Below are 71,919 nucleotides of genomic sequence, written 5' to 3'. Positions count from 1 at the left end.
GTACACCCTATGTAAATGAAGAGGATGAAGTAAAGTTACAGTCATTTACTTGGTGTATGCACTATGGAGAGAATATTTCCTCTCATAGCTGAAGTGGGAATCGGCCTTATGTTCCCTGCCTCCAGACCATATTTTTCTTCCTCACTATGAAGGAAAGATTTCTCCTCCTTTCTCTCTCTGTCTCCTATAAGCATAAGCTCTCTTTGTCGTCCTCAAGGTAGGTGTTCTTTAAATGTGAGACTGACTGGCTCTCTCTAGCTCCAATGCCTGTGGTAGACTGAGATTCTAAAACATATAACTAGGCTCTTATTTCTTGTGGCTCTTTAGCACTCTCTGTTGTTGCCTATGAATAATTCTTGCCTCTGAATTAGATGACGAATTCTCTGAGGGAAGAGGCCTTGATTTCTCCTTCTGATTCTTCCATGAGCCCTGCCATAGTGCTGGGACCCCAGTAGGTGACTGAACTGGATGATGTTTCACCTCCACAAGTCTGTGCCCCCTGAGCAGTATTCTATTGGGATTTAGAACTTATTTGCAACTTGTTGGCTCTTGGAAATAAAAAAGAATAATGTGTGAAAATTCTAGAGCCTTACAGAGTATGGGGCAGGAAGATGGTGTTGGTAGATGAACCAGTGGTGGGCTGTGATAATTTCAGGAGGTTTGGGAGATGGCTGCTGGTATCTTAAAGAGTTTACATGCAGAAATAATAGAGGAACTGCTTTAGTTTCTCCAGAAATATCTGGATGCTAAAGTTTCCAGGCCAAACTGAGAGGTGGGACCTGAGGCACAGCCTAAGAGCCCCAGCTCTCACCAGCAGGGAAGCTGAATGTGGTCATGTGTACCGGGAGCAGCAGGCAAGTTGAAAGCAGTGATTGGTCAGAAGCAGATTCATCAGGGATTCTAAAAGTCATCTTGCCCTGCTTCTGACCCAGGTAGGTCAGTGCCCAGTCCATTCTTTGTAGGTGTCAATTCAAAAGCTCCCCAGGGGAGCAGATGGCCCACTGTCTCCAAGAAGCTCATGCCTGTGTCTTATTCCCTTAGCTGTCAGGCATAGTAGGATGCCAGATCCAGGGTCCTGAGAGAGCAGGGAGAGAAAATCAGGTAATGCCAGGGAGCTTTCATGAGGGATTGAGTAAGGAAAGTAATCCTTCTGAGGTCTTTGCCAGTAAAGCACAGCAAGAGTATTAGAGGCTACTAGGGGATGGTGTAAGGGCTTTGGTGGAGATTATCTGGGACTGGGGAGGGGTGCTGTCCCCAGTCCTCTGTGGTTTATTGCCTGGTCCCATAAGTGGGGGCAGTTGATGCTTGCATAATACACCTACTTGTCATGTCCACCTAGCAAAATCTTGGCGTAGTCAAGAAACAAGAAGATATGATCGAGGGGTTGGAAATCGAGTAGGAGTTTTCTCCACTGGTTGCCTAGTTCATTCATTCACTTATTCATTTATCTTCTTGATGAATGCTTAGTGAGGAATATAGAACTGTTAACAGTCAAAAGGATTCTGGGAAGAGATTATGGCAGAGCTGTGGCCATGTTGGAGTAAAAACAAAAAATTTCATCATCATCAATGCTTCTCACACAGTGGGACTAGCCCAGACAAGTGCTCTCTCTTCTGCTGCTCTTGCCCCTGATGCTTACACCACAGTGACTTCACACCCTTCTGCATGCCTGAGCCATGACTTGGCTAAATTACCACACCACTTTGCCATGGGAATTCTGCCTAATCATCCTCCTTTAATCTTCAATCTCTTTATTGTGGTCACAAATGCTCCACATGGCTCCAGTTACCCTGCAGAAAAGAAATCATCAGCTTTCTGCAGCATCAGAATTAGCAGCATCTTCCTGTCCCAAGAGAAGAGGGTATGGGAGGATGGCACGGTTCAGGGCTTAGGGGAGGATAGGGGAGAAAAAGTGGAAGCAAAGGGAGAGGCCCAGGAAGGATTTTGTTGCGACATGTTACCTGGGCTGCACCTGCTGTATGCAAGAGAAGAGGCTGGGAGTCCCCTCTGCAGGGTGTTCATGCCCCATCTCTGTGCCACGAGGAGATGGGCTGCTGAAGGTGAGTGCAGGGAGGTTCCCTGTCACCTCAAACCTCTCAGGCTCCATAGTACTGTTTCAAGTATCCAGAGCTTTCCTGCCTTTGAAAAGCAAAAAATTGTCTCAGGAGAGACAGTGTGATTTTTCCAAGGTCATGCAGGGTCACACAAGTTAATAGGAAAACTATAGTCAGAATTCAAACTTTCTAACACAAGCATATGACATGTATACTTGTCCCAGGACTCTATGTTCTATGTTTTCCTCTTGTCACATTTATGGATCCAGCCCAAGGCAGAGAGAACATGACTCTGAGGTCAGGCAGATCTACATTGGAATAGCAGTTCTGCTCAGGATTGTTGAAGAAATTAAATGAGCTCGAGTATGTGAGTGCCTAGCCTAGTACCTGGCATGGGGGGTTATGCATTCAGTGTGTTGCTCTCCTTCCCTTCCAAGGTGGCCTGGCTGTTATCTCCTTTCTGGAAACTCACTGAGCATCAGAGATCTTGACCTCCTTGGGCACACTCCTGAGTTTATTTAGGCCTACATTTATAGGATGTGTCAGGAGCTCAAGTACTTTATGAACAGAGATTAATTTCTCTTATGATTTAATACATTGGCCACCAACAGTGGTGAGATGCTCCCTGAACTATGCTATTTGAGAAACAATGAAGGAACTTTGTGAGGCTAATAAGATTTGTGCTGTTAATTTAAGTCTTGAGGATGTGGACTACAGAGAGTATAACATTTTATAGAATTTGTTTAAAGCTACACTCTCATCTTTGCCATAACCTGGCCTTTCATAATACATTCCCGTGGCCACCTAGTATCATGGGTAAGGCTCTCATCAAATGCTTCTTGGAGAGCAATGCATCTTGCAGAAGAGGAGGTGGGAAATTTCCACAAGGGAATGACTATGAATGGGATGGGAGAAAGATGGAAGCAGGGGAAGATCATTTCCATTATTTGTTCAGTGGTGATTTTGGGTGAACATCTCTCTTTAGTCCAGAATGGGCAGGAAAATGATATGAATTTTAATTGTTGGCAAATGCAAAATAATATATTTAGTGAGAAATGTAGTGTGAAGCACATGAAACTGCACTGTCAGGAAGAGAAGTTGAATCTGGGGTCAGAAGAACTGGTTTCCATTCCTGGTTCTGCAAACTGCCATCAAACTTGAAGGACTCATTCTGAGGCAGAGAATGAATAAGTCATTACCTTTGTGAAGCATCAGAATCAGCAGCATCTTCCTGTCCCAGGAGAAGAGGGAAGGGGAGGATGGCACATTTCAGGGCTTAGGGGAGGCTAGGGGAGAAAAAGTGAGAAGGGAGGCTGAGAGAAGTGTTGCAGACACTGCAACACTTGTATACTTAACACTGTATACTAAAGTAGATGTTAACCTGCGCTGCAATCTGTATATGCTGATTCAGCTGTAATCCAGTCACTCACTTGTTACACTTACATTTTCACCAGTAAGTAGTCCTTGTGCCTCCTTGTATGGGTGGCCCTGTCTCTGATACTAGATCAGCAGCTTCAGCTGCATGCAGAGTCCTTCTTTTGAAAAACCAGCTTTTGCTTGATTTTATTATAGGATCTTGGTCTCATGTTAGTGTCTCTCTACCTCAGTCTTCCCAGAATGCAGGAATTCTTGCCCATAATATCAGGCCAGTACTTTTGTTCTAGGCTTATCTCAATAGACCTCATATCCACTTTTTCTCTTCCTATTACTCAGTAAGCGTCCATCTTTAGATTGTGAACATACAAGACGCTGGCCTTTATAGGGCCTCTTATCTCTGTCACAGCATGGAATTTTCATGACAACAAAGGGCTGAGAACTCTGCTGGCACATAGTAGGCACTCAGGACAGGTTAGCTGCTTTCAATATTATTTTTCTGTTCGTAGATGTCTTAGCATGATTATTATTTTTACTGAAACGCACCCAAATTATCCATATGGAACAGTGGGTTCTGACCCAGGAAAGGGGGGCCCAGGAATTGCTGTACTGCCTGTTGAGCACATACCTTAGTGTGTCCATCTGCCTGCTAACCTCTTGGCTGTGTCTGCCTGCACTGTGTTGCCACCTCCTGTGCAGCACTAATCCTCTGTGCTGCTCTCCTGGCTTGCCTGTCCTCCACGCAGAGCTGTGGCCTTCCTAAGGGCTCCATTGGTGGTTTATTCATCTTTGTTTTCCCAGCTTACAGCTCAGCTCCAAACGTACAGCATGCTCTGGGAAATGCCTTAGGGTGAATAGCTTAAAAAGGAGAACCAAATGATGGATGCCACTGAAATGTGTACGGAAAATGAAACAAAAATACTCTTAGCTACCCTGGCTCTAGAGCCAGACTGCCTGGGTTTGAATGCTGGCTCTGGTGCTTATGAGCTGGATGAGCCTATACAGTGACTGGCACATAGTAAGCCCTCAGTGAATGTAAACTATGATTATTTTTTATCATCATCATTATAAAAAGTCTTTAGTGGACTGGCTTCTAAAATACTGAGTGCAGTTTTGGCCTCCAAAACCTTTAAGTAATAAGTAATTTTGAAATGTTAGAAAAAGCTAACTAGCAGGTGATAACAAAGAATCTCCTACTTCAAGGCCGCTGTAGTTGCTGTTTCCACCATTAGAAATACTATTCCCTCAGTCACATGATTTAATTCCTCATTTAATTCAAGTATTTACTCAAGTGTCACCTTATCAGAAAAATTTCTGGCCATCCTGTAAATAGCAAACTTTTCCCACCAGTCATCATTTTCTAATTCTCCATTCTACTACTGTGCTTTATTTTTCTTCTTGGTACTTATCACTGTCACTTGAATTAGTACATATTTGTTCATTTATTATCTCTCTCCCCCACTAGAAAGTAAGCACCTTGTAGCCCCAGTGCCTAGGACAGTGCCTGGCATGGTGGGTAAATGTTCGTTGATAGGATTGAGTGGTAAAAGTAAGTCTCTTCATTTAGAGAGGATGACAGCAGAGAAGGGGTTAAGTGGAAGACTATAAGATCAAGGCCTGTATTATATGAATATAGTTATAATCACAGTTACCTAAAATACTAGAATAAGGAAGTCCCATCTTTTTAAGGCTTGAGAAAGGTAAGATTAAGACAAAGGGAAGGAAGTTTTATTTTACACAACAGGGCATAGTTTAGGGGAATTCCTCAATCCAAGAAGTGGTGCCTTGTGGAAAATAAGAATGTGTTCATAGATTTCTGGAACATCTGGGTATCTTTCTAGCCATTTAGCCCTGGGGGTTTCCTTAGCTTTCTTGCATTCTGCTCCTGGGGCCTCAGTTACAGGCAGGCTCTTGTCTGAAGACACATGGGGCTGGTATCAAATTGGCCATTTTGGATGTTTCTATGAACCAACATAATGAGAGAGAGAAGTGAGAGGGCAAAGAATAGAGGTTGTTAAGAGCAAAGAGGAGGGATGGAGGGTTGGAAAGAGACCGAGTGGAGAATAAGGGATTGGTATTTCCCCTGGGTCTTCACAAGTGGGAGACACAGGGAAGAAACCCTGGAGGAAGTGTTTACATTTGAAAAGTTTAGAGGACTACCATAGACCTTGGGTTAGAAAGGGTCATTCATTCTATGGTTTCTTCATTTAACAAATGTTTATTGATAACCGACTATGTATCAGACACTCTTCTAGAGATGGAGGTTGCAGCAGTGAAATCCTGCCCTCATACAGCTTTTACATTCTAGGCTGGGGATACATACAATAAACAAAGAAGTAACGTGTGTATGTCAGTGCCAAGTGCTATGGTGAGAAAGAAACAGGGGAGGGGACAGGAAGTGCTGGATGGTGGGTGGAATGGGGGGCAGGGACAGGTTGTGATTTGTAACTGGGCAGGTGACCAGCGAAGGCCCCTCTGAGAAGGTGACATTTGATAATGGCCTGAAGGAGGTGAAGTTTTCTCTCTGGCTTCAACCAGAGGCCTCCTTGGTCCTGGGCAGCCAGCTTATTTATGTTTAACTGTGTGCTCCTGAGTCTCATTTCCTTCCGTGGCCCAGGCTCTCTAGTTTCCTTTACCCAGTAAACATTAGGTGCTGGGGACACACCATGAACAAGACAGACAGGCTCCATGACTTTGTGGACCTTTCAGTCCAAAAACAGGAAATAGGTAAATGTTTATTACCCAACAGTGTGAGGGATGCTGCATTAGGACATTTCCAGCTCAGAGCAGGGCATTGTTCTCACTAGAGGGGGATTAGGGAAGGCTTCCCAGCTGAGATGGAATCTTCAGTTGGAGTTTGTCTTTTCTTCATTTCCAGTCCTTTGTCCTTGTCTTCTGTCCACTCCTTTCTTTGCTGAATGTTTCCTCAGATTTCAAGTCCCCATCTCACATTTCTTGTTGTATTAGACATCACGACTGATTCTTCCTTGGCCTCTACTTCCCAGTTTAATGAAGATAATAGCTATTGCCACCCATATACTCATAAGAATGCAGAAGTGTTACAGGAGATTAATGGCATTTTAGGATTAAGGACACGATGGTAGTTTAAAAGCTTTTAGCGCCTCCTAAATTAGGAGATCTACCTGACATTGCTAAGCCTCTCAGATTTCACTGTGGCAATAGTTCTGTTTCTCCTTAGGCTCACACTAGCTACTGTTTGGAAAATTTGGGCACAATTGTCTTGAGTGTTAAGTCCTTGTCCTTTGGACCTCATCTCTTTCCCTTATAGGACTTTGTGATAACAGAGCTTAGTAATGTGGCACTTGATGAACTTACAAGGGATGTGACAGGTGTCAGGGAAGCTTGATGATTGTCAGCCACAGCCACGGTGGGAACTGATGCAGACTCCTCAATAGTTCTCTTGTTCTTGTGTCACAGACCCCACTGATCTGGGGGGCACCAGAGGCCTTGGGAGCGGGACACCTTTCTCTATCTGGGTCTTCATAATCTGTCCTGTCTCCTATTTCTGACTCCATCTCCCCTTCAAAACTCTCTTGCTCTACTTAAAATGATCTCTTTGCCTAGCCTTGGGTGCATTTCCACATCTCCAGTTAGGTGGTAAGTCCTCTGAAGTAGGTTTCATTCTCCCCTCAATCTCTTTAAATCTACCCATCCTTCAATGTCCACTCCCAACAAAACCACTCCTTGAGTTCTTTAATCTCTCTCCAACCTGCACTTGGGGATCATATCTTATCTTTCATAGAGCTTCTTTGGTTCAGATCAACATCTACCTCCATAGAGTCCTCAAGCTGGAACAGACAAGCACCGCTTAGCTCTAATCCAGTATTTTTCAAACTGTGTTCCTTGGCACCTGTCAGGGGCTGAGCTGAGCGGACAGGATTCTGCTGTTTATCCCCATTGAACTCACTGCTTTTATCTTTAAAACATCTGAAGCTTTTCCCTGAGGAAAGGATTCTGCAGTCAAAGAGTTTGAAAACTATAATATCAAATTTGATTTGTTTGTAACATGGAAATAGAGGCCCATGTACACAATGGCATACTGCTAGGCAGTGCTGGGATCAGCACCCCAGGATCCCAAGACCTATGCTTCCTGTTAACAGAAAGTATCAGTGGCGTTGTGACGTGCTCTGTTGTACTATCTAGAGTGAATTATAATCTCTTTGAAATCATAAAATGTCTTATATATCCTCGTTCCTTGGCACAATGCCTTGCTCATAGATGCTTAACAAATATCAGCTGCCACTGCTGATGGTGATGACAAGGGTGACACACATCTAGCAAGCCCCCTGAGAGTACCCTGGGTGGCTTTCTTGGCTTTGGCCCCTCCCCTGATGTGCTTATGGCAGTGGCTGGCCCTCAGTTCAGGCAAGGCACCTCACGGGGATCCTAACTGTGCTTTTAGTTATCTGCAAGGTCAACATGAACCAACTCTGCCTTTATTCCTCATCCTTTCACCACTGGCCTTAAAGCTACTTCACCAGGAAACTGGAATACTTCCTAACAAACAAAGTGTCCAAGCTTGTGTCTGGCTCCCTTGCCTGAACTCCTCTTTTTACTCTCTCTACACATGTTTTTAGTTTAGTTTAGTTTAGTTTAGTTTTTTGAGACAGGGTTTGCTCTCTCCTCCAGGCTGGAGTGCAGTGGTGCTATCACGGCTCACTGAAGCCTCAACCTTCCAAGCTCAGGTGATCCTCCCACTTCAGCCTCCCATGAGTAGCTGGAACTACAGGCATGTTCCACCACACCCAATTAATTTTTGTATTTTTTGTAGACATGGGATTTTGCCATGTTGCTCAGGCTGGTCTTGAACTCCTGGGCGCAGGTGACTGTCCCACCTTGGCCTCCCAAAGTAGTGGGATTATAGGCATGTGCTACAATGCCTGGCCTATGCATGTTCTTTTATGATCCACCTCCTTCATGAAACCTTCTCTAATTCCTCAGGCTCCCATTTATCTTCCTGTCTCTATTAATCACACTTTTACCAAATATTTATTGAGCTCTTTAAACTATGCTATGTACTTTACATCCATCATCTCATTTGATGCTTACAACAAGCTTATGAGATAGATAATATTATCACTCTCATTTTATACATGAGGAAATTAAGGCTAAAAGAGATTAAATTATTTGTCCAAGGTCATAGAGGTAGAAAATAGTGGTGGTGAGGTTTATATCCAGGAAGTTAGATCCCAGAACTTATGGGCCTAACAGTTGCAACCATACAGAGCTCCTATTTGGTATAGAGACAGCCACACTTTGTATCATTTACCCACAGATTCCTTCACCCAATATTTCCTGGATACTGACTATATTCAAGAGACCTTAAACAGTGTTAAAAGTGTATGTTAAAATTGCCCCATCTTCCTAGTGTCCCTGTGTGGAAATCTAATCTTCTCAACTTGACTGCAAGCTCCTTGAGGGTAGATTCTTTATTCCTATCTCTCTTTTACCCTCTGCCCTTTTATCCTGTCCCAGTATGCTGGATGTAGATGCTCACCCAACTGATGGTCTTGATTGGATTACAGCACCTATAGTCTGTGACATGTACAACAGATTCTCAAATTGGGGGAGAAGTTAGAAGTCTTCTGGTGCCCATACTGATTCCAAGTAGCCCCAACTACAACTACAACTAAACCATTTAAGGCAACACAATAATTTAATTCAGGGGTTGGCAAATGATGGCCCATGGGACCAATCAAGCCTGCTGTTTTTGTAAGGCCCACGAGCTAAGAATGGTTTTACATTTTTCACTGATTGAAAAAATCAAACGAAGAATACTATTTTGTGACACTAAAAATTATATGAAGTTCAAATCTTAGGGTCTATAAATAAAGTTGTATTGGAACACAGCTTTGCTTATTCATCACATAATATTGTATACGGCTGCTTTCATGGGACAACACCTGCTCAATGCTTCTGGGTGGGCTGAAAATTGCAGTAGTGCTATTGTAATTTGACACTGTTGGGAGTGCCACTTTATAGTTGTACCATAATGTTTTATTTTACTTTTTAATTACTGGTGCATGCCCATCATGTCAAAACAAAAAAAGAAGACAGAAATGGACTTCAAATGTCACACTTTTAAGGCAAGATTCTTTTGTTTGTTATGAATTAGATGGCAAAGCATTATGTTTATCATGCAATGACACTATAGCTGTGTTAATAGACTGTATGTTGAAATGATCAGACTAAGCACTAATCACAATATTTCCAACTCACAGGAAGCAACAGTTAGAAAAATTAGGAAATTTAAAATAAAATATGTCATCATAGCAGAATTTCTTTATTAAAAAATGAAAATGAGACTGCAACTAAAGTAAGTTTCTGAGTGGCTCATTTGTTAGCCAAACAAGTTAATCAATGGTGCGTTAATTAAATCACGTTCAATTGCAGCAGCTGAAGAAATGTGTCTAGAGAAAATAAACTTGCTTAAGACTACCAGCTTTTGGGTGAAGAGTGAGGGAGGACATTGGGCACAACATCAGTAGTCAATTAAAAAATAAGGCACATGATTTTGAGTGATTTTCCTTGGTTCTTGATGAATTTACAGGATGTTTTTGATGCTGTTTAGTTGTTTTTTTGAGGAATTAATGCTGAGTTTGAGATGACTAAATAATTAGCTTCCATAAAACGTTCATGTGGAACAACTACGTGCAGAGATGTACAGAAAATACTAATTTCCTGAAGTGAAATCTGCTAAGAAATGTTACAACTGATGCTAAAATACATGTGGAGAAGAAAAAGCCTTTTGGAAAATGTTCAAAGCTTGTAAACATGCAGTGTTTAAAGCCTGTGATTGTTCATTGTACTATCCTTCAGCAGATACTTTGCAGAAAATAGTTGAATCTTTCATATGCCATTGAACCAGTGGTGTCAATGGAGAACTTCATTCACTCCTGTGAGTTAACTATGGCCAGTTTTGTGATTTTCTTAATCAGATCTAGAAGCTGAATATCCTTACTTGTTGTACAGTGCAGCAGTTTGATAGCTTAGCAGTTGTAAAGTTTTACTGTGATGTTTTGAGCTCAAGGCTAAGATTAGATTTGTTTTTTGTTTTGAATGAGAAGAATCACCCTCATTCACTATTTTTTTTTTTCTTAAACTTTCATTTTAAGTTCTGGGGTACATGTGTAGGATGTGCAGGTTTGTGACACAGGTAAACCTGTGCCATGGTGGTTTGCTGCACAGATCAACCCATCACCTAGCCCAGCATCCATTAGCTATTCTTTATGCTCTCCCTTCCCCCACCCACAAGGCGCCAGTGTGTGTGGTGCTCCCTGCCATGTGTCCATGTGTTCTCATTGTTCAGCTCCCACTTATAAGTAAGAACATGTGATGTTTGGTTGTCTGTTCCTGCATTAGTTTGCTAAGGATAACAGCTTCCAGCCCCATCTATGTCCCTGCAAAGGACATGATGTCATTCCTTTTTCTGGCTGCATAGTATTCCATGGTATATATGCACCACATTTTCTTTTTTTTTTTTTTCTTTTTCTTTTATTATTATTATTATTATTATCATTATTATACTTTAGGTTTTATGGTACATGTGCGCAATGTGCAGGTAAGTTACATATGTATACATGTGCCATGCTGGTGCGCTGCACCCACCAACTTGTCATCTAGCATTAGGTATATCTCCCAATGCTATCCCTCCCCCCTCCCCCCACCCCACAACAGTCCCCGAAGTGTGATGTTCCCCTTCCTGTGTCCATGTGTTCTCATTGTTCAATTCCCACCTATGAGTGAGAATATGCGGTGTTTGGTTTTTTGTTCTTGTGATAGTTTACTAAGAATGATGATTTCCAGTTTCATCCATGTCCCTACAAAGGACGTGAACTCATCATTTTTTATGGCTGCATAGTATTCCATGGTGTATATGTGCCACATTTTCTTAATCCAGTCTATCATTGTTGGACATTTGGGTTGGTTCCAAGTCTTTGCTATTGTGAATAATGCCGCAATAAACATACGTGTGCATGTGTCTTTATAGCAGCATGATTTATAGTCCTTTGGGTATATACCCAGTTATGGGATGGCTGGGTCGAATGGAATTTCTAGTTCTAGATCCCTGAGGAATCGCCACACTGACTTCCACAAGGGTTGAACTAGTTTACAGTCCCACCAACAGTGTAAAAGTGTTCCTATTTCTCCACATCCTCTCCAGCACCTGTTGTTTCCTGACTTTTTAATGATTGCCATTCTAACTGGTGTGAGATGGTATCTCATTGTGGTTTTGATTTGCATTTCTCTGATGGCCAGTGATGGTGAGCATTTTTTCATGTGTTTTTTGGCTGCATAAATGTCTTCTTTTGAGAAGTGTCTGTTCATGTCCTTCGCCCACTTTTTGATGGGGTTGTTTGTTTTTTTCTTGTAAATTTGTTTGAGTTCATTGTAGATTCTGGATATTAGCCCTTTGTCAGATGAGTAGGTTGCGAAAATGTTCTCCCATTTTGTAGGTTGCCTGTTCACTCTGATGGTAGTTTCCTTTGCTGTGCAGAAGCTCTTGAGTTTAATTAGATCCCATTTGTCAATTTTGGCTTTTGTTGCCATTGCTTTTGGTGTTTTAGACATGAAGTCCTTGCCCATGCCTATGTCCTGAATGGTAATGCCTAGGTTTTCTTCTAGGGTTTTTATGGTTTTAGGTCTAACATTTAAGTCTTTAATCCATCTTGAATTGATTTTTGTATAAGGTGTAAGGAAGGGATCCAGTTTCAGCTTTCTACATATGGCTAGCCAGTTTTCCCAGCACCATTTATTAAATAGGGAATCCTTTCCCCATTTCTTGTTTTTGTCAGGTTTGTCAAAGATCAGATACTTGTAGATATGTGGCATTATTTCTGACGGCTCTGTTCTGTTCCATTGATCTATATCTCTGTTTTGGTACCCGTACCATGCTGTTTTGGTTACTGTAGCCTTGTAGTATAGTTTGAAGTCAGGTAGTGTGATGCCTCCAGCTTTGTTCTTTTGGCTTAGGATTGACTTGGCGATGCGGGCTCTTTTTTGGTTCCATATGAACTTTAAAGTAGTTTTTTCCAATTCTGTGAAGAAAGTCATTGGTAGCTTGATGGGGATGGCATTGAATCTGTAAATTACCTTGGGAAGGATGGCCATTTTCATGATATTGATTCTTCCTACCCATGAGCATGGAGTGTTCTTCCATTTGTTTGTATCCTCTTTTATTTCCTTGAGCAGTGGTTTGTAGTTCTCCTTGAAGAGGTCTTTCACATCCCTTGTAAGTTGGATTCCTAGGTATTTTATTCTCTTTGAAGCAATTGTGAATGGGAGTTCACTCATGATTTGGCTCTCTGTCTGTTATTGATGTATAAGAATGCTTGTGATTTTTGCACATTGATTTTGTATCCTGAGACTTTGCTGAAGTTGCTTATCAGCTTAAGGAGATTTTGGGCTGAGACAATGGGGTTTTCTAGATATACTATCATGTCATCTGCAAACAAGGACAATTTGACTTCCTCTTTTCCTAATTGAATACCCTTGATTTCCTTCTCCTGCCTAATTGCCCTGGCCAGAACTTCCAACACTATGTTGAATAGAAGTGGCGAGAGAGGGCATCCCTGTCTTGTGCCAGTTTTCAAAGGGAATGCTTCCAGTTTTTGCCCATTCAGTACGATATTGGCTGTGGGTTTGTCATAAATAGCTCTTATTATTTTGAGATACGTCCCATCAATTCCTAATTTATTGAGAGTTTTTAGCATGAAGGGTTGTTGAATTTTGTCAAAGGCCTTTTCTGCATCTATTGAGATAATCATGTGGTTTTTGTCTTTGGTTCTGTTTATATGCTGGATTACATTTATTGATTTGCGTATATTGAACCAGCCTTGCATCCCAGGGATGAAGCCCACTTGATCATGGTGGATAAGCTTTTTGATGTGCTGCTGGATTCTGTTTGCCAGTATCTTATTGAGGATTTTTGCATCAATGTTCATCAAGGATATTGGTCTAAAATTCTCTTTTTTTGTTGTGTCTCTGCCAGGCTTTGGTATCAGGATGATGCTGGCCTCATAAAATGAGTTAGGGAGGATTCCATCTTTTTCTATTGATTGGAATAGTTTCAGAAGGAATGGTACCAGCTCCTCCTTGTACCTCTGGTAGAATTCGGCTGTGAACCCATCTGGTCCTGGACTTTTTTTGGTTGGTAGGCTATTGATTATTGCCACAATTTCAGCTCCTGTTATTGGTCTATTCAGAGATTCAACTTCTTCCTGGTTTAGTCTTGGGAGGGTGTATGTGTTGAGGAATTTATCCATTTCTTCTAGATTTTCTAGTTTATTTGCATAGAGGTGTTTGTAATATTCTCTGATGGCAGTTTGTATTTCCGTGGGATCGGTGGTGATATCCCCTTTATCATTTTTTATTGCATCTATTTGATTCTTCTCTCTTTTTTTCTTTATTAATCTTGCTAGCGGTCTATCAATTTTGTTGATCCTTTCAAAAAACCAGCTCCTGGATTCATTTATTTTTTGAAGGGTTTTTTGTGTCTCTATTTCCTTCAGTTCTGCTCTGATTTTAGTTACTTCTTGCCTTCTGCTAGCTTTTGAATGTGTTTGCTCTTGCTTTTCTAGTTCTTTTAATTGTGATGTTAGGGTGTCAATTTTGGATCTTTCCTGCTTTCTCTTGTGGGCATTTAGTGCTATAAATTTCCCTCTACACACTGCTTTGAATGCATCCCAGAGATTCTGGTATGTTGTGTCTTGGTTCTCGTTGGTTTCAAAGAACATCTTTATTTCTGCCTTCATTTCGTTATGTACCCAGTAGTCATTCAGGAGCAGGTTGTTCAGTTTCCATGTAGTTGAGCGGTTTTGAGTGAGATTCTTAATCCTGAGTTCTAGCTTGATTGCACTGTGATCTTAGAGACAGTTTGTTACAATTTCTGTTCTTTTACATTTATTGAGGAGAGCTTTACTTCCAAGTATATGGTCAATTTTGGAATAGGTGTGGTGTGGTGCTGAAAAAAATGTATATTCTGTTGATTTGGGGTGGAGAGTTCTGTAGATGTCTATTAGGTCTGCTTGGTGCAGAGCTGAGTTCAATTCCTGGGTATCCTTGTTGACTTTCTGTCTCGTTGATCTGTCTAATGTTGACAGTGGGGTGTTAAAGTCTCCCATTATTAATGTGTGGGAGTCTAAGTCTCTTTGTAGGTCACTCAGGACTTGCTTTATGAATCTGGGTGCTCCTGTATTGGGTGCATATATATTTAGGATAGTTAGCTCTTCTTGTTGAATTAATCCCTTTACCAATATGTAATGGCCTTCTTTGTCTCTTTTGATCTTTGTTGGTTTAAAGTCTGTTTTATCAGAGCCTAGGATTGCAACCCCTGCCTTTTTTTGTTTTCCATTTGCTTGGTAGATCTTCCTCCATCCTTTTATTTTGAGCCTATGTATGTCTGTGCACGTGAGATGGGTTTCCTGAATACAGCACACTGATGGGTCTTGAGTCTTTATCCAATTTGCCAGTCTGTGTCTTTTAATTGGAGCATTTAGTCCATTTACATTTAAAGTTAATATTGTTATGTGTGAATCTGATCCTGTCATTATGATGTTAGCTGGATATTTTTCTCATTAGTTGATGCAGTCTCTTCCTAGTCTTGATGTTCTTTACATTTCGGTATGATTTTGCAGTGGCTGGTACCGGTTGTGCCTTTCCATGTTTAGCGCTTCCTTCAGGAGCTCTTTTAGGGCAGGCCTGGTGGTGACAAAATCTCTCAGCATTTGCTTGTCTGTAAAGTATTTTATTTCTCCTTCACTTATGAAGCTTAGTTTGGCAGGATATGAAATTCTGGGTTGAAAATTCTTTTCTTTAAGAATGTTGAATATTGGCCCCCACTCTCTTCTGGCTTGTAGGGTTTCTGCCGAGAGATCCGCTGTTAGTCTGATGGGCTTCCCTTTGATGGTAACCCGACCTTTCTCTCTGGCTGCCCTTAACATTTTTTCCTTCATTTCAACTTTGGTGAATCTGACAATTATGTGTCTTGGAGTTGCTCTTCTCGAGGAGTATCTTTGTGGCGTTCTCTGTATTTCCTGAATCTGAATGTTGGCCTGCCTTGCTAGATTGGGGAAGTTCTCCTGGATAATATCCTGCAGAGTGTTTTGCAACTTGTTTCCATTCTCCCCGTCACTTTCAGGTACACCAATCAGACGTAGATTTGTTCTTTTCACATAGTCCCACATTTCTTGGAGGCTTTGCTCGTTTCTTTTTATTCTTTTTTCTCTAAACTTCCCTTCTCGCTTCATTTCATTCATTTCATCTTCCAGGGCTGATACCCTTTCTTCCATTTGATCGCATCGGCTCCTGAGGCTTCTGCATTCTTCACGTAGTTCTCGAGCCTTGGTTTTCAGCTCCATCAGCTCCTTTAAGCACTTCTCTGTATTGGTTATTCTAGTTATACATTCTTCTAAATTTTTTTCAAAGTTTTCAACTTCTTTGCCTTTGGTTTGAATATCCTCCCGTAGCTCGGAGTAATTTGATCGTCTGAAGCCTTCTTCTCTCAGCTCGTCAAAGTCATTCTCCGTCCAGCTTTGTTCCGTTGCTGGTGAGGAACTGCGTTCCTTTGGAGGAGGAGAGGTACTCTGGTTTTTAGAGTTTCCAGTTTTTCTGCTCTGTTTTTTCCCCATCTTTGTGGTTTTATCTACTTTTGGTCTTTGATGATGGTGATGTACAGATGGGTTTTTGGTGTGGATGTCCTTTCTGTTAATTTTCCTTCTAACAGACAGAACCCTCAGCTGCAGGTCTGTTGGAGTACCTGGCCGGCCGTGTGAGGTGTCAGTCTGCCCCTGCTGGGGGGTGCCTCCCAGTTAGGCTGCTCGGGGGTCAGGGGTCAGGAACCCACTTGAGGAGGCAGTCAGCCGGTTCTCAGATCTCCAGCTGCGTGCTGGGAGAACCACTGCTCTCCTCACAGCTGTCAGACAGGGACATTTAAGTCTGCAGAGGTTACTGCTGTCTTTTTGTTTGTCTGTGCCCTGCCCCCAGAGGTGGAGCCTACAGAGGCAGGCAGGCCTCCTTGAGCTGTGGTGGGCTCCACCCAGTTCAAGCTTCCAGGCTGCTTTGTTTACCTAAGCGAGCCTGGGCAATGGCGGGCGCCCCTCCCCCAGCCTCGCTGCCGACTTGCTGTTTGATCTCAGACTGCTGTGCTAGCAATCAGCGAGACTCCGTGGGCGTAGGACCCTCTGAGCCAGGTGCGGGCTATACTCTCCTGGAGCACCGGTTCCTAAGCCCGTCGGAAAAGCACAGTATTCGGGTGGGAGTGGCCCGATTTTCCAGGTGCCTTCTGTCACCCCTGGAAGGGGAACTCCCTGACCTCTTGCGCTTCCCGAGTGAGGCAATGCCTCGCCCCTGCTTCGGCTGGCGCACAGTGCGCTCACCCACTGACCTGCACCCACTGTCTGGCACTCCCTAGTGAGATGAACACGGTACCTCAGATGGAAATGCAGAAATCACCCGTCTTCTGCGTGGCTCGCGCTGGGAGCTGTAGACCGGAGCTGTTCCTATTAGGCCATCTTGGCTCCTCCCCCCCACATTTTCTTTATCCAATCTATCATTGATGGGCATTTGGGTTGATTACATGTCTTTGCTATTGTGAGTAGTGTCTGATGAACATATGTGTGCAAGTATCTTTATAATAGAATGATTATATTCCTTTGGGTATATACCTAATAATGAGATTGCTGGGTCAAATGGTATTCCTGCCTCTAGATCTTTGAGGAATTGCCACACTGTCTTCCACAATGCTTGAACTAATTTACACTCCCACAAACAGTGTAAAAGTGTTCCTTTTTTTCTGCAACTTCACCAGCATCTGTTGTTTCTGGAATTTTTAATAATCACCATTCTGACTGGCATGAGATGGTATCTCATTGTGGTTCTGACTTACATTTCTCTAATGATAGTGATGTTGAGTTTTTTTTTCATATGTTTCTTGGCTACATTCATTCACTATTTTTGAACACTAAGTCGCTTTGGAAGTTAGCTTATGTGGCAGACTTAATAGTATTTCTTAATAAATTCAATCTAAAATTGCAAGGCAAAACAGGGCTTAAAAGTGAAACTTATACAGTGGCAAAGTTATTTCAAAGACAACTGACATTGGTTGAGTAACAGGCAATGTTAGAGTGTTTTATACATTTCTTGTGCTGTCAAAAGTTAAAATAAAAAGTGGGGCCGGGAACGGTGGCTCATGCCTGTAATCCCAGCACTTTGGGAGGCTGAGGCGGGTGGATCTTGAAGTCAAGAGATCAAGACCATCCTGGCCAACATGGTGAAACCCCATCTCTACTAAAAATACAAAAATTAGCTGAGTGTGATAGTGCGTGCCTGTAGTCTCAGCTACTTGGGAGGCTGAGGCAGGAGAGTCACTTGAACCTGGGAGGTGGAGGTTGCAGTGAGCCAAGATTGTGCCACTGCACTCCAGCCTGGTGATAGAGTGAGACTCCATCTCAAAAAAAAAAAATTAAATTAAATTAAAAAACAATAAAAAAATTAACAATAAAAAGTAGAATTTTTAAGGCCAGGTGCTGTGGCTCACACCTGTAATCCCAGCACTTTGGGAGGCCAAGGTGGGTGGATCACAAGGTCAGGAGATCGAGACCATCCTGGCTAACATGGTGAAACCCCATCTCTACTAAAAAAAAAAAAAAAAGAAATACAAAAAAAAAAGTGAAATTTTTATTCCACAGAAATTTCAGCTAATATATTTTTTGAGTTCAAATTATAGTTCCAGCAGTGTTTCTTGGACATCAATGCAAATGCAAAGCAAATTTCCATATTTCAAAATCCATTGCATTGTAATTAAAGAGCTTTCCCCCAACCTTCAATTGGAAGTGATTTGTCTTTAGTGTAATGACATGTTGTAAGGCAAATATCAAGTGATGAATCTCGTAGAGTTCTAGAAAGACCTTCCAAGTGATAAATATGCTCAACTAAAATCAAATGTTTGTGGATATCAGTATTTGGCAGTATCTATCTGTGTGAAAAGACATTTAAAAAATGGACTATGCATTACATATCAACATTAGCAGATGAACATTTGCAATAGATTTTGATAATAGGAGTTCGAGACCAGCCTGGACAACATAGTGAAACCCTGTCTCTATTAAAAATACAAAAAATTAGCTGGGCATTGTGGGGGGTGCCTGTAATCCCAGCTACTCAGGAGGCTGAGTCAGGAGAATCGCTTGAACCAGGGAGACGGAGGTTGCAGTGAGCCGAGATGGTGCCACTGCACTCCAGCCTGGGCAACAAGAGCAAAACTCTCTCAAAAAAAAAAAAAAAAAAGATAATAGGGAACAATGGCTTTGAACCCCAATTAGATGATATGTTACCCTCCCACCCCCCAAAAAACAGAATTCAATTTTTCTCATTGGTAGCCCTGTATTACAAAAACATTGTATTCAATTATTATTATATTTTGGATTTTGCCAATAAAAGTTGTGGAAATTTGTTTTCTCTCATCATATATAAGTACTTTTGTAATATCTTTGGTTCACAAATACTTAAAATCTTTACTATCTGGCTCTTTACAGAAAAAGTTTGCCTGCTCTGATATAATCTACCAGAACAACAAACAAGCAGACAGACAATAACTCAAAGATTCCATTTTCTTTATAGTTCACTTCTTGTCAGGAAATATATCCTCGAATCTCAGTTAAATCCTTAGTCTTGTGGTTTTAGTGATTTCTTTTTGTACTGCCATGCCATCCGTGAAAAGCAAGGTCATCATGCCATTGTGGAAATCAGTTTTAATTTGCTCTGAGTCAGTTCTATGTAACGTAATAATGAAATAATGAAACCCTTTATTTGCAATAAAGAGTTAGTTTCCTGAATGGGTCAAGCTGGTTCTTGATTTATGGGAACCGTCTCCTCTAAAGTAGGGATGGGAAGGGTGGAGGTTGAGGATATCCGTTGTGCTTGAAGTGGTTGTGGATGGTAGTGAGTTCAGAGTCCCTTGAGCTACTGGGAGCAATGGAGTCCAGAGAACAAGAGGGAAGCCTCCCAGTGCCAGGAAGGAAGACAGGGCTCTGTGCAGGGATCAGGCATGGCCAGGGCTTGGCTCAGTCCTCTTCCTGGGCCAGAGGTGCCAGTCTCTCTCTCTCTCTCTCTGCATTCCACTCCCTCCTCTTCCTATGTTCTTTTGCATGTTTGTGTTCAAGAAGGGGAGAATAAAGAAGAGTAGCTCAGTTTAGGCCTGCCATGTGGTGTGACTAAACGGTGAGCTATCTGAAGACAGAGACTTGACCTTACATTGCTTTGCATTCCCACTTATGTCTAAAAATAATAATCACAATAATGCTACATCCATAGTACTTTACATTTTACAAAACACTCTCATATTTAGTATTTCATTTGACCCTGTGAGGTACATGTGAGTTTTATAGATGAAGTTCAGAGAGGCTAAGTAATTAATCAAGATCGCATAGTCAGTATAATGCAGAGCTAGGACTTGAATCCAAAACTTCTACCTCCCAATCTGGTGCCCATTCCCCCTGCCTAGCACTATGCTGGACATAGATAGCTTCTGAGCCCTTGTTGGTTGATTGATTGGAGGACATCTAAGACTTTACTGCTCAAATGCTATTGTGCCAAAAGCCCTACCGTTATATCTGCACATTGCTTTGTTGAGGCACCCTCTTTCAAAATATGGATTGACATATTAAGGCATTAACACTTTTAAAGTGAGTTCTTTTCTTCGCTTGCTTGCACCCAGAACAAGAATGTGAATGTTAGGAGTTTTGCTAGTAGAGAGAATAAGGCTTCTGAAAAGGTAAACAAGGGAGCCTGTCAGATTTTTCCTCTTTCAGAGTTTTTCCTGTGGTCTTGCAAGACTTATATCACATGAAAACTTGTCCTTTTGTTCTCCTGGAGCATGGAAGAAACGAACTTGGAATCTTCCAGGTCATCTCAGTAACCGGTCTGCTGGCTGAACCTCTTGCAAGATGCAGGCTCACCTTGTCCTGCTCCTGTAGGGTGGCATCCGGCCTCTGCATGACCATTCAGTCTGATGGGAGACTGAATAAACTGTCCCACCCTGGGACAATTCTAGCCGTGGGGTATATTCATCTGCTTGGAGCTACAATCTGCCTGGGACTTTTGCTTCTTGGTTCCCATTCTGCCTTCTAGAACAATGTAAATCAAGTCTCATGAATGCTTCCTCCATGTGACATCAGGAAACAACAGGCCAGTCTCTTTCTTACATATCCTCATCTCAGTCTTTATAGCCTCTGTCATTTCAATCCTTTCTCACATAATAAGATCTCAAGAACATTCCCAATCCTGGCTGCCATCTCTGTATATGCTATAGTTTCTCAACTCATCTCATAAAACATGGTACTCAGAACTGACTGGTACTCATTTGTTCATATGTTCATTTATTCAACATATATTTATGGAGCTTACTGTATCCCAAACCCTGGGCCAATTTCTATACAAGATCAGATTCAATTCCTGACTGTGGTGCTTAATTTAAGAATCAAATCATCACATGCAAAAATAATTACAAACTGTGATACATCCTGTGAAGAAGAAATGCAGCACATTTTTTGGGGGAGCTTCTTAACATTAGAAGTCAGCATTAAGGGAGAGCTTAGTGCTTCTGGCCTATGCAGAAGCCCTAGAGGAGATTTAGGATGGCAAGTCCTGGGCTTTCAAGAGGGACCTAAGCACACTTTTTGACAACTCACTTCCAGAAAGTGAGAAGTTCCAGGTATTTTCAGATCTGGTGGATTATACCAGAGTCATTCTCTCACCTGTGGTCTCTCTGTCTCACCTCCTTTTCTTCTTATCTGTTGGGAAAGACACAGGGAGAGACAGGCCAAAGTTGCACAAGAAGTCTTGGGAAAGGTTTTGGAAGAGTTTTGAGCCATGGCTCCCTAGGTTCAGCCAGTTCTGGGGAATGCTATGTTTCGGAAAGCCTTTGTTTTTGTAGACATCAAGTGCTGATTCTCAGCAGAGGCAGGGCTACATCCCCTCTAATGTCTTTCCTTGGCCAGGATGGGCAAAGGCTGGCTCAGTCATCCCAGACTGGCCTTCTGGCTATGCCTCCAAGCTCTGGATGTCCCCTCTGGCTGGGTGAATGGCAAAGGTCAGTGTGGCTCTTCCTGCTGGCCCTGGTGCAGCAAATGTCCTGGGTACAGGCTGGATGGCACATACCACAGTGAAGTGAGGCCCTGCTCTGTAGAAACCTAGCCTCCTTCCCTTGTCTCATAAATGACAAGAGACCATTCAATAGCTGCTATTGTTGCTACTCTTGTTTCTCTATTAACATCATTGCTGTCATTACTGCACACTGACTATTCTAATCACTAATAAGAGGAGTTTTATTTTACCCAGAAGCCTGATATCTTACCCAGGTCAGAAACAGTCAGAGGCATTATAAAAGGGCTTGTCCTGATTGCTCTGCCTGTGGAGTAGTCATCCTTTTATTCCTTTACTTTCCTAAAGAACTTGCGTTCACTTTAAAAAAACAAAAAACAAACAAGGGCTTGTCCTGAAGATTAAGGACCCCTCGAGTGACACAGCCAGAGCCAGTGACAGGGTTCTGACCTTCCAGAAAATGAGGCACATTGGGATGATAAGGCTGAATGGTCTCCATCATAGACTTAAATGGAGTTTAATCCCCATCCATGTGGTGGACCAGGGAGGAAGGGGCCCACTCCCAATATTCTCTTTCGCTCTAGGCACTAAAGACCAGGATTTGGAGTGTGACCTCATTATTAAAAGGCAAGGAGTATATAAGGCCCAAAGAACTTGAGATCTGGGCCAACAAAAAAAGAGGCAAAAAGTCTGGAAGAGAACACAAGAACAGGAGTCCTCTTTGAGGCTAATCTGAAGTCACACATTATGACGGTGACTTGTTTTCCCAGCTTGCTTTACCGAAAAACTTCCAAGAAGTAATTTCTCCAGCTATGCTTTGGGGACAGTTGAATGAATCTATAGTGCCTCCTTGAGGAAGCACCTGGAAACAACCATCCTGAAGTGAAATCAGTGTAGATTCATCTGTAGGCTTGGAAATTATAGTATGTGATAAGCACTTGTTAACATGTTGTTGGGGGATGTTGGGGTAACAAGGACTAACAAAAAAGTCACCATGCTGTTTTTCAAAAAGGAGAGTGAAACATGTTTATTTCCCTTAGCAGTATTCAGGGAAAGGACATTCTGGTTCTTTAATTTAAAATATCTCTCAAAGTGAAAAAATCTCTGTCCTGACCCTCTGTTCCCCTGTAAACTTCTGATACATGGTGTAGACATCTGCGTGATCTTGTGCACTATGACAGGCACATCCCAGTGCCCTAGACGGATGATGAGGCCAGTGTCTATTACATGTGAATATTGGTGTCTGGCTTGCCAGGGGATGCTGAGTGTGGCTAGTGTGAGTCAGCATCCTGGAGCCCTGAGACCCCTCGGTGAACCCATGGGCTGGCTCCTCAGCAATGAGCTTACCAGTGGAATAAACTCAGGTCAGATTATTCCACTGAAACGGCAGCTAGTTTGTATGCTAGCTTTGCAGCTTTCTGGATGAATCAACTCTAGCTTCAAGTTGCTACAAGTTCACTGTTACATTTGGCATTGTGTTAAGGAATCAGGCACCACTGAGTACTTGTAAGATGAATGTTGTAATAAGCGTCAGAAAAACTGGGCTCACATCCCAGTCCTTTCACTGATCAGCCATATGTTGTTGGGCAGATCACTTTACCTCTATATTTTCTAGTTTTCTCAAGTACAAAATGGCTAGGGGTGGGAAGAGAAAAAGAGGACATCGTTCCCTTTCAAGTCTAACAATCCTGGCACTAAGATGCCTTGGGCATGGTCTTGGCAGTGCCTTGGGAGTCAAAGGAGATTACCCATTTCTCCATACTAATCACAGGCTTATGGAGTTCCTCTGGAGTTTGGCATTTCCAGTGTGTTTTGCTCTAGGCCCTTCCCCCGTGGTCTTCATTTTATGCCAAGTTTCATCTCCTACCATTATGACCAAAAGTGTAAATAAAAATGTATAGTTGCTCACCAGTTCCTAAAGAGACCCCTTTGCAGAGGTGTCTGAGATTTTTATTTCTCAGATCAGGGCCTGAGCTATGAAGGAAGTGAGTGGGAAGAGCCCCTATGTTAGAGGCAAGGTGACAAAACAGCTGGCGAAGCTATTACCAGACTAATTGGACCCCCAGACTGGGTGGATTTGTGTTTGGTTGCTTTTTAGTTGTGACCTGGCATAGAATGCAGTTCAGCACCTTGCTCAGAGCTGATACTCCGTGAAGATGTGTTGAACTGAGACCAGGGCAGCAGAATTGGCAAGATCATGTGCTCCCAGGGCATAAACGTACTTCAGGGTTGTACGTTTGTGTCTCCCCCTGTGGTGGTGAAGCTGCTGTACTGTCATTGAACTGTGTATGGAGTAGGCACTTAATGGCTTCTAAAGTGGGCCTGGGGCCTGATGGTATTCTGACTGCCTTCTATAGGAAGTGTAGGCTCCTAGGCTTTTTGACTCGACTGGCCTGAAAGTGACAAGGTGGGAGGCAGGCTCCTATGGAACAAGATGGGATTGGTCCTGTCCTGGGAGGCTTGGTGCAAAGGACAATGGAAGCCAGCGTCTGGGAGGCCAGTGACTTATTGAATGATGTACACCAATAAGACCAGACAGAGGTACAGGAAGAATCTTCTCCAAGAGTCCTCACTGGTGCAGAGTCCTTTAGCACAGATGACTCCAGATGCCATTGCCTTTGAGCTGTCCTTGAGCTCATCTCGGGAACTCCTTTAGGAGGACTCTGAGTCTTAGGTATGAAGCTCTGTTTTTGTTCATTCAATGCAGGGAGATGGAAAAAAAGAGGAAACATGGGAAGGATGGAGATGGGAGGGAAAGGGGAAGTAAGAGGAGAGAGCAAAAGGGGCAAAGACGGGAGCAGAGAGATGAGGAGAGAGAGAGAAATGTGGAGGGAAAGCAAGGGGAAGAGAAGAGATGAGAAGGGGATCTGATGACTCCCTAGGGCAGCTGTAGAGTCAGGGGAAGTCCAGGCTATGGAGGTTTCTGTACCCATGTCTCCCTTTGCTTTCTTAGTTTTGTTCAGCCTGAGCCTCATCCCAAGATCCAGGGTCCTGTGCCATGGATTATATCACCCATGTGTGTCTACACCCAGAGCCAATATTGCCACTAAGGAGACGTATGCCATTTTTCAAAGTAGGAGCTCCTTAGGGTAGGGGGCAGTGATCAAATATGAAGATAAAATCCCACATCCAGAATCCACACAAGCCTCTCAAGTTTGTCACCACTGGGGCAAATTCAACAAGCATTCACTGTGTAAGCCACCATGTGTAGTGCTGGGAGGAAAGCCAGAGTTCCTGCCTCAAGGAACTTATGATTTAGTAGTGGTGGTGGTGTGCCCTTGTGTAAGCAAGAGAAATACATAGGTGTAGTGCAAGTGTGAACATTATTTGTGGCTAATGATGGACTCCATGCTATAAGTACTCAGTGTTTACCAAGAAGAAAGATGCATATAGTTACCTCTAGGTTTGTTAACAGCTAGATCTAAGACAGGGAAGAGAGGATGTTTGCATTTGGGATCCCTGCTCTGCACTGAATGCTGCCCAAACTACTTCTGTGCTCACCAGGAGAGGACCATTAAAGGCAAAAGGAGGAAATACATCTGGGCTTGCTGGTCTAAGCTGAGAATTTCAGGGCTGACATCTGAAGGCAGAGCCAAGAATAACTTCTAAGCAGTGAAAAACGTCAGACCCTGGGCTTGAGCCTCAGGAGACTGAGGGGCAATTTAAATCTCTTTTCTGGTGGAGTAGAGGATCCCTTTATGGTTGGGATGGCTCGTGTTATCCTTCAAGGAGGCAGAGGTATGATGGTATGTCAGGTTCCTCCTGGGCCTGATTCTTTCTTTGAAATTTGCTTCTTCTATCCCTGAAGCACTTTGGAGTTGAGACTGAATAATAACCAGCCACACAAACCTGGGTTCTACCACAGAGTTCATCGTTAACAAACCGTGTGCCCTTGGGCTGGTAACTTCTTTCTCAGTTAAAGTACCCATGTGTTGACTTAGGAGCCAGAGGGTGTGTGAGTGTCTGTAGACACCTGGTGGCAGTTTGGAGGAATTACGTTCAGTATCATTAGGGAGCAAATCCCTGTGCATGCTGTTCAGGTGTGTCCCAAGTGCCCAAAAGAGCTTCCTGGGTTTGGAAGCTGAATTAGTCAATCTGATATCAGTTTGCGGAGCTCATCCTGAGAAAAGAGTCCTGTTTTTAAAGTCATGTTTGTCCAGAAATTCGTCCTTGTTACTGGCCCAAATGTTTACATTTGATTTAGTTTTACCATTCCCACAGCCTCTGCAATCAATTCCCTTTCCTGGTTCTATAGATTTTATTCTAGAGGCAAAGTCCTGGGGGATTTAGGAGTTACACAGTGTCTTACACACAATAGAAGTTTTATGGTGCTTACCAAGTGTCTTTCAAGTTCTTACTATTTTCCCCATATTGTAGATGGAAAAATTAGGGCACAGAGAGGTTAAACAATCTACCCAAGGCCACACAGCTAGTCAGGGACATAAGCAGGATTTGCACTCAGACAGTTTAACTCCATAGTCTCTACTTTTAACTTTCTTAACAACTGTTGACGGATGAACAGACGGGTGTAATTTGAGGGGCCCTGAAAAAGGTCTTACTCCAAAATATACTTTCCACTGAGGGAGTATAGTTGTATAATGTTTACCATAAAGCACTGCCCTTTTTCTGTTTCTTATAGTGCTTTTTAAAGTATAAATAGCCTATGAAGGGTTATATTAGCCCTTTAGTGTGAATTTATGCATTAGATGTTTTTTATTGTCTTGTTTAATAAGTGCTAGAAGGGGCTAGAAGGAATTAGTGTGTTCTGCAAAGGGATCTCAATAAATGGAACTGTTTTATTTCTTTGCCCTTGTTCTGAACTGTACTGAAAAATAGAAAGAAAATGTGGTGCTCAAAATGTCATTTTTTTTATTGATAGTGGTTAAGTAAGACATAGTAGCGCTAGGTCTGCTAGCTGGGGCTTGCTCATACTAGACCTGAGAATTAGGCTAACTTACCCACTTAATCATGACAGGCCTGGGCATCCTTGCCTAAGAATAAGTCCCTATTATGTCATAGGGATCTCTGCAGTTCTCAAGTAGAAGCAGAGCAGAGCTAAGCCAATTATTCTTACAAAATTTACCAACCAGTTAAGTCCTTCTACCATCTCAGGGGCAAGGAGAAGAAAGGAGTGAAAAGAGGCCAGGAGTGGGGAAAAGGCACTTACCTCTAGTAAAGACCTTAGACATCACCTAATCAAGCCTTCTCATCATACAGATACAATGGAATTCCAGAGAAGGGAAGGGACTTTGATAAGCTAAAGTTGCAAGCTGTGAAGGGGCTGAGTCACGACACTGGATATGCTGATTTGGCTGCCGAGCTCCATCAACATTCCACTACAATGCTCTTTTCCAGGAAGAGTGAGCAGTGGGAGTGCTTTAGAACCTGGCATCCAAGGGACCTGGTGGGAAGGGGGAGTGAAGAAGTAAAGCTACAGCAATATGCCCAGTGAATAGGTCCTAGGGTGAGCCCTCAGCACTTTGGATACTGGAGTCAAGCCCTCTTTCTTTTGCTGTCCTCCTTGAAGCTCCACTCAGTGTCAGAGAGGGAAGACTATTTAAGATCACCCACTGTATTAGTAGGATTTCTCAGAAACAGAACCAACAGCATGTGTATTTATAGAAAGAGATTTATTATAAGGAATTGGCTGATGTGAATATGGAAGCTGGAGAGTTCAAAACCTGCAGTGTAGGCCAGCAGGCTAGAAACTTGGGAGAGCTGATTATACACAATCCTAAGGCAGTCTGCTGGAGAATTTTCTCTTGCTCAGGGATGCTAGTCTTTTTGTTCTATTCAGGCCTTGAACTGATTGGATGAGGCCCATCCACATTAGGGAGGGCAATCTGCTTTACCCAAAGTTTACTGATTTAAATGTTAATCCCATCTAAAAATATCTTCTGAAATGTGAAAGGGAAGTTCACTATGCCAAAAGAAAAAAATTAAGCAAAAGGTAAGTCATGCAAGCAACGGCCTTTCCTTTTGTTCCTAGGCAGATAGCTACTGATAAAAGGTTAAATATCTCCACTCTATGTTCACCCTACCTTGTGTAAAGCACCGATTTACTGAGCACAAGATGGAAACATAATTGACTATTCCCTTACCTTCTTCTCCTTTTATCTTGCAATATGTGGATTTAGTAATGTGACCCTACCCTCCCTATTTCTTCTCCACCCTGCTTTCACCCTTTAAATATTGAAGTCCTCAAAAATTATCATTGGGGAAAGCACAGACCTGTTTCTGGAGTGGTCTTTAACCTTGGCAAAATAAACTTCTAAGTTGATTTGAGACCTGTCTCAGATAATTTTTGGTTTACAAAATTCACACATAAGATTAACTATCACACCCGCTTTTTCCCTTGATTGACTCTGTGAGACTGAGTTTTCTCCTTTAGTCATCTGAGTACCACCTTCAAGATTTTTGCAATATCTGTGTATATATAATAATAATATTCTTATTTATTTAGAGACAGAGTCTCGCTCTGTTGCCCAGGCTAGAGTGCAGTGGCGCGATCTCGGTTCACCGCAACCTCTGCCTCCAAGGTTCAGGAGATTCTCCTGCCCTAGCCTCCTTAGTAGCTGGGATTACAGGTGCGTGCCACTATGCCCGGCTAATTTTTGTATTTTTAGTAGAGACGGGGTTTCACCATGTTGGCCAGGCTGGTCTTGAACTGCTGACCTCATGTGATCCACCCACCTCGGCCTCCCAAAGTGCTGGGATTAGAGGCATGAGCCACAATGCCCGGCCTAATATTTTTGAACCAATGTTAACTACTCACTTAAGAATTTAGCCTTACACTAATATTTGAGATAACCGGTTTGTTGGGCTGGTTTTAGTATTTTCTAACACAAATAAGAATAAATACTCAAACATTCTTAAAAAGTGCAGGTAGCACTTAAGACTATCTTGGTACTCCATTTGGGAAACCATGTAGCCAAGGCTGTTGGGGCGAACCAAGGTGGTGGGGCTCCGATGGGCCAGCAGGGGTCGCACTTGCAGGTCACCTGAAGTCCTTATTTACGGGATAAGGTGGAGGCTGAGGAAAGTCTTTCAGAGGCCGGACGCTGGCACCGGACGGAGTAGGGAACCCCAGCCGTTATCCCACCAAAGGGTCCCAGCGCCTAGAGGGGCTGCGGAAAGCTCCTACAATACGAGGAGCCCTTGGAGCCCAGAGCGGGATCCTGCGAGCCAAGGCCCCGTTCTCTGTTAGGATCACGGGGGCTGCCCCAGGCAGCTGCTGGGCCCGGTCGCGGACGTCGGCCAGAACATCCTCCGAGAACACGGAGGAATCTCACATCAGTGGCCTCCCTTGGTAGAGGTGGGGAGCCGAGGGGCGGCAGTGTGGAAGGGCCATTGGCCTAGGTCTTTCGTATCCCCTCCGGCCGCTCGGGGCTGTGCGTTCGGAAACAGCGAAAGGAACGGCCTCAGGAATCTGGCCTCAGCCGAAGCACTGGTGAACACAGGCTCCCGTCGCGCCGAGGGAAGTAGGAAAAGCTGCTTCCGGGCGGAGGGGCTGCACTTCCGGGGCCCGCGTCCCCCGGCGGCTCCGGCGAGAAGGGCCTCTGGGAGCTTAAGGGCCCCGGCACGCGTTCCCCTGGCGCAGAGCTCGCTAGCTGGGGCGCGGGCTGCCTTCTTGTTCTGGTGTGATCCGAATGTAACGGAGCGGACTTGGGGATCCAGAACCCCAGACTGAGGTTGTGCTTGGCTTGAGGGGCGGGCTGGTAGGCCAGCCCCCTTGGGGCATCGTTGGTCCTCTCCAGGTGTGTCACATTCGGACCGCACATGGTGCCTTGGTACTCCCCAAAAGTCATGCCTTGATTTTTCTTACTAATAATAGTTTACACTGTTTTACCGCTTCACTGCTTCACGTAAGTAAAGTAATTATTTCAAAAGGAAATGTTGGTCATTTATAAAATGGTGGTAAAGATGGTACAGCGGATTAATGTGAGGATTAAATGAGATGATACATGTAAGTGCTTAAAACAGTACAGGGTACTTACCGTTATTATTGTTAAGTAGAAAGTGAGTTCTGGGAAACAGTGGGTGTATGGTCCTTCACAGCATGTTTTGGAAACGTCTGATTTCCAGCCTACCCTCCTTCCTCCTGTTGCCGTCTGTTGCCTGATTGTTCTCACTGGCTGAAAGGAGATAATCCCTGCCACTCCATTCACCACTGAAAATTCTTGTCAGTTTGGTTGCTTAGGTAGCTACTAAGAGTTGCCAGAAGGTGGCCCCAGAGCACGCGGTTGTGTTTGTCTTTTTGGGTCCCATGTTTAATTAGTAATTTAGTAGGGACGTATTGAACACTTATTCCACACTATGGTACACTGTACCAGGGGATATAGGGATGCTTGAGGGTATGGGAGGCCGACCCTTGTCTCAGGGAGAATATAAATGATTTATTATTCTGGCCTTTCACAAGATTTTGGCATTTTTAAAGATTCATTCATGTATTCATTCAACAAATATTTATTGGATGTTTACTCTGTTCCAGTTTCCACTCAGAGATGTGAAGTATATCAATGAATAGAATAAACAAAGATCTTTGCCTTCATAGAGATCACATTCTAGCACACAACAATAAAGACAATAAATTATGTAAAATGTTAGAAGTGTTATGAAAAGGAAAAAATGTAGACCAGTGTTCGTGTGTGTGGGTAGAGTTGGTGGGATGGGCAGGTTGTAGTATGAAATAGAGTGGTTAGTATTAAATAGGCTTCATTAGGAAGGCAAGATTGAGCAAAGATTCAAAAGATGTGAGGAAATTAGTCAGATTTGGCGGGAAGAGTGTTCTAGATATGAAAAAATTGGAGTTATTACATTTACTCCTTTAAAGGTGAGGTAATTGAGGTTCAGATAAGTAAAGTGACTTGTTTAGGGTCTTATAAGAGATTTCTAACAAAACTGGTCTGGTTTCACGTCCTCATTTCCAGTCGTGTTTATTCACCAGATCACGTTACCACTAGGTGTTTTTAGAGTGATGGAGACTTCACAATACATAACTTGCTTAAATCATGACTCAGGTTATCTTGGCATACTTCCCATCATTGGGTAATATCAAATTCTCTGTGATCTTTCTTTTTTTACATAATCAGTAAATATTTATTTTGCTAACTGGTGTGGAGGATAGAAATGAGGCATAAAGCATGTCTTCTGCCCGTAAGGGACAAATAATCTATACATAACCATTTTGGCCTTCATCTCTTTTTCATCTACTTTCCCCATTTCCCCCAAGACAAGCCCACTGGTAATCTGTACCTACAGCTTAGAATTAGGTCAGGTCCTTAAACTTGGTCACTCATTCTTGGTTTGTAGGTTCCAGAATTTCACTGGATTCCTTTTGCTGACAGTTGTTGTGCCTCTGGTTATCCCCCAAGTCTCTACTCCCTTTATCCTGTGTTGAACTTGTCTATGAGACTGAGCTTATGCTATGCTTTCCACTCCTCAATTAGATATCCCATCTGGATCCTTAGTTCCCCTCTAGAACTGCCTCCTTGTCTCTTGTATTCTCAGTTGTTGATCTTTCCACTTGAGTGGAGACTTTGCATCGCTCCTATTTGGGAGTTGTGCCCCTTGTTCGCTGTGCTTGCTCCTCTTGAGCTGCCTCTCTGAGCCTGAGTCAGTTCTCTTCACCTCTGGCCCAGGGAACTCTGGACATGTGCCACACCCCTTTCCCTTCATGCTTACACTTGCTGGGAGGATATTGTGGTGCCTTGTGTTAAAAGTCCTGGGTTATGGCATTATGTGAAACAGCCGCGAAGGACAGAAGACTATTTTTAGGTAATTAATTGCCTGGGAACTAGTTGTTTAAAGGAGAAAGGTGTTTGGTAAGCCCGAGTGGGTAAGAATGAGGAAGGTGGAACTCGAGCCTGATCTTGAGGGATGGGTAGAATTAACAGGTGTAGGGGAGAGAACAGGGTTGGGGGTGAACTTGTTATATTGTGAGCCAGTAAGGAGATTAGCCTAAGTGGAATGGAGAAGATGTGTTTGGGAGTGGTGGTGGGAAGAGGATAGATAGGCAGGGCTGGATTGGAGCAGAGCCTAGAGCATCAGCTTGAGAAGTTTGCATTACAACATCATAAATTATTTTTAAATATTTTATGGTTCTTGGGAAGCTGGCATGAAGGCACAATGACAATGTGTCATTAAGATCTGTATATCTACCTGCCTATCTTTGATCATCTCAAATTTGCTCTGTCCCTGAATGCCCCATATGAAAGAGGTTCCCTTGGTTATTTTGTCACAGCATTGTGTTCCTTACTTATTTACTTTTTAAGTTTTTTCTAGTGTGCCCTAGAATGAATGTTGCCAGAAGGCAAGGACTTGTTCTGCCTCCTTGTTGAATGCCCAGAATATAGAACAGTTTCAGATACACATTCAGTGCTTTAAAAATATTTGTTGAATGAATGTATGCCCTGAGCTAAGTTTATTTCTTTAAACCTGATCTATTCTACCTTCTGAATTCTTGAATTCTGTTAGTGCTAACACCATCTATTTGGTCTGGTAAGTTGGATACTTGGAGTCAATTTTGATGAAGACAGGAGTATAGGTCTTGACCATTAAACTTTACATGAGGATTGTATTCCCACTGAAGCCTTGTTTTTTACTCCATTATGCCAAGTTAACACAATGCAACATGTTGCATTTTAGATATGAAGACAGAAAACATCAAACATGAACAGTGAGGCTAAAGGAATGAGAAGTTATTGGGAGCCAGGGCCATGGGCAAATTGTAAATTGTATGTTTCTAAATGTAACCATCGTATTATCTGTTCTGTCGTCTTCCAAGGGGAAGAATCATGTAATGGTTAAGAACATGGTCCCTGGAGTTAGGCTGCCTGGGCTCAAATTCTGGCTCAGCCACTTACTAGCAGTGTACCCTTGGGAAAGCTGCTTAACTTCTTTGTTTCTCAGTTTTCTCATCTATAATATATGGGTAAGAATAATACTTACAGAGTTATTGTGAGGATTAATATGTGGGAAGTTCTGAGAGCAGTGCTAGCATATAGTAAATGCTCATCAAATGTTATTATTAGCTATATTAGCTATTATTAGCTGTTAATATTTAGTGGACCATTGAAACAACATAGGCTTAATTGCCATTTGGGCTGCTGATCTGAAACAGGTGGCCAGACTTCATTGAGGGATGACCTTTGCAAGGTATGATTGAGGGTATGGGATTGAAGGAAATTGGGGATTTTTTGAGTGAGGACTGAGTTCCTGCAGGAGATATAGTCACCCCAAAGGGAGGTACCAGGTCCAGATGGGATTATTTCCGTTGGAATGTGCACACAAATTCTTTGACACAACTAAGGAAGTATTACTACTTAGTTATCTATATGTGAATCTGCACGGAAAACTGAAAGAACTCTGTTGCTACCTTGTTTTTGCTTTTTTTGGGGGAGGAGACAATCAAGTGTGAAGCCATGCAAACCTTTGAACATTGTTATTAGGGCAGAAAAAGCCTTCTTCCTCTAGTTTCCCATCCTCTCCTTCCTCACTGTCTGTTTCTCCCTCTGTGTAAACACAATGGGACGTTTCATTTCAAGAGTGTGTCTTGTTGAGGTGGGGCAGAAGGGTTTGGTGGTTTTATCAGACTGTTTAACCATAAAACGTTTTTCATCCCTGTGTTCCTGTGCCCCACCATTTCAGGCACTTGGTATTTTTACTGCCTCACCCCCATCAACAGAGAAAAGGTGGATTTGATGTCATTTATTATATACTTTAAAGTAATTTTATTTTGCTGAATTTGTAAATACATGCAAATGAAATATTTTAGAGCTACAAAAACAACCATGGCCAGATATGTCAAGTATGAACGAGGTCTTTCCCAGTCCCCCTCTGGGTTTTGCACAGATTTATTCTGAGGGTTCCTTAGTCCAAACTGGGGCATCCGCAGACAAAGAGATCAACATTCTTCTCTTCTAAATTCAAAAGGCAAGGTGCAGGTATGAGACATTAAAGTTTGAAAGAAGATGCTACTGGGAACATTTTTTTCCTTCTACTCCACCCCTATCCAGAATAGGAAAAAGACCATCAAAACAAGAGTGGAGAGGAGTTTGGAGAAAAAGTAGAGTAGGTTGTAGTGTATGGGCTGGGCCTGTGCTCTTCCCTTGCCCCAGACTGAGTGTGAGGAGTGGTGAATAAGAACACCACAAACCTGTCTGTACGTATGGGAATCCCAGAGCTGAGAGGACACGTGTCTCCTTTTCTTGGTGTCACCAAGATGACTGCAAACCCTGTAGAGAGGCCCTTCAGTGCTGTGGAGTGGAAAACTTGGTTTCACATGTTTGGCCTTGCTTGTTGCAGAAATTCAGATCTGTGAGTTTCTCTTAGCCCTAAAATGGCATGAGAGGACATCTGAAATTATCAATTATTCTTGTTCCCTTCTTAGATTCTTGCTTGTCTTCCTTTTCACCATTCTGATCTATCTTTAAGAGAGGTCACTTTTCAAATTCTATCTTTAAGAGGTTTTAGGTCTCAATATATTGGGTTTTCCCTTCAATATGGGTCCATTTTGGACTCTAAACCTCAAGTTTCCTCTTATGTGGTTCCCTCTTTACATTTATTCCTTGATACTTTCCCAGACCTGTTTCCAGAGCCAAAACCATCTCTTCATTTAAAATATCCTGAAATTTCTTTATCTACTCTCTTAAGTCATTTCACTCTTTCTGAGCCAATTTGATTTTCCAACATTTTACTGATTGGCCCTTAGCTTTGTGATAATGTCCTTCAGCATTCCCTCCTCTTTGGTGCAGTTGGCAGTTTCATTTCCAATATATTAGGGCCCCAGTCATCATTGTCATTCTTTTCTTTTCTCTTCTCTTCTCTTTTCCCTTTCCTTTCCTTTCCTTGCCCTGCCCTCCCCCATCCCCCCTCCTTACCCCTCCCCCATCCCCCTCTCCTCTCCCCTCCCCACTCCCTTTCTTCTTTTTTCTTTTCTTTTCTTTTTCTTTCCTTCCTCCCTTCTTTCTTTCCTTCCTTCCTTTCTTTCCCCTCTCTCTTTCCTCTCTTTCTTTCTTCTTCTCCTCTTCCTCCTCCTCCTCCTTCTTCTTCCTCCTTCTTCCCCTTCTCCTCCTTCTCCTTCTTTCTTCTTTCCTCTTCTTCCTTCTTCTTTCTTCTTTTTTCTCCCTTCCCCCTTCCTTTTTCCCCTTCCCCCTTCCCTCTTCCTCCTTCCTTCTCTCTCCTTTCTCTCTCTTCTCCTCCTCCTTCCCCTCCTTTCTTCTCCCTTTCTTCTCTTCCTCCTCCTCCCCCTCATCTTCTTCTCCTCCCCCCTCCTCCTTTCTTTCTTCTCCTTCTCCTCCTCCTTCTTTCTTCTTTCTTTCTTTCCTTTCTTTCCTCCTCCTCCTCCTCCTCTCTCCTATTTTCTTCTTTCTTTCATTTGTTCTTTCTTTCTTCCTCTCTGTCTCTCTTTCTTTTGTCTTTCTTTCATTCATTTGTTCTTTCTTTCTCTCTCTTTTCTTTCATTCGTTGTTTTCTTTCTCCCTTCCTTCCTTCCTCCCTTCCTCTTTCTTTTCTTTTCTTTCTCCCTCCTCCTCCTCATGATCCTCCTCCTCCTTCTTGTTCTTTTGGCTTATTGGTAAAATCTACTGCTCCTTTCTGATTGAACCCATAGCTTTGGGTCAATGAATTACAAAGTTAGAGTTTCAGTAGGTTTTTTGAAGTAACTACCTCCTCACCTTAACCGAAACTAGACTTTTCCTGAATGATACTACTTTTCAGCAGTTTCAAGTACAGGTTACGCATTCTCCCTCTGTTGTGTTGTGGCTAGAGGTGCGCTGAGCATGATTTTGTTGCTCACCACAAAGAAAGAAAGTGGTTTCTTTCAATAAACACTCCTTCATTGATGCACATACATTCCACCCTCTTTCCATCCTTGCTTTTTCCTTGACTGATCTCTTTCCCGTATAACCACATAATCTTCAGTGAAGACTTTGGCAACTGTCTATTTCTTTCCACCCTAGCTATTATCATCATTCTGGAAAACTTCAACAATCATGTTGGTGATGCATCTGGATCCATCATTTCTTATACTCCATTGATCTCTACCTCCATTCTACCTCAGCCAACCATTCAAATGACCACCCCCTGGACCTTGTCATCAACCATAACTGCTCCACCTCTGAAGCTGTGAACCCTGAAATGTCACTCATTGATCACACAGAATAGCCTTTTAGCTCTCCTACTCTTAAGTTCCCACTAAGCCTGTTCTTAAAAAATAATCTTTTTATTTTTATCTTGAGTAATTGCATGGCTATCATCTAGAGCTGATAGTAGTAAACTTTTTGTCATATTTGCTTCAGGTCTTATTAAAATGAATAAAACATTGCAGGTAAATTTAAGTCTCCTGTGTTTCTCACACCCAAGTTCTAATCTTTTTTTTTTCTTATCAGAAGTACCACCATAATTAATTTGGTAAATATGTGTGATGTATGTGTATAAATATGTGTGTATATATATGTATAAAATATGTAACTACATTTTAAAATTTATGTAATGTACTGTACATATTAATAGTTTGCAACTTGATTTTCACTCAAAGTTATTATGTTTTTAAAACCTATGTGTATATATAATAGTTATTTTCTTCTAGGTGCACTGTAGCTTTCCAACATAAGAATATAGTATACTTTATCCATTTTCCAAATTCACTATTACAAACAATGCTGTTTTAAACATCCTTGTAAATGTCTTCTCAAACAAAATAGGTCAGTGTAGTGCCATGGCTAAGGTTGCACCACAGCTAGACTACATGGCACCTTTGTGTGAATAAGAAAGACTTCCTCTTTTTATGGACCTAGTCCTCTGAGCTCACAGCTTGGCAAATATAAAGTGCCTGGGGCAAAGATAAAAGTACTCAGGTGGATGTAGCTTTTAACTAGGTGTGCATGGATTATTAACTGGGACATGGATTGGATTTCTGTGCCAACTTGCTCCCTCTTGGCACCACTGGGACAGTGAATGAATTGCATAGCCACATGTGGTGCCCTGGGTTGAGAACAAAAACTTTAGAGTCACATTGCTTGGTTTCAGTAGCAGCTATGTGACCATAGCAAATTACTTAACCTCTGTCCCTCATCAGTAAAATGGTGATATGGAATGATCTATCTCCTAGGGTAATTGAGAGAGTTATACATAGTAGTGCTTAGTGCATAGTATGTTTTATGTAACTATTAGATATTATTATCACAAATATAGATAAACCTTGGAGATATTGCAGGTTCGGTTCCAGACTGCTGCATTAAAGAGAATATTGCAATAAAGTGAGTTACATGAATTGTTTGGTTTCCCAGTGCTTATAAAAGTATGTTTACACTATAGTGTAGTCTCTATTGAGTGTTCAATAGCGTTATGTCTAAAAAAGTATACATTCCTTCATTGAAAATACTTCAATGCTAAAAAATGCTAATGAACCTTCAGCAAGTTGTAATCTTTTTGCTGGTGAAGGGTCTTGCCTTGATGTTGATGGCTGCTGGCTGATTAGGGTGGTGGTTGCTGAAGGTTAGGGTGGCTGTGGCAATTTCTTAAAAGAAGACAACAGTGAAAGTTGCTGTGTTGACTGACTCTTCCTTTCATGAGAGATTTCTCTCTAACATGCAGTGCTGTTTGATACAGTTTTACCCACAGTATAATTTCTTTCATAATTGGTCAGTCCTCTCAAACCCTGCCACTGCTTTATCAACTAAGTTGATGGAATATCATAACAGTGTTCATAGCATCTTCACCAGGTGTAGATTCCATCTCAAGAAATCACTTTCTTTGCTCATTCATAACCAACTTCTCATCTGTTTAAGTTTTATCATGAGATTGTAGCAATTAAGTCTTTAGGCTCTACTTTTTTAAAAAAAATTTTTAATCAATTTGTTTTTATTGTTTTTTATTCGACTTTTAAGTTCTGGAGTACGTGTCCATGATGTGCAGTTTGTTACCTAGGTAAATATGTCAGGCTTTACTTCTAATTCTAGTTCTCTTGCTATTTCTACCACATCTGCAGTTACTTCTTCCACTGAAGTCTTGAATCTCTCAAAGTAATCTATTAGGGTTAGAATCAGCTTCTTTCACACCCCTGTTAATATTGATATTTTGACTTCTCCGTGAATCATGGATGTTCTTAATGACTTCTAGAATGGATAATCACTTCCAGAAGATTTTCAATTTTCTTTACTCAGATCCATCAGAGGAATCACTATTTATGGCAGCTATAATCTTCCAAAATGTATTTCTTAAATAAGAAGACTTGAAAATTGAAATCACTCCTTGATCCATGGGCTGCAGAATGGATGTTGTGTTAGCAGGCACAGGAACAACATCCTTGTACATTTTTTATCAGAGCTGTTAGATGACCAGGTGCATTGTCAATGAGCAGTAATATTTTGAAAGGAATCTCTTTTTTCTGAGTAGTAGGTCTCAACAGTAGGCTTAAATAGTTAGTAAACCATGCTGTAAACAGATGTGCCATCATCCAGGCTTTGCTGTTCCATTTATAGAGCACAGACAGAGTAGATTTAGCATGATTCTTAAGGGCCCTAGGATTTTTAGAATGGTAAATGAGCATCGGCTTCAACTTAAAGTCACCAACTGCATTAGTCCCTTACAAGAGAGTCAGCCCGTCCTTTGAAGCTTTGAAGCCAGAGAATTGACATCTCTGTAGCTATAAAAGTCTTAGGTGACATCTTCCTCTGATAGAATGCTGTGTTGTCTACATTGAAAATCTGTTGTTTAGTGTAGCCACCTTCATCAATTATCTTAGCTAGATCTACTGGATAACTTGCTGCGGCTTCTCCATCAGCATGTGCTGCTTCACCCTGCAGTTTTATATTCTGGAGATGGCTTATTTCCTTAAACCTCATGAACCAACCTCCGCTAGCTTCAAAGGTTTCTTCTGTAGCTTCCTTACCTCTCTCAGCTTTCGTAGAATTGAAGAGAGTTAGGGCCTTACTCTAGATTAGGCTTTGGTTTAAGATAATGGTGTGGCAGGTTTGATCTATCTAGATCACTAAAACTTTCTCCAACTCAGTAGTAAAGCTGTTTTGCTTTCTTATCATTCATGTGTTCACAGGAGTAGCACTTTTAATTTTCTTTAAGAATTTTTCATTTGCATTCACAAACTTGGCTAACTGGCACAACAGGCCTAGCTTTTGGCCTCTCTCTGCTTTTGACATGCTTTTCTCACTAAGTTTAATCGTTTCTATTTATTTATTTATTTTTGAGACGGAGTCTCACTCTGTCGCCCAGGCTGGAGTGCAGTGGCATGATCTTGGCTGACTGCAACCTCTGCCTCCCAGGTTCAATCAATTCTCCTGTGTCAGCCTCCTGAGTAGCTGGGACTACAGGCGCTCGCCACCACGCCTGGCAAATTTTTGTATTTTTAGTAGAGACAGGGTTTCACTGTATTGATTAGGCTGGTCTTGAACTCCTGACCTCAGGTGATCTGCCTGCCTTGGCCTCCCAAAGTGCTGGGATTACAGGTGTGAGCCACCGTGCCCAGCTCTTATTTTTTATTTAAAGTGAGAGACATGTGGCTGTGCCTGGTGGCTCATGCCTGTAATCCCAGCACTTTGGGAGGTCGAGATAGGTGGATCACTTGAGGCCAGGAGTTTGAGACTAGCCTAGGTAACATAATGATACCCCATTTCTACAAAAAATTTAAAAATTAGAAGGGGCATGGTTGTGTGTACCTGTAATCCCAGCTACTTGGGAGGCTGAGGCATAAGAATCGCTTGAACCCGGGAGGCAGAGGTTGCAGTGAGCCGAGATCTTGCCATTGCACTCTATCGTGGGCGATAGAGTGATACTCTGTCTCAAATAAATAAATAAATAAAATAAATAAAGTGAGAGACATGTGACTCTTCCATTCACTGGAACACTTAGAAGCCATTGTCTGGTTACTTACTGGCATAATTTCAATATTGTGTCTCAGGGAATAGATAGGCCTGACTAGAGGGAGAAAGAAAGGGTAGCAGCTGATCACTGGAGCAGTGAGAACACTCATTTATTGATTAAACTCTCTGTTTCATATAGGAAAGGTTTGTGGTGCTCTCAACAATTACAAGTGTAACAGCAAAGATCACTTATTACAGATCACCATGGCAGATATAATAATAGTGAAAAAGTTTGAAATATTGTGAGAATTACCACAATGTGACACAGAAACATGAAGTGAGCACACGCTGTTGGAAAAATGGTGCTGATAGACATGCCAGACAGGATTGCCTCAAACCTTCAATTTGTAGAACACACAGTCTGTGAAGCACAATAAAGTGGAGCACAATAAAATGAAGTATGTCTGCATGCAAACTCCTCTGAGGTATACGAGTAGGAGTAGAACTGCTGGTAGACAGGGTATGCACTTTTCAAATAAATCTCTTCCTTATCCTGTCTCTATTTTTTCAGTCTGCCAGTCCCCTTCCTGCCTTCTTTCATATCTGTCTAGGATTCCATCATCACACTTTTGAAATTGTGGGCCTCAATCATGTTATAATGCATTGTGATTGTTGTCAGCAATTGGTAAGCATCTCAAAAAAGAACAAACCAAGTCACCCGGATCACTCCCCAAAGTGGACAGAAGAGAAAAGGATTGGGTTAAAGGTTGCAATAACAGTGACCCCCTCCTGCCAGGCATGATGAATCTTCTGTCTAGACAAACTTGCTTTAATCTCCTTTTATTTCCCACTCTACTTCCTTTGAGAGATGTCAGAGATAATGATGGTGAGTGGGCTAAATTCATTTTCTTCCTCTTACTTCCTTCTCCACTTGGCTCTTACCTTCACCTCCACTACTCCCCATGCACACACGCCTTCAGATATAATATTTACAGCTACTTATTGCCTTTTATTTGCTGTGCTCTCACTGCTAATTATCCTACATTATGTTTCATTCTCTTTGGTTTTGTTGCCAAGAAATATCCCTATATCCTTACTCCCTGCCATCCCTTGCTCTACTAGAAATCTGGTTTTCCTTTAATGATGCTGTTTTCCTTTTTCTATGAAGTGGAGCCTAGCTGTTCTGGTGAAGTCACTGTGGGCTAGTAGATTGAGAATGAGTTCACAGTCACACTTGAGTTCAAATCTGAACTACATCATAGGTGAGCTGTGTGTCCTTGGATTTATAACCTCAGTTTGCATACTGAGGAGAAGTTTAAGGATCTCTGCATCAAAGAGTTATTGTGAAGGTAAAAAAGGGGTAAGTAATGAGACATTGGCACATAGCTCCTAGTATATTCCATATTGTTAGTTTTATTTTACCTGAAAAGTTGCTGCTGCTAACAAGGCCCATCTTTCCTGCAATAATGGAGTCGAGAGTGTAAGGTCTTGCCTAAGGGAAATTTGGCTATAAAATCCCTCCCTTCACACACATATAGTTTGGGCCAAGGAGGGGGCCTGTAAGGCAGCAATTCCCAACCTTTTTGGCAGCAGGGACTGGTTTCATGGAAGTCAATTATTCCATGGATGGGAGAACAGTGGGGGTGGGATGGTTTAGGGATGAAACTGTTCCATCTTGGATTATCAGGCATTAGATTCTCATAAGGCACATGAAACCTAGATCCCTTCTGGTGTAGTTCACAGTAGGGTTCGTGCTCCTATGAGAATCTAATGGAGCTGCTGATCTGACAGGAGGCGAAGTTCAGGCAGTAATGCACGGTGGGCTGCCACTCACCTACTGCTGTGTGGCCTGGTTACTAACAGGCCACAGACTAGTACTAGTCCACAGCCCAGGGGTCGGGGACCCCTGCTGTAAGGGTTTCTGGTTTTTCCTCCCGTACCTATAACCTTCTCTAAAGACCATTATGTGTCCTTGGACCCTTCATTTTTCCTTGTACCTGCCCTGCCAGTCTCAAACCTGGGATTAATCTAATTCCATTGTTTTTTTTTTTGCTTCGTCTGCCAGGCTGTTAGATGGCAAATATCACATACATGATGCCTTAACTTATTTCTACACATTTATTATATTAACCTTGCCCACACTCTGAATATTGCCTGGCAGTCCCTTTCATCATCCCTAGTGGTTTCTTTTACCAGACCCCTCAGCTGGATTTTTCAGACCTTTCCCTTTTCAGATCTTTCCAAGCCTCCTGCTTCACTCCCTCCCCATCTTCCTTTTAGTAGATCACTTTACTTCCTTCTTTGTTAAGATTGGGAAGTGATTCAAAAAGAATGAGGAGTCCAGTCTTGAGAAAAATGTTTTCCTGGCTAAATGACACAGTAGACATTTCAAGGAAAGAAATCACTAGGCTACCAAGATTACGGTTAGTCTATTCATGCGGATGAAAAAATTTCCTCTATATCATTATCATACTTGTAGGTGTCAGTGTTGCAAAAGTCAGGGATGAAGTTGTTTACATTAGAGAGTTAGCAATTTATAGGAAAGGGCTCAAGGCTTCATTGATTTGGAAGACTAGGTAGAATCTTATTCCTCATTTTTAGCTTATCTCAGGGTTGTAAAGATTTTTGTTTTTCCTCTCCAATGGTGCGACTTTATATGCTTAGTCATAATGGTGGTTGGGCAAGGAGTCAGTTTTGTTGTCTCCATAGGGGCCAACAGATGTGAATTCTCCTAACTTTGTTTCTAAAAGGAATCAACTGGGTCATGGACCACTAACATACAGATTCCTGGGTCCCATCTACTAGAAATTTGGATTTAGTTGATCTGGGATAGAGGCCATGAGTTTGCTTTTTAAATATTTACCATAGGTGATTCTGATGTAGCTCATCCTAGGAACCTCTTTTAGAAACATGGAGGTAATTGTATTTTTGCTGAATTTTCATCTCCTTTTTGTCTCAAGAGTATATGAGGTATTCTTTTCCTTTCCAAGACTGATTTCTCTATGTGTATATTTGATTCCATTTCTGTCATTCCTTCTAGGTCCTTGATCCAACAATGATTCCTTTCTCTGTATCAACAGATTCTTACTTTCTATAAATCTCCTTCCACTTGGCTTAGAATTGTTATTCACATTCAGTAAATTTTTATTGCGTGCCGCCTGTGTTTCCAGCATGATTTTAATTTCTTCCTTTATAAAGGATTTTTCTTTCTTCCTTGCCTACTCTCCTATTTCCTCTTTACTACAAACTTTTTAAAGAATCTTTTCACACTGACATTTAATAAGAATTATAACAACAAGTAGTAATAAAGATAGCCACTAATATTTATTAGATGATTACTGTGGACCAGACACTTTTCTAAGTACACTGTATATATTAACTATGTAGCAGACAGTTCACAAATTAATTAAAAAAAATATACATTAGGATCTGTTTCTGGGCTATTTATTGTTATATTGATCTGTATTATCTACTCTTCTGCCAATATGCTATTTGGCAGAAGAGTATTTATAATAACTTTATAAAATGCATTTTATCTTCCATTACTTAGTGAAATTCCCTTCCTTTGGCTTCTGGAACACCATTTTCTCTGCCTCTCCTCCAACTTTGATTCATCTTTATCAGTGTCCTTCACTGACCTTTCTTCTCCGCCTCCTTCATGTGATTCTATTTAAAGCCCTTTACAGCCTGCTTCCAACTTGCATTTCTAGCTGCAGTTCCTGATACTGGTTTTCCTACATGCTTCAGCCAAAGACATATACTCTGATCCCTGAGAACACTATTTCCTCAGTGTCTTTGCACATGGAGTTCACTTCTCTGCTTGTGAAGTCTATGAATATTGCATGGCTGATTTGTCACAATTTTAAGTCTTCAACATCTGGAGTGTTCTGGCAGGAATTTGTAGGTAAGGACAAACCAAGGTGGGTGGTGATGCTCAGGAACCCTTTGTTTCTAGGGTAGAGCACACAGAGTCAGGGAGTCTGAGAGAACAGCAGGGGTAGAGGAACAGGGCCGAGACAGGCTATTGAAGGAATTGGGTAGCAGATACTTATCTTTCAAAAGGTACCAGACTGTGTGTGATTGTTTATTATTAGTCCCTGGTGACCTAAAAAGTAAGGCATGCATTAAGGAGGTCAAGTCAGAAAATGCCACCCTCTGGAATTGAAACTAATGAGAACTATTAAATGTGATGAAATAAATTAAATGTGAAGAGATGAGTTATCTGCAGCAGGAGTCCACCCTTGGAAATTAAGTGCTGCTAATGAGCAGGGTGTTCCTCAAGTCTCTCTCAAGACATTAAGTGTGGTTGCATTGAAGCAGGAAAGGGGGAGTCCGAGGATGAGTACTAGTTGGTGTGTCTCCAGCAGTGTCCAGAAGAGTGGATTGCACCAGTCCTAGCTGTTTGACTGTAGTTGTTTAGAGAGAAATATTACTGAAGCACAAGACAGTGTTATGTTAGCAAACACATATGTTTTGGAGTTAGACAGATTTAGGTATAAAACCTGACTTTACTAATATAAGCCAGTTACTTGACCTTTTAAAGTCTCAGTTTGCTCTTCAGTAAAATAACATTTATAACCACAGGGTTGCTATGAGAATGAAATTAAATAATAAATAAATATATGTCAAGCATATAGCACATAATGTAATGTTCCCAGTTCATAAGATGTTCAATAACAGTGCTGCTTTTGTATTTTTCTATCTCTTTTAGGAAAAATTTTTGAATTATCAGATTACCATAGCACAACCTTGGAGAATAAAACTCTTTTGCTCTGAAGCTCATCTAATAACCTGATATCTCTCGAATGAATCTATCCAATGACAGGGAATACCCCATGTTAAACAGCTGATTCTTGTTCTGAATACATTTATATCTTGTAGTTAGTAAATAAATAAATTGGACCCTTAAGACTTTGCTTAGAATGAATCTGTCTCCCAGAGCTTGATCACATTTGAGTGTACAGAAAAAAACTAACAAAAGTGAGATCCAACTCGGGATGAGGTATTGAGATCCTGTAAGATCCTGCCTGAAACAGCCCACCTCTTTCTCTTTTCTTATTTTAGCTGTAACATTATGGTTCTTAAGTTTCTAGAGTCATAACAAGGAAAAGAGAAACATTGTGAAAAACTTGGCTTAACTATATAACTAAGCATTTATTGGGAATTTCTTTGCTTTCTCTTATTAGAAAAATTTTCTTGCCCTTTACCCCTTGGAAGGCAAAGAATAAGGTTGGGGTGTTGCCCAGAAAAAGGGTCAGGGTTTGGTTCTCATCCTTATATACCCAGAAATGCACTCATATCAGTGCCCCAGAGTTGATCAGACTCAGGAAAGCTGTTTCATTGTAACTGAACTCATCAGGGACTGAAGTATAAAAACCAGAGTGCCATTTTATTAATTTACAATCAGAAATGCATTATCGGAAACACTGGGTATTTATATTAATCTTGCTGATGAATGCTTTCTCCTCTTGGGAAAATTATGGAAAGCCAAATTTTCTTTTTTTTTTAAATTTTATTATTATTATACTTTAAGTTTTAGGGTACATGTGCACAACATGCAGGTTTGTTACATATGTATACATGTGCCATGTTGGTGTGCTGCACCAATTAACTCGTCATTTAGCATTAGGTATATCTCCTAATGCTATCCCTCCCCACTACCCCCACCCCACAACAGTTCCCAGTGTGTGATGTTCCCCTTCCTGTGTCCAAGTGTTCTCATTGTTCAGTTCCCACCTATGAGTGAGAACATGTGGTGTTTGGTTTTTTGTCCTTGCGATAGTTTGCTGAGAATGATGGTTTCCAGCTTCATCTATGTCCCTACAAAGGACATGAACTCATAATTTTTTATGGCTGCATAGTATTCCATGGTGTATATGTGCCACATTTTCTTAATCCAGTCTATCGTTGTTGGACATTTGGGTTGGTTCCAAGTCTTTGCTATTGTAAATAGTGCCGCAATAAACATACGTGTGTGTGTGTCTTTATAGCAGCATGATTTATAATCCTTTGGGTATATACCCAGTAATGGGATGGCTGGGTCAAATGGTATTTCTAGCTCTAGATCCCTGAGGAATCGCCACACTGACTTCCACAATGGTTGAACTAGTTTACAGTTCCACCAACAGTGTAAAAGTGTTCCTATTTCTCCACATTCACTCCAGCACCTGTTGTTTCCTGACTTTTTAATGATCGCCATTCTAACTGGTGTGAGGTGGTATCTCATTGTGGTTTTGATTTGCATTTCTCTGATGGCCACTGATGATGAGCATTTTTTCATGTGTTTTTTGGCTGCATAAATGTCTTCTTTTGAGAAGTGTCTGTTCATATCCTTCGCCCACTTTTTGATGGGGTTGTTTGTTTTTTTTCTTATAAATTTGTTTGAGTTCATTGTAGATTCTGGATATTAGCCCTTTGTCAGATGAGTAGGTTGCAAAAATTTTCTCCCATTCTGTAGGTTGCCTGTTCACTCTGATGGTAGTTTCTTTTGCTGTGCAGAAGCTCTTTAGTTTAATTAGATCCCATTTGTCAATTTTGAGAAAGCCAAATTTTTTAGAAGGCCCCTTGGTGAGTTTGAAGTCTATGGCAGAGGGTGTGTTGTGTGGTTCAGCTGATGAATATCATTAGGCACTCATGTGGTGAGACATTTATTTAAAAAACTAGGACATGCTGGACCAGATACGCCAGTGGACTAGCTTGTCAGAACACTCTCCCTTGAGCAGTCCTTGATGGGCATTCTAACATTGTTCTTTGTGTTCTCCTTTTTCTTACAAAATAATTTAAGATTTACAAGTAAGTGTAGATTTACAAGTCAGTGAATGATATAATGAATACCATCTTGCTTAAGAAAACTTTTGGTATTGTTTACTCAATCTCAGTTCCATTTTCTTCCTTCCTTCCAGAGGTACACACTGTTTTGAATTTGCTGTTTATCATTCCCATAAAGATTTTCACGTTTACCAAATATGTATTAACCACAAACAATATATGGTATTGTTATGTATATTGTAAACCTATATAAATGGTATCACACCACGTATACTTGTTTTACAGCCTTTTCACTTGGCATTACACTTTTGGAATTTGTCCATGTTGATATATACATACCTGTAGCTCATGAATTTTAACTGCTATATAGCATTTTAGTGTGTGGGTATATTACAATTTATCCATTCTTCTATTGAACTTTTAGGTTGTTTGTAACATTTTGCTGTTACAGACTCTTGTCTGTGGTTGCCAGATTTCCTCTTAATTAGTTATCAATTCAGACTTCTGCCTCTCAGTATCCTCCCGACACTGGATATTCCAGACTAGTTTTTTTCTGATCCGATGGGTATGAAATGAATTTCATTGTGTTTTAATTATCTATTTCCCTAAGCATTGTTTTAAAAATGTCACTTTGCCATTTGGATTACCTTTGGTGAATTTTCTTTTCATAAGTTTTGCTGTTTCTTTTTAATTTTTAATTTTTATAAATTTTGGTGAATTTTCTAAGTTTTGCTGTTTTTTAAATTTTTAATTTTTATAAGTTATTTATATAATCTGGCTATTAATCATTTGTTGTTTATAGGCATTTCATAAATGTTCTTGGACTCTGTGGTTTGTCCTTTTTACTTTTTGAGAGTGTCTTTGGATTTACAGACATTTGGAATTTAATTATAGTAAAAGTCATGAGTCTTTCCTTGGTGGTTTGTGTATTTCTTGTTTAAAGAATCTGCACTTATTTCAAAGTCATAAAGATATTCTCCTATATTTTCTTTAAAAATTTTTAAAAGTTTGGCTTATCACAGTTAGGTTTTTATTTACTTGGAAGTGATTTTTGTAAATGGCGTGAAATAGAGATAATTTTTTTTCCTATGGAAAATTTATTACCTTGGCACCATTTATTGAAAGAGTTGCCTCTCTCCACTGATAGGCAAAACCACTGCTCTTGTATATCAAGTATGCATGGATCTGTTTCTGGAGTCACATTGCTCTGTATATCTGTTCCTACAACAAGTCTGCACTGTTTTAAATAATGTAACTTTGTAATATATTTTGATATCTGATGAGATGAAACTCCTCCCCTTCTTTATCTTGGTGGCTCACATAATGCCAGCACTTTGGGAGGCCGAGGCAGGCAGATCACCTGAGGTCAGGAGTTCGAGACCAGCCTGGCCAACATGGTGAAACCCTGCCTACTAAAAATACAAACATTAGCTGGATGTGGTGCTGCCTGCCTGTAATCCCAGGAGACTGAGGCAGGAGAATCTCTTGCACCCACGAGACGGAGGTTGCAGTGAGCCGAGATTGTGCCACTGTACTCCAGCCTGGGCAACAGAGTGAGACTGTCTCAAAACAAAAAACAAACAAACAAAAAAAATTCGCGTGTCAAGTTGCACAGAAAGCCTTTAAACAATCAACTTTATTGAGATATAATGTCCATATAACAAAATATGTATGATTATGTGAGTTTTGACAAAAGTATATATCTATGTAACTACCATTATTATCTACATATAGATTTATTCCATCACCCTAGAGTGTTCCTTTGTGACTCTTCCAGCCAGTTCACAAGTTCTACTCCCAGCCCTAGTCAACCACTGATCTACTTTCTATTTTTATAGATTAGGTTTGTTTTTAGTAAGTTTCATATAAATGGAATCATAAATATGTACTCTTTTGTGGATGGCTTCTTTTGATCAACATGTTTTTGAGATTCATCTATGTTACATGTAACAGTAGTTTATTCTTTTTTTCCTTGCTAAATAGAATTCCATTGTATAGCCATACCACAATTTGTTTATCCAGTCATCTGTTCGTGGACATTTGGATTGTTTCAAGTTTGGGGCTATTATTAAAGCTGCTATAAACATTCATGTAAAAATCTTCAATGTAGACATACATTGTAATTTCACTTGGGAGTGGAATTGCTAGGCCGTATAGTAAAGTACACAATCGTGTTGTTTAACAATGGGGGATCTGTTGTGAAAAATGCACCCTTAGGCAAACATCAGAGAGTGTACTTACACAAATCTAGGTGGTATAGCCTACTAAACAACTAGGCTATATGGTATAGACTATTGCTCCTAGGCTACAAACCTGTACAGCATGTTATTGTACTGAGTACTGTAGGCAACTAACACAATGGTAAGTATGCATCTAAATGTATCTAAACATAAAGAAGGTACAGTAAAAATATGGCATAAAAGATAAAAAAGGTACACTTGTATAGGGCACTTACCACGAATAGAGCATGTAGGACTAGAAATTGCTCTAGGTGTGTCAGTCAGTGAATGGTGAGTGAATGGGAAGGCCTCGGACATTACTGTATACTACTGTAGAGTGTATAAACACTATACACTTGAATTACACTAAATTTATAAAAAAATTTCTTTCTCCAATAAAAATTAACCTTAGCTTACTGTAAATTTTTAGCTTTATAGACTTTTACATTTTTAAACTTTTTGACTCTCTTAATAACACTTAGCTTAAAGCATGAACACATTGTATAGCTGAACACAAATATTTTTTTCTTTACATCATTATTCTATAAGCTTTTTTCTGTTTTAAATTTTTTTAAAAAACTTTTTTTCTTAAAAATTAAAACTAAAACTAAAAAGTTTTTGTTAAACTAAGACAAATATCGCCTTCTACCTCCATATGTTGTCTCCCTCTAAGGTCTTCAGGGACAATAACATGTATGGAGCTGACAGCTCCACATTATTGTGTGTGATTTTGGTGTCATATCAAAAAAATCATTGCCAATACCAGTGTGATGGAATTTTGATCATTTTAAAATGAAGTAGTTTGTCTTGTTGAGTTTTAAGAATGCTTTATCTATTCTTCATTGTGAAAAATAGAATATTGGGAAATAGCTATTTGGGTTGGTTTCTAGGATGACCATCTGTATGTAAGAAGTGAAATGAAGCACAGATGAGAAAAATCTTAGTATTTAATCAACATTTATTTATTGTCAATTTTAATGCAATCCAGTTGTTTGAATCCAAAGACTTGAAACAAATATGTTACAGTCAAATTAAGGAACTAGATAGCAGTGACAGATACTCTTCCTTTTCATCTGGGCATGGATGATATTTTTTTTAGGTGGAAAGGTTATTGAACTACAGTAGTAGGTGGAAAGCATTGTATTTCCATGGAATAACTCCTCAATATGTTTCCCAATATTGAGCAGCCTCTTAGAAATAGGGAGCAAGATCTTTCTTGCTGAAAACAAGCTAAAGCCCACATTTGAATGTTTTTTTTCTCCCGAAGTGATAAATCCCTGTTCTTTATGAAATAATGCTCTTGCTCACTGGCTTGGGAAAAGACCCTGATGCTACTTTTTATGCCACTAATTAGCTTACTGATTAAAGATACACCCAAGAAAAGAGACTTGATGGTTTTGAAAAGTAAAGACACTACCCCTGCTGCATCTGTGCTTTCAGAGCCTTCACCTTCTGCCACAAGACCAAAAATTGGGACAAACCAAACATGGGACACACTAAAAATTAGGGTACACTAATTGCTGTAAAACAAAGCTTTGTATCTAGGACTGTTAATACATTTGTAATATTTTGCTTTTAAGAAATGTAAGGTTAGTTTTGGCACCATCTATAATTGAATGATGAGCTCTCAAAAAGACAACTCCAACTAAACCCAAAGCTCTTTAAAAGCTTTTCATTATTCCTCAAAGTTTAACCCTCATTCTAACAAGTTATTCCACTCAGTATTTTCTAACAAAGTAGCATAAATGCCTAACAGTCTTTGGAAGGAACCCCATAAAAAGATATATGCTACAGTTATAGGCTCTAAAGAAAGAGACAGAAATGCATTGATTCACTTTTAGAAAGAATTTCATGATGGATTGCTTGTCTTTCATGATGAATTCATAGATGACTTTCCTATTTCTTAAATTGCTACTTGAGTAAATTGCATTTATATTTATTATTCACTGATAAAAGTAGCACCTCTGCTCTTGGACATATTCATAGGGTGAAGTGCTACTAGGAAAACTGAGAAAGTATGAGCCAGAACTTCCCCCTTAACGGTTACTTCCTCCTTTGCAATAAGAATACCCATCTTGCCCTGAGCTGCTTCCATGCTGACTATAACCAGAGGACTGTCCTGAGCCAGACGCACGTTGGCCGTAGCTGGAAGACTGCCCTGAACCAGACCCGTGTCGGCCGTGGCTAAGAGACTGGCCAGATCCAGCCCAGTGTCGGCCATAGCCGGAAGACTGACTGCAGCCAGAGCCATGGTGGCCATAGCTGGGAGACTGGCCTGCACTAGATCCCTCCTGGTCAAAGGTTGATGACTGTCCTGATGTAGAACCATGCTGTCCATGGCTACAGAAGTGCCCTGAGCCACTACCATGCTGACTGTAAGCAGAGGAATGGCCTGAGCCAGACTCATGTTGACCAAAGACAGAAGAGTGACCCGAGCCAGACTCATAAGGGCCACGGCTGGAAGAACGACGAGAGCCAGACCCATGTTGGCTGTAGCGGGAAGAGTGCCCGGAACCGGACCCATGTCGGCCACGACTGGGAGACTGCCCAGATCCAGAGCCCTGTCGGCCATAGCCAGAAGACTGAGTTGAGCCAGAGCCATGCTGACCGTGGCTGGAAGACTGACCTGAGCTAGCTCCATGTTGGCCACAGCTCAATGACTCTCCTGATGTAGAACCATGTTGCCCATGGGTAGAGGAATGACCTGAGCTAGATCCGTGTTGACCGTAGCCAGAGGACTGTCCTGAGCGAGACTCTTGTTGACCTAAGCCAGAAGAGTGACCTGAGCCAGACTCATATGGGCCACGGCTGGAAGACCGCCCTGAGCCGGACCCATGTGGGCCGTAGCTGGAAGACTGCCTGGAACCAGACCCATGTTGGCCACGGCTGGGGCTAGGAGACTGGCCAGATCCAGACCCTTGTCGGCCGTGTCCCGAAGACTGACGGGAGCCAGACCCATGCTGACCATAGCTGGAAGACGAACCTGAGCTAGTTCCATGTCGTTCGGTCCTAGATGATTGTCCTGACCTAGAGCCATGTTGTCCGTAGCCAGAGGAGTGACCTGAGCTAGATCCATGCTGACTGTAACCAGAGGACTGCCCTGAGCTAGACTCGTGGTGACCAAAGCCAGAAGACTGGCCTGAGCCAAACCCATGTGGGCCACTGCTGGAAGACTGACTGGAGCCAGACCCATGTCGGCCATAGCTGGGAGACTGCCCTGACCCAGACACGTGCTGGCCACGGCCTGGAGACTGGCCAGATCCAGAGCCATGTCGGCCATGGCCCGAAGACTGACGGGAGGCAGACTCATGCTGACCATAGCTGGAAGATTGACCTGAGCTAGAGCGATGTTGGCCGGAGCTTGATGACTGCCCTGACGTAGATCCATGTCGTCCGTGGCTAGAGGAGTGACCTGAGCCAGAACCATGCTGACTATAGCCAGAGGACTGTCCTGAGCCAGACTCGTGTTGCCCCAAGGCAGAAGACTGGCCTAAGCCAGACTCATAATGGCCATGGCTGGAAGAACAACTTGAGCCAGACCCGTGTTGGCCGTGGCTGGAGGAGTGCCCCGAACCGGACCCATGTGGGCCGGGGCTAGGAGACTGGCCAGATCCAGACCCTTGTTGGCTGTGTCCCGAAGACTGACGGGAGCCAGACCCATGCTGACCATAGCTAGAAGATGAACCTGAGCTAGATCGGTGTCGTTCGCCCGTTGATGACTGTCCTGACCTAGAGCTGTGTTGTCCGTAGCCGGAGGAGTGACCTGAGCCAGATCCATGCTGAGTGTAACCAGAGGACTGCCCTGAGCTAGACTCGTGTTGACCAAAGCCAGAAGACTGGCCGGAGCCAGACCCATGTGGGCCATTGCTGGAAGACCGACCGGAGCCAGACCCATGTTGGCCGTAGCTGGAAGAGTGTCCAGAACCGGACCCATGTCGGCCGCGACTAGGAGTCTGGCCAGATCCAGAGCCCTGTTGGCCATAACCAGAAGACTGAGTTGAGCCAGAGCCATGCTGACCGTGGCTGGAAGACTGACCTGAGCTAGCTCCATGTTGGCCACAGCTTGATGACTGTCCTGATGTAGAACCATGTTGCCCATGGGTAGAGGAATGACCCGAGCTAGATCCGTGTTGACCATAGCCAGAGGACTGTCCTGAGCGAGACTCTTGTTGACCTAAGCCAGAAGAGTGACCTGAACCAGACTCATATGGGCCACGGCTGGAAGACTGCCCTGAGCCGGACCCATGTGGGCCGTAGCTGGAAGACTGCCTGGAACCAGACCCATGTTGGCCACGGCTGGGGCTAGGAGACTGGCCAGATCCAGACCCTTGTCGGCCGCGTCCTGAAGACTGACGGGAGCCAGACCCATGCTGACCATAGCTGGAAGACGAACCTGAGCTAGTTCCATGTCGTTCGGTCCTAGATGACTGTCCTGACGTAGAGCCATGTTGTCCGTAGCCAGAGGAGTGACCTGAGCTAGATCCATGCTGACTGTAACCAGAGGACTGCCCTGAGCTAGACTCGTGGTGACCAAAGCCAGAAGACTGGCCTGAGCCAGACCCATGTGGGCCACTGCTGGAAGACCGACCGGAGCCAGACCCATGTCGGCCATAGCTGGGAGACTGCCCTGACCCAGACCCATGCTGGCTGCAGCCTGGAGACTGGCCAGATCCAGAGCCGTGTCGGCCATGGCCCGAAGAATGATGGGAGGCAGGCCCATGCTGGCCATAGCTGGAAGATTGACCTGAGTTAGAGCCATATTGGCTGGAGCTAGATGACTGCCCTGACAAAGATCCATGTCGTCCCTGGCTAGAGGAGTGACCTGAGCCAGAACCATGCTGACTATAGCCAGAGGACTGTCCTGAGCCAGACTCGTGTTGCCCCAAGGCAGAAGCCTGGCCTAAGCCAGACTCATAATGGCCACGGCTGGAAGAACAACTTGAGCCAGACCCGTTTTGGCCATGGCTGGAGGAGTGCCCCGAACCGGACCCATGTGGGCCGGGGCTAGGAGACTGGCCAGATCCAGACCCTTGTTGGCTGTGTCCCGAAGACTGACGGGAGCCAGACCCATGCTGACCATAGCTAGAAGATGAACCTGAGCTAGATCGGTGTCGTTCGCCCGTTGATGACTGTCCTGACCTAGAGCTGTGTTGTCCGTAGCCAGAGGAGTGACCTGAGCCAGATCCATGCTGACTGTAACCAGAGGACTGCCCTGAGCTAGACTCGTGTTGACCAAAGCCAGAAGACTGGCCGGAGCCAGACCCATGTGGGCCATTGCTGGAAGACCGACCGGAGCCAGACCCATGTTGGCCGTAGCTGGAAGAGTGTCCGGAACCGGACCCATGTCGGCCGCGACTAGGAGTCTGGCCAGATCCAGAGCCCTGTCGGCCATAGCCAGAAGACTGAGTTGAGCCAGAGCCATGCTGACCGTGGCTGGAAGACTGACCTGAGCTAGCTCCATGTTGGCCACAGCTCGATGACTGTCCTGATGTAGAACCATGTTGCCCATGGGTAGAGGAATGACCCGAGCTAGATCCGTGTTGACCGTAGCCAGAGGACTGTCCTGAGCGAGACTCTTGTTGACCTAAGCCAGAAGAGTGACCTGAACCAGACTCATATGGGCCACGGCTGGAAGACTGCCCTGAGCCGGACCCATGTGGGCCGTAGCTGGAAGACTGCCTGGAACCAGACCCATGTTGGCCACGGCTGGGGCTAGGAGACTGGCCAGATCCAGACCCTTGTCGGCCGCGTCCTGAAGACTGACGGGAGTCAGACCCATGCTGACCATAGCTGGAAGACGAACCTGAGCTAGTTCCCTGTCGTTCGGTCCTAGATGACTGTCCTGACCTAGAGCTATGTTGTCCGTAGCCAGAGGAGTGACCTGAGCTAGATCCATGCTGACTGTAACCAGAGGACTGCCCTGAGCTAGACTCGTGGTGACCAAAGCCAGAAGACTGGCCTGAGCCAGACCCATGTGGGCCACTGCTGGAAGACCGACCGGAGCCAGACCCATGTCGGCCATAGCTGGGAGACTGCCCTGACCCAGACCCATGCTGGCTGCAGCCTGGAGATTGGCCAGATCCAGAGCCGTGTCGGCCATGGCCCGAAGAATGACGGGAGGCAGGCCCATGCTGGCCATAGCTGGAAGATTGACCTGAGTTAGAGCCATATTGGCTGGAGCTAGATGACTGCCCTGACAAAGATCCATGTCGTCCCTGGCTAGAGGAGTGACCTGAGCCAGAAGCATGCTGATTATAGCCAGAGGACTGTCCTGAGCCAGACTCGTGTTGCCCAAAGCCAGAAGCCTGGCCTGAGCCAGACTCATAATGACCACGGCTGGAAGAACAACTTGAGCCAGACCCGTGTTGGCCGTGACTGGAGGAGTGCCCCGAACCGGACCCATGTCGGCCGTGGCTAGGAGACTGGCCAGATCCAGACCCTCGTCGGCCGTGGCCCGAAGACTGATGGGAGGCAGACCCGTGCTGACCATAGCTGGAAGACGAACCGGAGCTAGATCGGTGTCGTTCGCCCCTAGATGACTGTCCTGACCAAGAGCCGTGTTGTCCGTAGCCAGAGGAGTGACCTGAGCCAGATCCATGCTGACTGTAACCAGAGGACTGCCCTGAGCTAGACTCGTGTTGACCAAAGCCAGAAGACTGGCCTGAGCCAGACCCATGTGGGCCATTGCTGGAAGACCGACCGGAGCCAGACCCATGTTGGCCGTAGCTGGAAGAGTGTCTGGAACCGGACCCATGTCGGCCGTGACTAGGAGTCTGGCCAGATCCAGAGCCCTGTCGGCCATAGCCGGAAGACTGAGTTGAGCCAGAGCCATGCTGACCGTGGCTGGAAGACTGACCTGAGCTAGCTCCATGTTGGCCACAGCTCGATGACTGTCCTGATGTAGAACCATGTTGCCCATGGGTAGAGGAATGACCCGAGCTAGATCCGTGTTGACCGTAGCCAGAGGACTGTCCTGAGCGAGACTCTTGTTGACCTAAGCCAGAAGAGTGACCTGAGCCAGACTCATATGGGCCGCGGCTGGAAGACCGCCCTGAGCCGGACCCATGTGGGCTGTAGCTGGAAGATTGCCTGGAACCAGACCCATGTTGGCCACGGCTGGGGCTAGGAGACTGGCCAGATCCAGACCCTTGTCGGCCGTGTCCCGAAGACTGACGGGAGCCAGACCCATGCTGACCATAGCTGGAAGACGAACCTGAGCTAGTTCCGTGTCGTTCGGTCCTAGATGACTGTCGTGACGTAGAGCCATGTTGTCCGTAGCCAGAGGAGTGACCTGAGCTAGATCCATGCTGACTGTAACCAGAGGACTGCGCTGAGCTAGACTCGTGGTGACCAAAGCCAGAAGACTGGCCTGAGCCAGACCCATGTGGGCCACTGCTGGAAGACCGACCGGAGCCAGACCCATGTCGGCCATAGCTGGGAGACTGCCCTGACCCAGACCCATGCTGGCTGCAGCCTGGAGACTGGCCAGATCCAGAGCCGTGTCGGCCATGGCCCGAAGAATGACGGGAGGCAGGCCCATGCTGGCCATAGCTGGAAGATTGACCTGAGTTAGAGCCATATTGGCTGGAGCTAGATGACTGCCCTGACAAAGATCCATGTCGTCCCTGGCTAGAGGAGTGACCTGAGCCAGAAGCATGCTGATTATAGCCAGAGGACTGTCCTGAGCCAGACTCGTGTTGCCCAAAGCCAGAAGCCTGGCCTGAGCCAGACTCATAATGACCACGGCTGGAAGAACAACTTGAGCCAGACCCGTGTTGGCCGTGAGTGGAGGAGTGCCCCGAACCGGACCCATGTCGGCCATGGCTAGGAGACTGGCCAGATCCAGACCCTCGTCGGCCGTGGCCCGAAGACTGATGGGAGGCAGACCCGTGCTGACCATAGCTGGAAGATAAACCGGAGCTAGATCGGTGTCGTTCGCCCCTAGATGACTGTCCTGACCAAGAGCCGTGTTGTCCGTAGCCGGAGGAGTGACCTGAGCCAGATCCATGCTGACTGTAACCAGAGGACTGCCCTGAGCTAGACTCGTGTTGACCAAAGCCAGAAGACTGGCCGGAGCCAGACCCATGTGGGCCATTGCTGGAAGACCGACCGGAGCCAGACCCATGTTGGCTGTAGCTGGAAGAGTGTCCGGAACCGGACCCATGTCGGCTGCGACTAGGAGTCTGGCCAGATCCAGAGCCCTGTCGGCCATAGCCAGAAGACTGAGTTGAGCCAGAGCCATGCTGACCGTGGCTGGAAGACTGACCTGAGCTAGCTCCATGTTGGCCACAGCTCGATGACTGTCCTGATGTAGAACCATGTTGCCCATGGGTAGAGGAATGACCCGAGCTAGATCCGTGTTGACCGTAGCCAGAGGACTGTCCTGAGCGAGACTCTTGTTGACCTAAGCCAGAAGAGTGACCTGAGCCAGACTCATATGGGCCACGGCTGGAAGACCGCCCTGAGCCGGACCCATGTGGGCCGTAGCTGGAAGACTGCCTGGAACCAGACCCATGTTGGCCACGGCTGGGGCTAGGAGACTGGCCAGATCCAGACCCTTGTCGGCCGTGTCCCGAAGACTGACGGGAGCCAGACCCATGCTGACCATAGCTGGAAGACGAACCTGAGCTAGTTCCCTGTCGTTCGGTCCTAGATGACTGTCGTGACGTAGAGCCATGTTGTCCGTAGCCAGAGGAGTGACCTGAGCTAGATCCATTCTGACTGTAACCAGAGGACTGCCCTGAGCTAGACTCGTGGTGACCAAAGCCAGAAGACTGGCCTGAGCCAGACCCATGTGGGCCACTGCTGGAAGACCGACCGGAGCCAGACCCATGTCGGCCATAGCTGGGAGACTGCCCTGACCCAGACCCATGCTGGCTGCAGCCTGGAGACTGGCCAGATCCAGAGCCGTGTCGGCCATGGCCCGAAGAATGACGGGAGGCAGGCCCATGCTGGCCATAGCTGGAAGATTGACCTGAGTTAGAGCCATATTGGCTGGAGCTAGATGACTGCCCTGACAAAGATCCATGTCGTCCCTGGCTAGAGGAGTGACCTGAGCCAGAAGCATGCTGATTATAGCCAGAGGACTGTCCTGAGCCAGACTCGTGTTGCCCAAAGCCAGAAGCCTGGCCTGAGCCAGACTCATAGTGACCACGGCTGGAAGAACAACTTGAGCCAGACCCGTGTTGGCCGTGACTGGAGGAGTGCCCCGAACCGGACCCATGTCGGCCGTGGCTAGGAGACTGGCCAGATCCAGACCCTCGTCGGCCGTGGCCCAAAGACTGATGGGAGCCAGACCCGTGCTGACCATAGCTGGAAGACGAACCTGAGCTAGATCGGTGTCGTTCGCCCCTAGATGACTGTTCTGACCAAGAGCCGTGTTGTCCGTAGCCGGAGGAGTGACCTGAGCCAGATCCATGCTGAGTGTAACCAGAGGACTGCCCTGAGCTAGACTCGTGTTGACCAAAGCCAGAAGACTGGCCGGAGCCAGACCCATGTGGGCCATTGCTGGAAGAGTGACCGGAGTGAGACCCATGTTGGCTGTAGCTGGAAGAGTGTCCGGAACCGGACCCATGTCGGCTGCGACTAGGAGTCTGGCCAGATCCAGAGCCCTGTCGGCCATAGCCAGAAGACTGAGTTGAGCCAGAGCCATGCTGACCGTGGCTGGAAGACTGACCTGAGCTAGCTCCATGTTGGCCACAGCTCGATGACTGTCCTGATGTAGAACCATGTTGCCCATGGGTAGAGGAATGACCCGAGCTAGATCCGTGTTGACCGTAGCCAGAGGACTGTCCTGAGCGAGACTCTTGTTGACCTAAGCCAGAAGAGTAACCTGAGCCAGACTCATATGGGCCACGGCTGGAAGACTGCCCTGAGCCAGACCCATGTGGGCCGTAGCTGGAAGACTGCCTGGAACCAGACCCATGTTGGCCACGGCTAGGGCTAGGAGACTGGCCAGATCCAGACCCTTGTCGGCCGTGTCCCGAAGACTGACGGGAGCCAGACCCATGCTGACCATAGCTGGAAGACGAACCTGAGCTAGTTCCATGTCGTTCGGTCCTAGATGACTGTCCTGACCTAGAGCCATGTTGTCCGTAGCCAGAGGAGTGACCTGAGCTAGATCCATGCTGACTGTAACCAGAGGACTGCGCTGAGCTAGACTCGTGGTGACCAAAGCCAGAAGACTCGCCTGAGCCAGACCCATGTGGGCCACTGCTGGAAGACCGACCGGAGCCAGACCCATGTCGGCCATAGCTGGGAGACTGCCCTGACCCAGACACATGCTGGCCACGGCCTGGAGACTGGCCAGATCCAGAGCCGTGTCGGCTGTGGCGCGAAGACTGACGGGAGGCAGACTCATGCTGACCATAGCTGGAAGATTGACCTGAGCTAGAGTGATGTTGGCTGGAGCTTGATGACTGCCCTGACGTAGATCCATGTCGTCCGTGTCTAGAGGAGTGACGTGAGCCAGAACCATGCTGACTATAGCCAGAGGACTGTCCTGAGCCAGACTCGTGTTGCCCCAAGGCAGAAGACTGGCCTAAGCCAGACTCATAATGGTCACGGCTGGAAGAACAACTTGAGCCAGACCTGTGTTGGCCGTGGCTGGAGGAGTGCCCCGAACCGGACCCATGTGGGCCGGGGCTAGGAGACTGGCCAGATCCAGACCCTTGTTGGCTGTGTCCCGAAGACTGACGGGAGCCAGACCCATGCTGACCATAGCTAGAAGATGAACCTGAGCTAGATCGGTGTCGTTCGCCCGTTGATGACTGTCCTGACCTAGAGCTGTGTTGTCCGTAGCCGGAGGAGTGACCTGAGCCAGATCCATGCTGAGTGTAACCAGAGGACTGCCCTGAGCTAGACTCGTGTTGACCAAAGCCAGAAGACTGGCCGGAGCCAGACCCATGTGGGCCATTGCTGGAAGACCGACCGGAGCCAGACCCATGTTGGCCGTAGCTGGAAGAGTGTCCGGAACCGGACCCATGTCGGCCGCGACTAGGAGTCTGGCCAGATCCAGAGCCCTGTCGGCCATAGCCAGAAGACTGAGTTGAGCCAGAGCCATGCTGACCATGGCTGGAAGACTGACCTGAGCTAGCTCCATGTTGGCCACAGCTCGATGACTGTCCTGCTGTAGAACCATGTTGCCCATGGGTAGAGGAATGACCCGAGCTAGATCCGTGTTGACCGTAGCCAGAGGACTGTCCTGAGCGAGACTCTTGTTGACCTAAGCCAGAAGAGTGACCTGAACCAGACTCATATGGGCCACGGCTGGAAGACTGCCCTGAGCCAGACCCATGTGGGCCGTAGCTGGAAGACTGCCTGGAACCAGACCCATGTTGGCCACGGCTAGGGCTAGGAGACTGGCCAGATCCAGACCCGTGTGTGCCGTGTCCCGAATACTGATGGGAGCCAGACCCATGCTGACCATAGCTGGAAGGTGAACCTGAGCTAGATCGGTGTCGTTCGCCCCTAGATGACTGTGCTGACCTAGAGCCATGTTGTTTGTAGCCGGAGGAGTGACCTGAGCCAGATCCATGCTGACTGTAACCCCAGGACTGCCCTGAGCTAGACTCGTGGTGACCAAAGCCAGAAGACTGGCCTGAGCCAGACCCACGTGGGCCACTGCTGGAAGACCGACTGGAGCCAGACCCATGTCGGCCATAGCTGGGAGACTGCCCTGACCCAGACCCATGGTGGCCACTGCCTGGAGACTGGCCAGATCCAGAGCCTTGTCGGCCGCGGCCCGAAGAGTGATGGGAAGCAGACTCATGCTGACCATAGGTGGAAGATTGACCTGAGCTAGAGCCATGTTGGCTGGAGCTTGATGACTGTCCTGATAAAGATCCATGTCGTCCCTGGCTAGAGGAGTGACCTGAGCCAGAAGCATGCTGACTATAGCCAGAGGACTGTCCTGAGCCAGACTGGTGTTGTCCAAAGCCAGAAGCCTGGCCTAAGCCAGACTCATAATGGCCACGGCGGGAAGAACAACTTGAACCAGACCCGTGCTGGCCATGACTGGAAGAGTGCCCCGAACCGGACCCATGTCGGCCGCGGCTAGGAGACTGGCCAGATCCAGACCCTCGTCGGCCATGGCCCGAAGACTGATGGGAGCCAGACCCATGCTGACCATAGCTGGAAGACGAACCTGAGCTAGATCGGTGTCGTTCGCCCCTAGATGACTGTCCTGACCAAGAGCCGTGTTGTCCGTAGCCGGAGGAGTGACCTGAGCCAGATCCATGCTGACTGTAACCAGAGGACTGCCCTGAGCTAGACTCGTGTTGACTAAAGCCAGAAGACTGGCCTGAGCCAGACCCATGTGGGCCATTGCTGGAAGACCGACCGGAGCGAGACCCATGTTGGCCGTAGCTGGAAGAGTGTCTGGAACCGGACCCATGTCGGCCGTGACTAGGAGTCTGGCTAGATCCAGAGCCCTGTCGGCCATAGGCAGAAGACTGAGTTGAGCCAGAGCCATGCTGACCGTGGCTGGAAGACTGACCTGAGCTAGCTCCATGTTGGCCACAGCCTGATGACTGTCCTGATGTAGAACCATGTTGTCCATTGGTAGAAGAATGACCCGAGCTAGATCCGTGTTGACCATAGCCAGAGGACTGTCCTGAGCGAGACTCTTGTTGACCTAAGCCAGAAGAGTGACCTGAACCAGACTCATATGGGCCACGGCTGGAAGACTGCCCTGAGCCAGACCCATGTGGGCCGTAGCTGGAATACTGCCTGGAACCAGACCCATGTCGGCCACGGCTAGGGCTAGGAGACTGGCCAGGTCCAGACCCGTGTGGGCCGTGTCCCGAATACTGACGGGAGCCAGACTGATGCTGACCATAGCTGGAAGACGAACCTGAGCTAGATTGGTGTCGTTCGCCCCTAGATGACTGTCCTGACCTAGAGCCATGTTGTCCGTAGCTGGAGGAGTGTCCTGAGCCAGATCCATGCTGACTGTAACCCCAGGACTGCCCTGAGCTAGACTCGTGGTGACCAAAGCCAGAAGACTGGCCTGAGCCAGACCCACGTGGGCCACTGCTGGAAGACCGACTGGAGCCAGACCCATGTCGGCCATAGCTGGGATACTGCCCTGACCCAGACCCATGCTGGGCATGGCCTGGAGAGTGGCCAGATCCAGAGCCGTGTCGGCCGCAGCCCGAAGAGTGACGGGAGGCAGACTCATGGTGACCATTGCTGGAAGATTGACCTGAGCTAGAGCCATGTTGGCCGGAGCTTGACTGCCCTGACATAGATCCATGTCGTCCCTGGCTAGAGGAGTGACCTGAGCCAGAAGCATGCTGACTATAGCCAGAGGACTGTCCGGAGCCAGACTCTTGTTGTCCAAAACCAGAAGCCTGGCCTGAGCCAGACTCATAATGGCCATGGCTGGATGAGCAACTTGAGCCAGACCCGTGTTGGCTGTGGCTGGAGGAGTGCCCCGAACCGTACCCATGTTGGCCGTAGCTAGGAGTCTGGCCAGATCCTGACTCTTGTCGGCCATGGCCAGAAGACTGACGGGAGCCAGACCCATGCTGACCATAGCTAGAATATGAACCTGAGCTAGATCGGTGTCGTTCACCCCTAGATGACTGTCCCGACCTAGAGCCGTGTTGTCCATAGCCGGAGGAGTGACCTGAGTCAGATCCATGCTGACTGTAACCAGAGGACTGCCCTGAGCTAGACTCGTGTTGACCAAAGCCAGAAGACTGGCCTGAGCCAGAGCCATGTGGGTCACTGCTGGAAGACCAACCGGAGCCAGACCCATGTTGGCCGTAGCTGGGTGACTGCTCTGACCCAGACCCATGTTGGCTGCGGCCCGAATACTGACGGGAGTCGGAGTTTTGCTCACCATAGCTGGTAGACTGACCTGAGCAGGAGTTATGTTGGCCAGAAAAGTCTCTTTGAAAACTCAATCTTCTGGATATAGATTCAGTCCCATGTTTAATCCTTGCTCTGACGTTGTTGGAATAGGAATCATTCTCTCCTGCACTCCAACTTGAATGACTAAAAGAGGATTCTTGCCGTTTGTCCTCCTCTTTTTCAGTTTCTTCTTGTTCCTCTTGGTGCTGGTTAATGTCATCTCTGAGCTTTGACCCTGAAGTTTGGCAGTAATCTTTGCGAATGATTTTATTACCAGCCTGAACCAGCTTGAATATCATCAGGAGATATTCAGTAAAATCCACTTTCTTGTTTTGGTCTTGATCCAGACTTTGCAAGATGATATCCACAGTATCTGGATCGTTTGGATTCTGTATAAGGGAAAGGTAAAAAGATTAGCTCTGTTAGTATGGACAATACATCTGGCTAACGAACTGAAGGAAAGATGTGAAAATGTCAATGTTTGGGTTATTTATATGGAACTCATTCACACAGTCCTTTAGGCTTCATTTCTGTATCCTGAGCAGAAAGAGAAAAAGGAATATGGAATGAATAATGTGGAGGGAAACAGCTAGAATAGGATGCAACTGGAAGATGAAAGGAAACAAGAGGGCTGATTTTTTTTGGTAAAGAATGGGTCAAATGTGAATGATTAGCTAATTTGTAAGTAATACGTTTTTATACCTACATTAATTATATCAACTTTATTTATCCAATTAAATTAACTAGCTACTTAATTTACTCACTGAACAAAGATTTGTTATTTTACTAGTTGCCTACCATTATGTCATATGAGAATATAAAGCAGCGAACAAATTTGCTTCCTGAAAAAAATGGAATTTAAAGTTTAGTTGGTCAGATATACAAACTGAAAATTATAATTTATTGTGATAAGGTTTCTACAAGAGTACATCAGAGAGGAACCATTGAGGGTCCTAGAAAGTTTAATGAGAGGGAATGATGCCTTTTGAAGGATGGATTAGAATTAGCCAAATGAAGGAGTAGGAAGAGAAAGAGAAGGGGAAAATATTGTTCTAGGCAGAGGGAATTATATGAACAAAGGGCTAGAGGTGAGAGAAGTTATGGAGCATTCAAGGAACTGAAGGAAATTCAGGATTGCTAGATTTAGAGTTTGAAGAGTCAAGAAATGTGGATAGAGAGACCAATAGAGAGTAGATTATGACTTTTAAGTTATGTTAAGGAACTTTGTACTTCATTTTAAGAGCAATTGGGAGCTATTGAAGGATTTTTAGCTGAGGAGTGAAATGATTATATTTGCATCTAATGCTGAGAGTAGAAGTAGTAGGTGGCCTGAACCAGAGGACTAATAATAGTGATGAAGAGAAATGGGTTGTTTTGAGAGATTATTGATGAGTTAGATGGAGGTTAGAAGGTAGTGGTGTCTGCTGAGAGAGAGAAAATAAAAAATGACACCAGGTTTTTGCTTTGGGCAAAAAGATGAAGGAAAAAGGTTGTGGAGAAGATTATGAGATTCATAGCTGACACACTGAATATCTGACATCTGATATCTGAATATCATATCTGAAATCCACAGAAATCCAAATTTAAGGAATTGAAACTCAGGAGTCTGATATAAGCTCCCAAATATCTAAGCTATCAAATCTAGACCTGACAGTTTTAAGGTGGTGGACACACTCTTTTGTGATTCAGGAGTAAATGCTAATTTCCTGAACTCAGAAATCTACTTCACAGTTTTTCTGAGGACTGTCTGGGTTTGTAGGAATTAGTCACCTAGATAGGACATTATTTAACCTGTGGGTTTTGTTTGTTGTTTAGTAGGGTCACTTCTGTTAGTTATGCTATGGAAACCATCACGGATCAGCTTTTGACCTTATCTCAAACTTTTACCAAACCCTGTTCTCTCTCACCAAGTAGGGAGAATCCTCTAGGATGTTTGACATATGTGACAAGAAGGTGGAAAGGGATAAAGAAGTAAATTCCTGCATAACTCCATCCTGGCATGGAGTTCTTACCTTCAGAATTTGATGAAACTCATTTTCCAGAAGTTCTTTCAGCTCTGCCTTGTTCAACATATCATACTCCCCATGCTGGGTGGCATATTGGTAGAAAACATCGATGACAGTGATGACGCCTTGTAGGAGTTTAGGCATTTTTTTTTTTTGCAAGTTTGAGTAACCTAAAGGGAGGAAAAAGAGAGACCAACCCCTTACTATTCTTATTTCTTGTTTAAACACATAAATAGTTCCAATTATTTATAATAATTGTTCAGAATTAGTCAGGCATGATTAAATTCATTCTGTTGTAATCAAGAACCAGTTCAGAGTTGAATGACTTGTTCAAGCCATGTAGCAATTGAGTGATGAAATTAGGAACATAATCCATAGGTCTTATTTCCATTCCTGAATGAATGTAGGAAAAATGACTTTCTGTTTTTGGCTTCCTGCCATTACCAGGGATAATATTAGCTTTGTTCTGGAGCTGTAGAAGTCCTGAGTGTTCCACTTCATCTGCTTCCTCTTTCTCTCTAGGTTCCAAGCATACTGTGGGCACAGGTCCATCATCTACATGACATGCCTTACTCCAACTAAGGAGCATCAATGGCTGAACTGAACTCTCAAGACTTCTAGGTCAGAGAAAGCAGACAATGTGAGCAAAGCCAACAAGCCTAGGTGATATGAAGCTAAGGGTAACTGCTATTAGATCCAGCTTCTGTTCTCATTCTCCAAGTGGGAAGTGACCCTCAGACCTTATTACACAATAGAGAGGAAAAGCTCAGTTGTAAAGAGGGCAACCTGCCTGTGGATAATTAGAACCCCATGATATCCATGTCATGAGGGAAGCAACCTCAAAGAAAGGAGATAATATACATAGTCCTAGTCTTTGTTTCATTTTTCTTTTCAGTAAACTTAAACTTATACCAAAGTTCCCCAGAGTATACTAAAAAGAAGCCTTGTATCTAGTGCCTCTTTGCCTTAGAGCACATCCTGGAATTTCATAATTTATAGCCCTAAGTACCCTTGCGCGGAGTTGAACTGCTCACTTACCTAGCTCACCAGAGGAACAAGTAGGATAGAGACAGAAGCAGCTTGCAGGGTGCTGTGAGTTGGGCAGAGTAGCCTTTTTATAGAGGGAATAATGGTCCATCTTAGGGAGGAGTTGCTAATTTTGAGATGTCCTAATTTACTCCTAAACAAGCCCATCTCCACCTCTATCTCCACCTCCCAGGTGTTTACCTTCTTTCTCACTTCCTTACATGTTCACCTAAGATTGCATTAGCAGTTCCCAAATCTGGGCTACTCTCAGCCCCACCTGCCAAAGTGTCAGGACACTTTGCAGAAAGGCCTCTTTTTGTATTCATCAAACTATCTAGCACAATACATCGACAACAAATTGTGTGGATTTTAATAGAAGTTGAATGGAGTGTGTGCAGGGACATCATGGGCCAAATGTCAAAGAATCATGGAAATAGATGATTAAAAGGACTGTAAAGATCATCTAGTCAAACTCTCCCATTCTAAGCTAAATTTTCTTAAATGGTATTCCAGCCAAAGTGTCATCTGTGGTATTGTTATTACCTTTTGAAATGGATAATGGCTCCAGGCCATCCTTTTATCACATTAAGTACCTCAATTTACCAGACCCCTTATTGGCCATTCATCACCATAGCTTTCATTTCAAACACAATATAACCTTAGGAACAAATGCGTGCTTGTTAGCATGTTATCCATGGTTCCTCATGATCTGGGCTGTGGCTTTTTTCCAGCTCCATTTCTCCCCTCCATATTTCTCTTTGTACTCCAACAGTAATTAACTAGTAATATTTCAAACTTCCTCAATATACCATGGGATATGTTATTTCATATTTTTTCTTAGAATGTCTTCCCTCATTGTCTGCTTAGTGAACTAATTATTCTTCAAAATCCAATTTAGGCTTCCCATAGAAAATCTTTCCTGAGTTACTCAAGAGGGAGTTGTAATTGTGTACCTTGTTCATATTTATTGTTCTATCAATCATACTATATTGTAATCTTTAAAAATTGTTTTACTATACAATTATTGTTTAATATAAAAATTAGAAAATATTGATAAGCAAATAAGATAAAATCAAAATACCTTTAAAGTCACTAGCCAAAAATAACTACTGTTAGTTATTTGTTGTATATCCTTGCCTTTCACAAATACACACACACACACACACACACACATTTGTCTATGGGCTTATTTCATTTCTAGGCTATGAGCTCCTTGAGAATAAGGAATGGACATTATTTATCCTTATGTCATTTGGAGACCTAGTATACTGCTTGTCACATAATGGTCTCCAATAAATGTCAGTTTGAATTCATTTGAAAGAGAAGCAAGGATCAAGACTATAGTCCTCTGCATTGGCCAACTTCCATCTTTTCACAGGAGGACTAGGGTCTGCCCTCCCTCTTGCCATCTTTGCCTCAGAGGACATGATTTTACCTGAATATAAACTGAATCTTAGCATTGAGAATCAGTGAGTGGCTTTCTGCTTTTTTCTGAGGCCCTCGCTCTGCATTTCTTCCATTGTGAACATATAACACAAATTTCACTGAAGGTCTGTAAAGTTACATGGACTTAAAACTTGTGCAATATGGTCATCAGGATTTGAGAAGGTGTGGTAGCAACTGTTGGCAAGTGATAAATTACATGATTCCAAATTCAGCTATTGTTAGGCTATGTGTTTTCTTCTAAGAATTGCCCAGAGGGCTGCAGAGTCAGTATCCACTCTGTAGCCCTGTTTCCTCTGGACATCTGATTGGGCCAGGTTTTCATGCTTCATCAGAACAATGACTTTTTAATGGTGTGGCTGAGACTGTGGGAGTAAAGGGGGGTGGAATTTGCTGAGTGAAGACTGATTTCCTGCAGGAGCCAGCTGTTGTCACGAAGGGAGGAGAGGGTTATGAGAGAAGACTATTCCAGGTGAACGTGCTCTTGGGGCCAGTGTTCTCCTGAAATAGGGGCCAGCAAACTTTTTTTTTTTGTAAAGGGCCAGATGGTACAAAATATTATCTCTGCAGGACAGTTAGTTTTTGTTGCAACTACTCAACTCTGCTGTTGTAGCATAAAAGCAGCCATAGATGATATATAAACAAATGAGCATGGCTATGTTTCAGTAAAACTTATTTATCAATACTGATCTTTGAATGTCATATAATTTCACATGTCATGTATTTTTTCAACCACTTACAAATGTAGAAAACCTTTTTAATCCTGTAGGCTACACAAAAATGGATGACAAGCTAGCTATGAACTGCAGGCTGTAGTTTACCACGCTTTGCTCCTCTTCTGTATTTGCTTTTCAGGAAGATTCTCCGGGAGAGGAGGATCTGAGAGAAAAGAAGGGCTGAAAAGTGTGGGACATCAGAACCACTAACTCTTGCATGAGAGAGCAAGAGTGAAGGTGAATTTGTAAATGTCAGCATGTGTGGGGTGGTGGGGAAAGGGAACAGAACAAGGGACCTTTGGCTGCTCATAAAAGGGAGATAAATTTTGATTTGATGTAAGGGAGAAATATTTAATATTTGCATTGGCTGAAAATGCAATGAGCTTTTTGTGAAGTAACTGAATTTATTGTCAAGTATCATATGAATAGTTTTTTACTATTAAAGAAAAAATTAATTCTTTCATTACTTTGTTTTCTGGGTATGCTCACCAACTAGAATTTTGTTGGGCTTTTTTTCCTCATTTGTATCATGAAAATAAGAGGCATATTACATATGTGTTTTGGTCTCTTCTTTCCCCATGGAGAATTACTTATTAAGAGTAGGACTAGATTATCACAAAAGTCACTTTCAAAACAGTTTCATGTTTTTTTTAGAGTGTGTGCTCCATAGTAACAGGGTTGGACATGAAGATTCCTCCATCATAGGTTTGGTTAGTGGTTTTTCCACTTGGAGATGATAGGTTTCAGGAGAAAAGCTTTTCTATGGTATGTGCCATGTTCTAAGTTTTTGAGTGCCTTTCTCTGTGTGTTGGCAGAAGAATGAAAATTACATTCCTTTTTATGACAAGCACAGTGCTTTGTGTGTGGGTGTACATTGTTTCATTAATTCTCACAACAAACCTGTTATCTAGATATTATATTTCCATTTTGCAGATGAGAAAACTGAGGCTCAGATGAAATCTGTAACTTGTTTCAAGTCACTTAGCTATTAAGTGGAGAAGACAGGATTCAAATTCAAATCTGCTTTTTCCTAGGAATAGTCAGCAAGTAGGGAACTATTCATGTCTTGGTAAAAGAAGAGTTTTGGAAACAGTTCTTCAGGAATGGAGTGTTTCACCTAGGAAAAACAAATAAACAAAACTAGCAAGGATAAACAGTGAAGTTCCCGTACCATCTGTGTGCACTCATTTTTTTCTGCCTGTCTGGAAGGCAGAGTAATGTGCCTGTTGCACCATCTGCTGGGTCATAGGGAAATTCTAAAGCAGATCTTTTCTTCATTGCCTTTTCTGCCCTTTTTCCTTACAGAAATTATTTCATGGAATTTCTATAGTTCTTTGTAGCCTAGTCTCTATAAATGAGGAGACTATCTAAAAAATAGGGGTATGTATATAAGAGAAGGTTGATGGTCATGATTTTGGGTAAATGGAATCAAAAGAAGTTAGCTATAATATGAAACTGGTCAAATAGTGCTTCCTTCTATATCCTCTTTTGGTATGAGTCCTTTTTACTATTATCTCAAAAAATAAAAAATGGATTGGATATAATTTTACAGCTTAGTATATATTCCCTGGGGATGAGACAGGCATGGTGACATATCTTTCAGCTTCAGACCCACACCCTGGAATATATTCTGCTTCAGTACTGGTCTGCCTATTGAGTTGTTTCTTTCTCTCTTAATATCCTCCATTTTCTCTTCCGAGAACTCCAAAATGCTCCAAATGCTGGGAATCCAGAGCTCATTCGTACTTGTATCCTTTTATTTATTCTGTCAGTATCTTTCTCTAATATATATATATTAGAGAAAAAAATACATATATAGTTTTTTTTTTGGGTCTTACTCTGTTGCCCAGGCTAAAGTGCAGTGGTGCAACCATGGCTCACTGCAGCTTCCAACTCCAGGGCCCAAGTGATCCTCCCACTTTAGCTTCCCAAGTAGCTGAGATTATAGGTGTATGCCACTGCATCTGTCTAATTTTTACATTTTTTGTAAAGATGAGGTCTCACTGTGTTACTTAGGCTGTGTGTTCTTATTTTGATGTTTGATGTTCTTACTGGCTTGGTATTCATAGTCTGTATCCCTTAGTTCCTACTACCTGAAACATTCAGCATGCAGACCTGGTCCATTAAAGTGGACAGATGGAGAAGAGTGACTGGAAGCGATTCTCACGAACCTTTCAAGTGTTAGAAATGGTACCAAAAAAAAAAATAGCTGAGATATAAGGACCTTGATTGTTGGAAATCAAATCCAGAACATTTGCCTTTTAATGTGCATGCGTGCGTGCGTGTGTGGATGTGTGTGTGTGTGTGTGGCAGGGGATAGTGGTGGGATAGCAGATAGAGAAGGGAGAATGAGGCATTGTAGTATGAATGTAATGAGTAGCAAACTGATCAGACCTGTGTTTCCTTTCTGGCCTCATCTTTCACCACTCTCTCCCTCGCGGTACCCTGATGAAGCCATATTAGCTTCCTTGCTATTCTCCAAAACCTCCAGGCATCCTTCTTTTTAAAAGAATTTTTGCCAGGAATGCTCTTCCCCTAAATGTCCATTTGGCTATATCACTTATCTCCTTCAAGTCTCTGCTCAAATACCACCTTCTCAATAAAGCCTACCCTGACCCTTCTATTTGATATATACTTCTAACATACCATATGGTTGGCTTATTTACTAGGTAAGGTTTTGAGCAGAGGAGTGGCATGATCTGACTCACTGCTATGTTGATACTAGACTGAGAGGTGAGACAGAATAAGGAAGATGAGTCAGAAGGCAGATGAAGGAATGGAAGTAATCAAGGCTTCTGACTTGGATGGCAGTATGTATGGTGGTAACATTCACTAAGAACAGCAATACATTTTTTGCATTTTTAGTAGAGATGGGGTTTCACCATGTTGGCCAGGTTAGCTGGGCGTGGTGGCATGCTCCTGTAATCCCAGCTACTCAGGAGGCTGAGGTGGGAGAATTTCTTGAACCTGGGAGGCGGAGGCTGCAGTGAGCTGAGATTGTGCCACTGCACTCCAGCCTGGGCAATAGAGCAAGACCCCATCTCAAAATAAATAAATAAAAAGCAAAGCAAAGCAATAAATGAGAAAGAGAAGATATGAGATAAGGGGAAATAATGATGAATTATTATCATCTAATTTATTTCTATCATCCATTTCCGTCTCTTAATAACTGAACTCCTTAAAAGAGCAGTCAGCACTCCTTGTCTCTGACTCCCGTAACTTTCACTTACTCTTCAACACTTTGTAGTTTGATTTTCACAGCTTCTTTCAGGCTTTTTGAAGGGCTTTTCTTCCATGGTCTGTGCTTAAATGTTTTTACTCTCCAAAGTTCCATCCTTAGCTCTTTGCCGTTTGGATCAGTTTCCAGTCTTACCATTTATAAAGTAGGGTAATGGAGCAGAATAGAGACAAGACACATTGTTAATTCATAAGTTTTTGTTGGCAATATTTATGCAATTGGAATGTCAAAACCAGAGCGTTAGAAGCTCTGTCTATAAACTGAAGCATATTGCAGTCAGTCACAGTGATCTGATGATACTATAAGACTTAATACATTTCTGTAAAAGTTATGTAAAATATAAAATTTGGTAGGAACTTCAAAACTTGAACTTTCATATTTAATGCTCTAGTTGAAACCCAAACAACAAAATTTTTCTTTAATATTAAAATTTAAGTGTACACCACTTACATATGCTAACTGAGGAGGGCAAGTATGCACTGTCCTTTAAAAGAGGATCAATATTAAGTAGAAGAATTAAGGTAGGATTACATTTTTAAAGAAAAGGTTACAGCCAGATAATTTTGTCCTCAGAAAGAACTTGTCACAATAAATTCCTGTTTTTTATGTTTTTCTTCTCGTCTTGGTTTTTGAGTTAGTTCCTCTCCTGTTGGTGTCTCACTTATTAAGGTAATGGTCACATGGCTTGTGGATATATTTTTAGAGTGTAGCATTGTTATAAAAAATAGTAAAAACTTGTTTTTGCTTGCTTCCATTGTTACTTGCCACAGAGCTATTTTTTTTAATTAGTATCTTCTGTGTACATGTCAATGTGATTTATAGATATTTAGACATTAACTGTTCAAATCCTTAGGTGAAGTATTAGTATTTCTGTCTTACAGACAGTGAAATTGAGGTTTAACGATGTTAATTAAGTTGCAAAATCACATCGATACTAAGTGGCAGAAGTAGAATTTGAACTCAGGTTTCTGACTTTAAATTAGGACTCTTAACTCTTAAAAGACTCAACTCTTAAAGTGATAATTACACTGGCAAGAATATTTAACACATGCAGAATGTTAGTCTGAATCAACAGTATTGTGTATGTGGAATTGTGTAATTATATATGTCTTATAAAACTATCATAATTAATGATAATAATAGGCTTTATAATTATAATTTACTAACCTAAGTTATATAATATAAATATGGAGTTACTATTTGATTAGCAAAAATGTTAATTCCAGTTGTCTTTGCTTGCTTCTTTTTATGGTGTTGGAATTTTGCAAGGCTCTGTTCT

General features: G+C 43.5%; 1 protein-coding gene and 1 long non-coding RNA gene across 2 annotated transcripts; one reads left to right on the top strand and one right to left on the bottom strand.

Annotated features, from left to right (window-relative positions):
* The first annotated feature begins 29,060 nt into the window (after positions 1–29,060).
* On the top strand, positions 29,061–44,276 carry LOC134738057 (uncharacterized). The gene is made up of 3 exons (XR_010123568.1): positions 29,061–29,413; positions 43,078–43,271; positions 44,079–44,276. It is a non-coding gene; the product is annotated as an uncharacterized LOC134738057 (long non-coding RNA).
* A 6,114-nt stretch (positions 44,277–50,390) lies between these two features.
* On the bottom strand, positions 50,391–64,361 carry HRNR (hornerin). Its single transcript, XM_054479425.1, has 10 exons — positions 64,224–64,361; positions 57,925–62,600; positions 56,270–57,231; positions 54,704–55,567; positions 53,528–53,995; positions 52,285–52,825; positions 51,884–51,909; positions 51,256–51,571; position 51,109; positions 50,391–50,897 (listed from the first exon to the last, which is right to left on the bottom strand). Exons 1-10 carry the CDS (start codon positions 64,359–64,361, stop codon positions 50,391–50,393), a joined length of 8,499 nt encoding a protein of 2,832 aa, XP_054335400.1.
* Positions 64,362–71,919: the final 7,558 nt, after the last annotated feature.

This window comes from Pongo pygmaeus, chromosome 1 (genome assembly GCF_028885625.2).
Source record: "Pongo pygmaeus isolate AG05252 chromosome 1, NHGRI_mPonPyg2-v2.0_pri, whole genome shotgun sequence".
Lineage (NCBI taxonomy): Eukaryota > Metazoa > Chordata > Mammalia > Primates > Hominidae > Pongo > Pongo pygmaeus.
This window is presented reverse-complemented; position numbering and strand designations above follow the sequence as displayed.

Coding starts and splice junctions, on each gene's coding strand:
- HRNR (XM_054479425.1), bottom strand. CDS start 64,361: ATGCCTAAACTCCTACAAGGCGTCATCACTGTCATCGATGTTTTCTAC. Junction 53,996..54,703: donor CCAACACGGGTCTGGCTCAA/GTTGTTCTTCCA, acceptor GGTCCGGCTCAG/GGCAGTCTTCCAGCCGTGGC. Junction 51,572..51,883: donor CCAACACGGGTCTGGCTCAA/GTTGTTCTTCCA, acceptor TGTCTGGGTCAG/GGCAGTCTCCCAGCTATGGC.